At 39.7% G+C, this 72,089-nt stretch overlaps 2 protein-coding genes and 1 pseudogene across 4 annotated transcripts in view; 1 reads left to right on the plus strand and 2 right to left on the minus strand.

The window, feature by feature from the left end:
* Window positions 1–14,156: 14,156 nt before the first annotated feature.
* Window positions 14,157–21,939, minus strand: LOC308429538 (arylamine N-acetyltransferase 2). Its single transcript, XM_080928418.1, has 3 exons — window positions 21,917–21,939; window positions 19,203–19,276; window positions 14,157–15,213 (listed from the first exon to the last, which is right to left on the minus strand). Exon 3 carries the CDS (start codon window positions 15,205–15,207, stop codon window positions 14,335–14,337), a length of 873 nt encoding a protein of 290 aa, XP_080784544.1. The 5' UTR covers window positions 15,208–15,213; window positions 19,203–19,276; window positions 21,917–21,939; the 3' UTR covers window positions 14,157–14,334.
* Window positions 21,940–23,878: 1,939 nt separating this feature from the next.
* Window positions 23,879–36,654, minus strand: LOC308429451 (arylamine N-acetyltransferase 1). Of its 2 annotated transcripts, none has more exons than XM_080928293.1 (2): window positions 36,554–36,654; window positions 23,879–25,886 (listed from the first exon to the last, which is right to left on the minus strand). In XM_080928293.1, the coding sequence occupies exon 2, from the start codon at window positions 25,878–25,880 to the stop codon at window positions 25,008–25,010; it is 873 nt and encodes a 290-aa protein (XP_080784419.1). In that variant the 5' UTR covers window positions 25,881–25,886; window positions 36,554–36,654; the 3' UTR covers window positions 23,879–25,007. The 2 variants fall into 2 exon arrangements, with proteins under 2 accessions (XP_080784419.1, XP_080784420.1); XM_080928294.1 differs by having other exon boundaries at window positions 36,524–36,635.
* A 31,505-nt stretch (window positions 36,655–68,159) lies between these two features.
* The window catches only part of LOC308429676 (heat shock protein HSP 90-beta-like), a 4,433-nt pseudogene continuing 503 nt past the window's right edge, over window positions 68,160–72,089 (plus strand). The window contains exons 1-2 of the transcript in view: window positions 68,160–68,177; window positions 70,492–72,089. The exon at window positions 70,492–72,089 is cut by the window's right edge and continues 503 nt beyond it. The product of the transcript in view is annotated as a heat shock protein HSP 90-beta-like (transcript). The remainder of the gene's footprint in view (window positions 68,178–70,491) is intronic.

Consider the following 72,089-nt stretch of genomic DNA (forward strand, 5'->3'; position numbering starts at 1 on the left):
ATAGCCTCAAATAATATAAAAAAAAATCTTGGGTAATTCTAATGAAGCAAGTAAAAGGATTACACAATAAAAACTTTAAGACACTAAAGAAAGAAACTGAAGAAAATATTAGAAGATGGAAAAAAATCTCCCATATCCATAGATTGAGAGAATAAATATAGTAAAAATGGCCAAAAGCAATCTACAGATTCCATTCAGTTACCATTGAAATCCTAGCACAATTCCATTCAGATCTTGAAAGGACAGTTTCAGCATTGTATGGGAAGTGCTCAAAGTTTTACCCAATTCCAAGTCGTACCACAGAGCTATAGTGGTACCAGATGCATTGTCTTCACACAAAGAGACATTGATTATTGGATCCAATCAATATGCAGATATAAAGCAATGTACTTTTCGAGATATGTTTGGTTTTGTTTTTATAAAGAAGACAAAAATACACATTCAAAAACAAAGCACCTTAAAAAATGGTGCTGGTCAAACTGGATGTCCTCATATAAAAGAATTCAAATAGATCCAGACCTATCACCTTGCACAAATGTAAATGTCAAATGGATCAGAGACCTCAACATACAACCACATATACCTGATGGAAGAGAAAGTAGGGAATGGTCTCGAGTACATTGACAAAGGAAAAGTCTTCTTTTTGTTTATTGGACATTTTATGTATATATATGTTATACCCTCTCCCAACCCCTCCCTCTGCTTCTATGAAGATACTCTCACTCCCACCTTGTCTCCTGGCATTTCACTACACTGGGGAAATGAGCTTTCACAGGACCAAGGGCTTCTCCTCCTATTGATGCCAGACATGTGCAGCTGGAGCCATAAGCACTGGTAACAAAGGAACTAAGGCCAACGACTCCTAAATGAGACCTTATGAAACTGAGAGTCTTCTGTGAAACAAAGGACACTGTCAAAAGGACAAAGCAGCAGCCTATAGAATAGGAACTTTTTTTATTTTTTACCAACTCTACATATGATCGAAGACTAGTATCCAAATATATAAAGAACTCAAAAAACTAGATATTAAGAGAATAAATAACCCAATCAAAGGTGGGTGCAGATCTAAACAGAAAATTCTCAATGAAAGAAATTCAAATGGATAAAAAAAAAAAAAAAAGAAAGAAATTTCAACATCCTTAGCTATTGGGTAATTGCAATTGAAAACTGTCTTGAGATTACAACTTACACCAATAAGAATGCTTAAGATTTATAAAAAAAGAGATAGCTCACATGGCAGAGATGTGGAGCAAAGGAAACATTAATAAATTGCTGGTGGAAATGCAAAATCATACAACCACTTTATCAGTGTGGCAATTCCTCAGGAAGATAGGAATAGACTTTGTTCAGGATCCATCTGTACAATTCTTGGGCATATACCCAAAGGACACTTCAACCTACTACAGAGATATTTGTTTCACAAGGTTCATTTTTGCTTTTTTCATAATAGCTAGAAATTGGAAAAAAACCTAGTGGTCCCAGATGAATGGATAAAGAAAACGTGGTACATTTACACAACAGCATACACTCAGCCATTTAAAAAATAAAAATCTTAAAATTTACCAGTAAATGAATGGAAATAGAAATTTTTTTCTGGGAGAAGTAACCCAGACCCAGAAAGATAAACATATTATGTATTCACTTATATGTGGATATTCATTGTTTAGTTAATGATAGTTTAGCTACAGTCTGTAGAACCACAAAAGTTAGATATAGAGAAACTGGAGTAAGGGGGAGAGATATATTTTGCCAGGTAAGAGATATAGATAGAATAGATAGTTATGAATGTGGGATGGGGGCTGGACTGTGAGGAGCAAGTGGGGAGAGGGAGGGAAGAGACTGAGAAGGGATGGGATATAGGAAAAGACAGCTAAAATTAAGTATCAGACCCTTTCAGCTACTTCAGTCCTTTCTCTTGCTGCTTCATTGGGGTCCCCATGTCCAGTCCTATGCAAGAATCCTCCTCGGTATCAGTATGGTCCTGGCATATTGTGCTCCAGCCAGTAAGTACTACTTGGTATCAGCAATAGTGCATGGGTTTAGTGGCTGCATATGGGATGGATCCTCAGGTGAGGCAGTCTCCAATCCCTGCTCCTCTCTTTGTCCGGTTATTTCCTCCCATGACTGTTTTGTTCTCCTTTCTAAGAAGGATTGAGGCGTCCACCTCTGGCCTTCCTTCTCTTTGAGTTAAGTTCTGTGAATTGTTTTTTGGTTATTCAGAGCTCTTTGGGCTAGTATTCACTTATCAATGAGAACATACCATGAGTGCTCTTTTGTGACTGGGTTACTTCACTCAGGATGATAGCTTCAAATTTCATCCATTTGCCTAAGAATTTCATAAAGTCATTGTTTTTAATAGCTGAGTAGTACTCCATTGTGTAAATGTACCATGATAATCTATATCCAGTCCTCTGTTCAAGGACATCTGGGTTGTTTCCAGCTTCAGGCTATTATAAATAAAGCTTCTTTGAACATGGTGGAGCATGTGTCCTTGTTATATGTTGGAGCTTCATTTAGGTATATGCTGGGTCCTGAAGGAGTACTATGTCCAATTTTCTGAAGAATCTCCAGACTGACTTACAGAGTAGTTGTACAAGCTTACAATTCCACCAACAGTGGAGGGGTGTTCTTTCTCCACATCATGGCCAGTGTCTGCTGTCACTTCAGTTTTTGATCTTAGCCATTCTGACAGGTGTGAGGTAGAATCTCAGGGCTGTTTTTTTATTATTTATTTATTTTTATTTTATTAAAAATATTTTTTTTTCAACTTTATTTAACAAAAAGAGAGATAAATGTATAGATGTTTAAAGGCATTTTGGTTTAACACTACATGACAATATTTTTGTCAGTATTTAATTCTTTTAGAAGCTTCATGAAACCTACTACTTACCATCAGCATAAAGTACATGTAGAACAACATAACATAGAAACAGAGTTTTCTTGCTGTGTATAGATTAAACATAAAGATTTTTGAATACCAAAATATGCCACAAGGCTATATTCTTAGCTCTTGGATTATTAATGATTTAAGATAAGAGTACCACACTCTAAGAGGGTGCTATACACTTATATTTTTTCTCCTCAGAAGGACTGAGGCTTTTACTTTTTTGCCTTTGTTTTTCTAGAGCTTCATATGGCCTGTGAGATGTTTCTGGGATATTTAGAGCTTTCTGGGGCTAGTATCTAATTTTCAGTGACTGCATATTATGTCTGTTCTGTGACTGGGTTACCTTACTCAGGATGATATTCTCTAGATGCATTTATTTTCCAAGGGATTCCATAAAGTCATTGTTTCTAATAGCTGAGTAGTAATCCATTGTGTAAATACAACACAACTTTTGTATCCATTCATCTACTGAAGGACATCTGGGTTCTTTCCAGCTTCTGGCTATTATAAATAGAGCTGCTATGAACATTGTGGTGCATGTGTCTTTGTTGTATGTTGGAGCATCTCTGGGGTATATGCCCAGAAGTGGAATGACTGGGTCTTCAGGTAGGACTATGTCCAATTTTCTGAGGAATCGTCAGACTGATTTCCAGAGTGTACCAGCTTACAACCCCGCCAACAGTGGAGGAGTGTTGCTTTTTCTCCACATCCTTGCCAGCATCTGCTGTCATCTGAGTTTTTGATCTTAGTCATTCTAACAGGTGAGAGGAAGAATCTCAGGGTTGTATTGATTTGCATTTCCCTGCTGACTAAGTATTTTCTTAGATGCTTCTCAGCAATTCAATATTTCTCAATTGAGAATTTTTTGTTTAGCTCTGTACCCCACTTTTAATAGGATTGTTTGATTCTCTGGCATCTAACTTCTTGAGTTTTTAGTATATATTGGATATTAGACCTATATCAGATGTGGGGTTGGTAAAGATCTTTTCCCAATCTGTTGGCTGCCATTTTGTTTTCTTGACAGTGTCCTTAGCCTTACAGAAACTTTGCAGTCTCAGTAAGTGCCATTTCTCAATCTTTGGTCTTAGAGCACAAGCCATTGGTGTTCTGTTCAGGAAAATTTTCCCTGTGCCTATGTGTTCCAAGGTTTTCCTTACTTTCTCTTCTAATAGTTTGAGTGTACCTGATTTAATGTGGAGATCTTTGATCCACTTGCAATTGAGCTTTGTATAAGGAGATAAGAGAGGTTCTATATTCATTCTTCTGCATGCTGAGTGCCAGTTGAGCCAACACCATTTGTTGAAGAGGCTCTCCTTCTTTGCATTGAATGTTTTCAGATCCTTTGTCAAAAATCAAGTGACCATATGTGTGAGGGTTCATGTCTGGGTCTTCTATTCTGTTCCATTGATCAACCTGCCTATCTCTGTACCAATACCATGCACTAAACCCATCTGGACCTGCAATTTTTTTTTTTTTTTTTTTGGTTGGGAGGTTTTTGATGACTGTTTCTATTTCTTTAGGTGTTATGGGATTATTTACATGGTTTATCTAGTCCTGATTTAACTTTGAGATCTGGTATCTGTCTAGGAATTCGTGCATTTTTTCCAGATTTTCAAGTTTTGTTGAATACAGGCATTTTTTAGTAGGATTTGATGATTTCTTGAATTTCCTCAGTTTCAGTTGTTATGTCTCCACTTTCATTTCTTATTTTCTTAATGTGGACACTCTCATTTTGCCCTCTAGTTAGTCTGGCTAAGGGTTTATCAATCTTGCTAATTTTCTCAAAGATCCAGCTCTTGGTTTTGTTGATTCTTTGAATGGTTCTTTTTTGTTTCTATTTGTTTCAGTTTTTGCTCTGAGTTTGATTATTTCTTGCTGTCTACTCCTCTTGGGTGTATCTGCTTCTTTTTGTTATAGATATTTCAATTGTGCTGTCAAGTGGCCAGTGTATGCTCTCTCCAGTTTCTTTTTGGAGGCACTCAGAGCTATGAGTTTTCTTCTTAGTACTGCTTTCATTATATCCCATAGGTTTTGTTATGTTGTGCTTTCATTTTCATTAAATTGTAGAAAATCCTTAATTTCTTTCTTTATTTCTTCTTTGACCATGCTATTGTTGAGTAGATCATTGTTCAGCTTCCATGTGTATATGGGCTTTTTGTTGTCTTTGTTGTTATTAAAGAAGAGCCTTAGACCATGGTGATCTGATAGGATGAATGGGAGTATTTCAATCTTCTTATATATATTGAGGCTTATTTTGTTACCTACTATATGGATTATTTCGCAGAAGGTGCCATGAGGTGCTGAGGAGAAGGTGTATTCTTTTTTATCGTGAAATATTCTGTAGATGTCTGTTAATTCCAATTGTTTCATAACCTCTGCTAGTTTCACTACATCCTTGCTCAGTTTCTGCTTCCATGATATGCCCATTGATGAGATTGAGGTGTTGAAGTCTTCTACTCTTATTGTGTGTGGTGCAATGTATGTTTTGAGCTTTAGTAGGGTTTCTTTAATAAATATGGGAGCTCTTGTATTTGGAGCATATATGTTAAGGATTGCTAATTCCTCCTCATAAATTTTCCCTGTAATGAGTAAAAAGTTTCATTCCTTAACTTTTTGTTGAAAATCTACTTTATTCGATATTAGGATGGCTACTCCAGATTGTTTTGCTCTGAGTTTGATTATTTCTTGCTGTCTACTCCTCTTGGGTGTATCTGCTTCTTTTTGTTATAGATATTTCAATTGTGCTGTCGAGTGGCTAGTGTATGCTCTCTCCAGTTTCTTTTTGGAGGCACTCAGAGCTATGAGTTTTCTTCACTAAACCCATCTGGTCCTGGGATTTTTTTTTTTTTTTTTTTTTTTTTTTTTTGGTTGGCAGGCTTTTGATGACTGCTTCTATTTATTTAGGGGTTATGGGGCTGTTTATATGGTTTATCTGATCTTGATTTAAATTTGGCACCTTGTATCTGTCTAGAAAAATTTTTTATTTCTTCTAGATTTTCCAGTTTTGTTGAGCCTAGGCTTTTGTGGTAGGATCTGATGGGTTCCTGAATTTTCTCAGTTTCTGTTATTATGTCTTTTTTTCATTTATGATTTTATTAATTTGTATACTCTCTCTGTGCCCTCTCCTTAGTCTGGCTAAGGGTTTATGAATCTTGTTGATTTTCTCATAGAACCAGCTCCTGCTTTTGTTGATTACTTATACAGTTGTTTTTGTTTCCATTTGCTTGATTTCAGCACGGAGTTTGATTATTTCCTGCTGTCTACTCCTCTTGGGTGTATCTGCTTTTTTGTGTCCCAGGGCTTTTAGGTGTGCTGTCAAGCTGTTAGTGTAGACTCTCTCCAGTTTCTTTTGGAGGTGCTCAGAGTTATGAGTTTTCCTCTTAGCACTGCTTTCATTGTATCCCATAAGTTTAGGTGTGTTGTTCCTTCATTTTTGTTAAATTCTAAAAAAAAAATCTTTGATTTCTTTCTTCATTTCTTCCTTGACCAAGGTATCATTGAGTAAAGCATTGTTCAGTTTTCATGTGTATGTGAGATTTTTGTTGGTTTTGTTGTTATTTAAGACCAGTGCTAGGTCCATAGTGATGTGATAGGATGAATAGGATTATTTTGTTGTTCTTATATCTGTTGAGTCCTGTTTTGTGACCAACTATATTGTCAGTTTTGGAGAAGGTGCTATGAGGGACTGAGAAAAATATATATTGTTTTATTTTAGGATAAAATATTCTATAGATGTCTGTTAAATCCATTTGTTTCATAACTTCTGTTAATTTCACTTTGTCTCTGTTCAGTTTCTACTTCCATGATCTGTCCATTGATGAGAGTGGGATGTTTAAATCTTCCATGGTGCAATATATTCTTTGAACTTTAGTAGACTTCCTTTTATGAATGTGGGTGCTCTTTTATTTGGAGCATAGATGTTCAGGATTGAGAGTTCATCTTAATAGATTTTGCCTTGATGAGTAAATAGTGTCCTTTCTTATCTTCTTTTGATAAATTTTGGTTGAAAATCTATTATTTTCGATATTAGGAAGGCTACTTTACCTTGTTTTTGGAGACCATTTGCTCCTAAATTTGTTTGCTAACCTCTTACTCTGATGTGGTTCTTGTCTTTGTTGCTGGGATGAGTTTCTTGTATGCAGTAAATCCTGGGTCCTGTTCATGTATCTAGTCTGATATTTTATGTCTTTGTATTGGTGAATTGAGTCTATTGATGTTGAGATATTACAAAATAATCATTTTTTTCTGTTATTTTTGTTTTTCGAGGTAGAATTATGTTCATGTGCTTTTCATTTTTTGGTTTTGTTTCAAGAAGAAAAATTTCTTGATTTTCCTAGAGTGAAGTTTTCCTCTTTGTGGTGTAGTTTTCCATCTATTATTCTTTGTAGGTCTGGATTTGTGGAAAGATATTATGTAAATTTGCTTTTGTCTTGAAATATCTTGGTTTCTCCATCTATGGAAATTGAGTGTTTTGCTGGATATAGTAACCTGGGCTAGCATTTGTGTTCTCTGAGCATCTGTATAATGTCTCTCTAGGATCTTTTAACTTTCATAGTCTCTGTTAAGAAGTTTGGTATGATTCTGATGGGTCTGCCTCTATATGTTACCTGCCCTTTTCCCCTTACAGCTTTTAGTATTCTTTCTTTGTTTTGAACATTTGTTTTTTTGACTATTATGTGTCTGGAAAAATTTTGTCCATTCTGGTTCAATCTATTTGCAGTTCTGTAGGCTTCTTGTATGGACATGGTCATTTTTTTTTTTAGGTTAGAGAAGTTATCTTCTATGATTTTTTAAAGATATTTACTGGGCCTTTTAATTGGGAGTCTTTGCTCTCTTCCACACCAATATGTTTGGTCTTCTCATTATGTTCTGGATTTCCTGGATGTTTTGGTTTAGAAGCTATTTGATTTTTGCATTTTCTTTGAGTGTTGTGTCAATGCTTTCTATGGTATCTTCTGCCCTTGAGATTTTCTTATCCATCTCCTGTATTCTGTTGGTGATGCTTGCATCTATGAATCCCGATGTCTTTCCTAGGTTTTTTAACTTCAGGGTTGTCTTCTATTGTGATTTCTTTATCTTTTCTATTTTTGTTTTAATTTCATTAATCTGTTTGGTTGTGCTTTCTGATAGCTCTTTAAGTGGTTTTGTGTGCGTGCGTGTGTGTGTGTGTGTGTGTGTGTGTGTGTTATGTTGTGTTTCCTCTTTAAGGGCTTCAACTTGTCTGTGTGTGTTCTCCTGGCTTTCTTGGATTCTTTAAGTGTGTTATTTATGAGCTTCTTTAGGATCTCTGTCATTATCATGAAGTACAATTTTAAGTCTAAGTCTTTCTTTTTCTGGCGAGTTGGAATATCCACCATTTGCTGTGATTGGAGAACTGGGTTTTGATGTTGGCATTTTGTCTTGGTTTTTGTTTCTTAGATTCTTGTGCTTGCCTCTCACCATCTTGTTATTGGTGATGCTAACCGATCTTGTTGCCTCTGAGTGGAGCTTGTCTCTCCTGTGGTCTCGGGAGGGAGGTTGCTCCTGGATTTTTGGATTTTTGGGTAGCCTGTGAGTTCTGATAGCAGTGGGCCAGCTCTGAGTTTGGGTTGGAACAGTTTGTTCAGTCAGCACTGAGATACCTGCCCCCTGAGAGTTCTGGGCAGTCTCTCCTGGAATAGTCAGTGGAGAGGAAGTGTGAACTTACTTGTGGGTTCAGGAGTGAGAGTCCTCCTGTGGCTCCTCCAGGTGCCCAACAATCTGCAAGTAGGCCACCAGTCCTCCATTATCTCTTAAAATAGCAACATATCTACAATTCATAAAATGACCAAAACTATCCACCCCAACTTAGAGACTGGCACAGTCTTTTTTATCATTGCTTCCTGATGTTTTGGGGCAAGAATTCCTTTGGGGGGGCAAGATATTTAGAAAAATTGCTAGTCTTAAGAAAGCTAGCTTTATCATTTGTTGTCCACTGTGTGTCTGCTGGGGGAGAAAGTCACCATGAGATGGAAGTCAAGAAAGCAAGGCCCTGAGGGCTGGCCAATTGGAGTTATGAGAATCCCAGATAAAACATAGTAAATAATAACTCAGGGTTATTGATAGAAAATAGATTTCAATAGCATAGAGGGTAGATATCTGCCCAGCTCTGGTGCTCATTAAGGATTATTGTAACTATAAAGTTTGTGTGTGTCTTTTATCTAGGAACTAAATGGTCAAAGGCTGGATAGAAACCCCAGTCAGGATTCAAAATTTCTATAGCACACCTACACAACTAACTCATTGAACAAGGGGAAGTTAATTTGGTGCCTATGTGCTGTGTGTCTTCACCCCTACGTGCTAGAGTAGTGGTTCTCAACATTTCCAATGCTATGGAGATTTAATACAGTTCCACATGTTGTGATAAACCCACCACCACAAGATTATTTTGTTGCAACTTTATAATGGTTATAAATTATATGTGTATGCAGCTGTTGTGAATCATAATGTACACATCACTGCTGTTCCTTTCTCCATCTAGCCTGACCCTTAACAGCTCATGTTCTATTACTGTGAATTTGAGTATTTTATTTATTTGCTTGTTTTCAGTTTGTGAAGACAGAAACTTTTTGTATTCCTCAGGCTTACCGCCAACCTACCATGTAGCCAGGTCACCTCCTGCCTCAACACCCAAAGGGCTGGAAATACAAATGGGTACCACTATGACTGTCTTACCTTTCTTAGATTTCACATTACTACAATACATAGTGTAATAAACACGGAAGTGCTGACATTTCCACAGCACACCAACCTTAATTTCATTGGCTGTGAGCAGAAATAACATCACTGAATCCTTAAATAATTCAGTTTTCATGCTATTTTCTGAAGGGTACTACAACTTTGCCAAAAGATGTATACAGCTTTTATTTCTATGTCTGTGAAGTTATTAAAACATCTTTTAAGTAACAATCAACCTGCTAAGTAGCTAGTGGCCTTTGTACTGGTTTTATTGTATTTCTCTGATGGCTTTTGGTTTTCTAGTCTCTCCTGGTCATTTGTCTATCTTTAATAGGGTTATGGGTGCTCTTGCCATTGAATATTTTGTTTTCTTTATAGATTTCAGATATTGGTGTGTGATTTGCAAATACATTATCCCAGTGTATATGCTGGTCCCTTCTCTGCTGTGCAGAAGCCTTTTGATTTTATATAATCCCACCTGTCTACTTTGTCTTAATTTGTTTGGGATCTGGAGCTCTAAGATGACAATTAACATTTCTTGCTCCATGAACTTTTATATTTCTAGTCATCTGTTTATATTGGGGTTATTTGTAGGTAAAGAGTAAGATATCTTCATTCATTCTTCTGCATGTCGATAGTCAACATTTTCAACACTAACCATTGAAGAGGCACTTTTTTTTTTTCTCATAACTTTCCTGGTACTTTTGTGAATAACTTGACCATAAGTTAGTGGATTTATTTCTGGGCTGTCTATTCTGGTCTTTTAGTTCATATGCCATGTTTTAATGCCAATAGTATGTTATTTTTATCACCATAACTTTGTAGAGAATTTTTAAATCCAGTAGTGACACCTCTGAGTTTGTCCTTTTGCTAAAATTGAGTTTGGCTTTGGGTTGAATAAGTCTTCTAAAATTTGTTCAGAAATTAATGTCCAAATCTATATGTTGAAATGCTTAGGGACAGAGTTAACAGGGGGCAAGGCTAATTAGGATTAGTTGTAGTCATGAGGATGAAGGTTATGGTGGGAGTATTGGCTTTTTAAGAAGAGAGACAGCACTTGTCACCCTTCAGCTTCTTGCCTGTGGTATGCCACTGCCAAACACCATGCAGCAGAAGGGCCTTTGCATTAAATCCCACCCTGAAGTCTTTGGTTATAGCCTATAGAACTCTGACAAATAAATTACATTGTTTATAAATTATCTGTTTTTAAGTATTCTATTTTAGGAGCAAAGAGTAGACTAAAGCCATTTTTTTCAGTTCATGTAAGTTTTAGATTACTTTTCAATTTCTATGAAACATGAATAGTTTTCCTATAAGGCATTTATCATTTTTAGTCTAGAATTCTTTCATTTCCTTAAATTCATATACATACATACACAGAACTGATTTTGTTTTCTGGTGTGTGTGTGTGTGTGTGTGTGTGTGTGTGTGTGTGTGTGTGTGTGTGTATGTGTTTTGGAAGATTGAGCCCAAGGTCTATTATTTCTAAATTGGGCTCAGTTAATAAATATTTCAATGCATAACTATAAAACTTAGGTGGTCTTTTAGAATTCCTATTTTCCTCTTTTATTAAAATCAGAATCTTTTATTAAAAGCAGATCAACATATCCTGATTACGGTTCCCCTCCCAGATCCTTTCCACCTCTTCTCCTCTCTGGAGAGGCTTTCCACCTCTTCATCTTTCTGTCTCTCATTAGAAAAGGAAAGGCTTTTAAGAGATAATAACAAGACAAAATAACATGAAATATCATTAGTTAAAAAACACCCATCACAGAGAAGTAGGACAAACCAAATTAATAGAAGTAAAAGAGCTTCAATAGAAAGCACAAGAATCAGAAACCCACTCGTTCACTCAGAGGTTCCACAAAAATACCACACCACAAGCTTTAGTGCATAGAGGCCCAACTGCAGATCTCTATAGGCCCCATGCTTGCTGCTTTAGTTTTTGTCAGTTCACATGAGCTTTGGTCCGTGGATTTAGAGGGCCTTGTTTGCCAGGTGTCCTCCATCCTCTCTGGCTCTTAGACTCTTTCTGCCTCCTCTCTTGTGCATTTTGCTGAGCTCTAGACTGGTGCAGAGAGACAGGGAGACAGAAAGAGGGAGGAGGAAAAAGTGTCTTCAGTGGAGACCATACTATTTCATATGTGATCACAGTTGGTTCAGACAAAGAATTTCACTTCTTGCATTCTCACTGAATGTCTCTCATCTCCTATGAGACAAGAATGTCCCATACTAGGTTGAACAGAATGCTAGGACTGAGCAACCTTGTTTCATTGCTGACCTTACTAGGAAGGCTGTAAAATTTTCATTTTAGTTTATGATGTTAGTTGAGAGTTTGCCACATGTGACTTTGCTTCTTTTGAGGAACATTCTTTCTGTGTCAAAGTCACTGAGAGTTTTACATCAGGAAAATAAGTTGAATTTTGGTGGTAATTTTATGCATCTCTTGAAGTGGCTCTATAATTATCATATTGTTAGTAAAATAAACCACATTAACTGATTTGTGCATGTGAGCCATCTTTGCACCTAGTAGATAAATCCTACATTTAATATTAGCGATCCTTTGATGTGCAATTGAAATCAATGTCCTTGAAGGTTTTACATCTATATCATTAGCAAAACTGAACTGCAATTTTTCTTTCTGGGAATATCACTGGCTTTGGTCAGGTGACATAAGGTTAGAAATATGCCTCCTTCCTTCAGTTTCAGAAAAAAAAATTGAGAAGTACTGCTACTATTTTTTTTTCAAATGATTCAGCTATCAAGCCATATGGTTCTGGGGATTTTTTCTTCAATTAGAGAGTTTTAATGAATGATTCATTGCCCTTTCTCATGATTGGTCTATTCAAATATCCTTAAGTTTTTCTGGTTCAGTCCTGCTACATTCAATGTTTCTACAAACATACTGTTTTCCTTAATGTCAATGTGTGAGTTCATTCATTGTTCATAGCTATATCTTAAAAACATTTGTAGTTGTTGTTAGTTGTAAGATCTCCCCTTTCACTTTGTTTAGTTTTTTAATATCTATGTTATCTAGTTAACAGTTTTCCAGTTCATCTAACTTTCCGAAATCCGACTCTCTTGCTGACCCCTGCTATTGCTGGTATTGCGCTTTCTGTTTGCTAGCTTTGACCTTTACATCTTCCTTCCATTAACTTTGAAGTAAGATAGTTCCTGCTTTTCTAGGATCTTGAGAGTGCAGTGCTAGTTTATTTATTCCCTGTTTTCTTCCATTTCAATATAGGGACATTACTAAAAATAATACTCTTAGAATTGCTTTGGCTGCAGCATGAATTCTCATCCACAGTGGTCCTGGACCGCAGAAAAAAAAAAGATGTAAATATGCAGTGAGACCCTTCCTGTAGTTCCCCTCCAGAATTCAAAGGTGAACCATTAGTAAGGCTAACGGGACACTGGGACTTGTCACAGTTCTTCTTTTTTCTGTCAGTGTGAAGCAGAGTTAGAATTTATCAAGGAAAGATTTCATCTTTAATTTATGCACAGGGATTCATAGAAAGAAAAGACAACCAAGAAGAAAAACAGATACAAGGAAGAATAAGTGTGGTCTTCTCAAGAGAAAGCCAAACTTCAGTATTAACGATGGCTAGAATACATATTACATATAATGTCATCAAAACTATATATAAACAAAAGCTTTATCTGTGCGTGTATTATAAATAATATATAATAAATAAGTTATAAGCCTGAGTATATATATTGTATAATATATATTGTTTTAGTGTTTATTATATTTACATTTATAAATATCATAACTATAGTAAGTGCATAATATATATATTTAACAAAATCAGTAAAAGAGTTTCTATAGTTTCTTAACAGCCCTTTATTTTTATTAGACAGTCTCTATATTTACATTTGAAATACTATCCCCTTCTTCCACCCACTCCCTTCCCCCCTTGTCACAGTTCTTCTATCTGCATAGAGTAGAGTGGGATATAAACTTCACCTAGCTCTATCTTAAAGACAGGAGAAACTGATTTAAACATTCATTATTGGAAACTATTCCAGATATATGCACAGGGCCAAGCTTTTCCAACCTACTAAAGCTACCTAGAAGCACTAATGGAAGCTGACATATCCTAATCTCTAGAAGGTTCCCAGAACAGACAACAGTTTGGGTAACCACAGAGAATCAAGGGCAATCTTAAAATCTCTGGCTATACATTTTGATGGGCATCTCCTTATTCATTTAAATTTCATTTAATAGAAACCAACAGTGGGCTGTCAGCACTCAAGTCCTGATGTCTAAATTTTATATCTATTGATATGTTCTGGTTTTATCCACATAGTAGAAATTTTTAAGTAAAAGCAATTGAACTGAGATTAAGATACGCACTGCACAGACAACTATCCTGAGAGTGTTCTAAAACCTCATTGTTCTCGATGGGCCACAGTCTCAGTCTGGTTGACTCAGTGCACTGTGTCAGGTGTGGTGTTGATGAATCTGTGAAATCCTTTCTGTAGGTAAAAAAGGCCAAAGAAGGGAAGTGGAAAATCATTGTTAACTGAAACATGACTTTATTTATTTATTTTTTTAATTCATGTCAGGGCTCTTCTCAACCTCTGCACAAACATGCATCTTTCCTTGTGTCTCCATTGCGACATAAAATATTTAGTGCTGGGTATTTCCTTGCACACATCAACATTGTCATCAGTATCTACATGTCACCAGTTTGAGCATTTTATCATAAAGTCCAAGTACATGGAAAAACACCAAAACTATGCATATTCTAAATTGTGAAAAATCGATCACCATGTTTAGGCACAAGTTTTCTCTCTAAAGAAATCCCAAATATAGTTTTCAGTACATCTTCTATTTCTTCCTCAGTAAGACTCTTAAACTCTACAAGATCTACATTGTCCTTATAACTGAATCTTCTATAGGTGAGGGTGGAGCCAACCAAACAATGAACCCCTTCTGGGGTCTGCAAGGAACAAAATGATTTGCTTGTAAACACAGACGCTGGGGATGTCTGAAGATAAACATTCATGGACTCAAAATCCTCAATAGTGCGGGGCTCAAGAGTAAAGGAATAGATTTTACGATATTTGTTCATTTCAAGAAGGTCTGAGTTAACAAATTCTTGGTTTGGAACATACTGCTCTCTTCTGATTTGGTCCAAGTACCAAGTTCCATTCTCCTCTGTCAAACGGAAGATGGCAGGCACCTGAGGCTGATCCTTCCCTGATGTTAATTCCAGAGGCTCCCACATCTGGTAGGAACGACCAAACCCAGCATCAACAATGTAGTCCTTTCCACTGATGGTCACCAGAACTAGAAGGTGAATCATGCCACTGCTGTACTTATTGGCTAGAGTGTTAAAGACATACCCTCCCAGCATTGTGGTTTCAAAGCCCATTTTGGTCAGAGCCCAGTGCAGCAGATGATTAACCTGGAGACACCACCCACCCCGCTTCTTCTTCACAATTTGATCAAAGATGGCTTCTAATCTCAGCTCCATGGATTCTCCACAATGGATGTTCAAGTTCTCAAAGGGAATAGTCTGTATCTGGTGTTGAAGGATTTTAGTTAATGTTTCCAAGTCCAGTTTGTTCCTGGAGTTCTGATAACCAATTCTTTCAAAGTACGCTTCAATGTTCATGGTTTCCTAAGGCAAGGTAAACAAGCCAAAACAAACATTACTATGTTTGCTTGTCAATTTACTGGAGTGTGATAACCATGGCTGGCACTCATTTTCAAGATTTAAAATATAAACAATGTTTACAGCTGTCTATATTATTTTGCTATTATTATATGAACTGACTACAATCGATATTCATAAAAGTTAAACAAGTGTAAAATGATCTAAGTAAACCGGGATGACTGTTTTCTCATTTGTTTGAAAGACAGGTCAAATGGTGATTCGTGATCCAGATAATAAATTACTTAGACATAGTATGCTCTGCTCTCTTCCTTCTGTATACTCAGAACAGGTACAAAGTAAAATGAAGAGTAAACAGTCAGGCAAGGACAAATCACAAAAAGATTCCAATTAGAACCCATTAAAATAGGCTTCTGAACAGTTGTTCATAGAATCAGAATTATGTCATACATTACACAGTTGTCATGGCACCATTTGCATAAGTATTAAATATCTAAGACTTAGAGCAAAGGGAATTAAGTTAGATGATCCCCGCCCCCATCTGGCTCCTTGGTACTGAGTCTACACTGAAGAGAGCAGACTGAGCGCTGGTCTATGGATGGCTGACCACCTAACTGCTGCCTGCCCATGACTGGGGAAGACGGAGGAACAATAATGACCTATAGAGGATAAGACTGCAGCAAATACTTGGAAACAAAAATCTGGCAGTACAGTAAAATAACAGACAAAAGCAACAGTCAGCTTTGGGGTTTTGTTTGAAGATTAAGTTTTGGACTGGAATTGAGATTTAGTACCTACCTGTAGATTCATAGCAAGTAAGTCAGTTTTTGGCTAGGGACTCAATACTAGGCAAATGTTGAAATAAAAAAATACCTGGGTATTCTGTAACTAAATATATTTCAATTGTATATTGATAATGACAGGGTTCCAGATAAAATCCAGTGGGTGCTTGGAGATTACATGGTATGAAAGGAGATGAAGGAAAATGCTATCAGCTTCACATGCAGAGTCACAGAGACATTATGCAAGAATGGAGCCTTCCTTCAGTCTGGTCATCAGTACAGACAAGACTTAGATAAGGGTGGTGAACATACTTAGATCCTCTGAGACTTCTGAGAAAGCACTTTAAATACATAGTTAAGTTCAAAGTAGGGTGTTGTTTTTTCATTCAAATTTATTAGACTGTTTCTCCTTTTGGTGCAAACTCTAGGTAGGACTGTTTGAAAATGACATATGACATGGCCTGGGAGGACAGCTTAGAGAGAGGAGGGCATTTGACTTCATGTCTGACCACCAGAATTTTTGATCAATGTAACTTGTAATTTGGAAGGAGAAAACCAGCTCCCAAGAATTTTCCCAACTGTCCAATACCTGTCATAGAATAGAAACCACAAGTAAATGTAAAATGTCACATATAACATTACTTTCCTTGAAAGCCCATTATGAGGAATCATAGGACATCACAAACACGGAAAGAAGACAATAGTGAAAAGTGAATATCTGAGTCACGCAGAGAAGCCTATAGAAAGGAGAATGTTGAAGGATAGAGACACTGTGATAGTTCCTAAGTTGGGACTTTCAGAAGTACCTGGATGTTTTTATAAGTATAGGGCCCAGAAGCAACAGCCCAGATCATTGGTTGCCATAGGAACAGCAAGGAGGGATGAACCATGTTCCACATCCCTGGTTTCTACCTACATACAGACTACACATGTGAAGTGTTGTTTTCAGTGGCTTCCCATGATGTAACCACTAAGCAGGGTACTAAGGGCAGGGAAGGAAAGTGACAGTCTCAATGTGGGTGCCACCAGAGAAGGTGAACAAAAATTTCCATGTGAAAGGCATGGTAACAAAGAGTCTCCTGTCATATTTATTTCTCTCACCTTTTCTGAATTGATAAATTCCAGTTCCAGTTGGACATTTTAATTGTCAAACTGGACTAAAGGGAGAAATTAATCATGGAGACAATGCTATGCATGCATGCTTATAAAGTGAAAACAATAAATGAAAATGTACCAGTTGACTGTCCTATTTTATAAACTATGCATCACAGGCATAGCAAAAAAAATTAAAAAAATCAAAATCACTAGAATTTATTTATAGGGTTGTAGCACAGAGTAGGATGTGGTCTCAAGAGGTGACAGATAAGATGACTAATCAATGTGCTTTATGCAACAAAGATTTTAAACTTAAAACCCAATTAGAGAAATAATACAAGGCATGACATTAACTGTAATGAGCAGTGCTCTATAGATAGAACACAGCATACAGTAACACATTAAGAATGTGTCATAACAGCTTGATGGTCATAGTCAAGGATAATGAAAAGATAAAGCCATGTATGTAAAAGATCAAGTATAGTGCTGATAGGCCTATGAGGCAGCCCAAGTTCCTAATATGAAAAGTATAAAATTGAGTGTCTGTCTCTGTGTGTGCACATATGTATTTGGGTTTATATGTGTGTATTATTGTGTGTCTGAATAAAAATTTTGCAAAAAATGTATTAGAAAAACAAGAGCAATAAAATTTTAAGGAAAAGCGAATTCTACTAACATGATATGTGAATATATCTATTTTCATGTTTAGAGTCTAAAATTAAAAAGAGTTACTCTAGCATCTGGAGGAGAATTAAGTAGTTCTTCATAAGGAAGGTGATATCAGCCGGCAACAGAGAGTTCCACAGAAACATGCAAAGCTAAAATAATGGAGCCCTGTCTACAATGTCCCGAAAGGGCACACTGTCCAAGATTGTTATTCTGTTAGCAGTTTGGTGAATCAAAATGTCAACAGGTATGTGGGGACCACAGGAAACAACCGTGAGCTTTCCTGGTGAAGTGCTTCCTCTTTCCCAGCCAGTGGAGAGGCAAATGTAAAGGAAAGCCAAGAAATTGAGAAGGGCAGAATGTTGAGATGCTATAAAATACTATGTGTCCTTAACATACAGGGAAAGAGTAAAAAGGGATACATGGTTCCCGAACAAGCCAATTTGTCTTAATCTATGTAACTCAATCATAAAGCTAGACTGAGAATTGATCAAAACTGAGAAGATCTAATGGACCATTAAAAAGTCAACATAGGAATATCTGCTTTTGCTATAGCTAATGTGAGTTGACAACATTCATATGGTAGTCAGCGAAGATCTCTACCAGTTCAATGGTTCTGGTGGGGCTGTGGGTCATGAGAAATTGTTTAATTCTCTCTATGAAAAAGACAAAGTCTGTCTTTGGTCAGACAAAGTAGATAGCACTCACAGACTGGTTTAACATCTTCTGACAGGAAAAGTCTTTGACTTTCATCTGTTGTCTATCGTGTGAACTGCAAACACTGGAATTATCTAGTCCAAAGTCCACCTAAGGCTCTGCAGTGGTGGTTAGCTATTTTCTGCTGTCATGATTAGAAAGCAACACAAATGTTAAGTAAAATACCCGAAGGAGGACAGCTCTGTTTTGGATCAGAGTTTCGGAGGTATCTGTCTATGGTGAGGGCTCCATTACTGTGAGTTTGAACAGCACACATGGCAAGGCAAAAATGTCATTTCATGGTTGCCAAAAAGTAGAGAAAAAGAGAAAGAAGCTGGTTACAAGACTCGGGGTAAGCCTTGAGTGAAAGACCCCAGTGATGCACTTGCTCCTACCAGACCCTACTTCCTAAGAACCCACTCAGCTGTGAACTCAATCCATTCATGAGGTGAGCACATTCACAACCAAATCATTGCCCAGTAGCTGCAGCAGCTGGGAATCAGCCTTCAACATTTGAGCTATTCATTTTATCCAAACCATAAGAAGAAAAACCCCCTAATATAGATATATACATGCACACACACACACACACACACACACACACACACACACACACACACACTCCCACGTGCGCGCCTCATATATCAATAAAGCTTGACTAATCTTTGACTAATCTTTATTGATATATGACGCAGGAATATATGCAGTAAAATAAGGATAGGCAAAGCTCGGGAAGAGTTGGATTGCACAACTTACCTAAAATGACAGAGATACACAGAAGGAAATACACTCTGGGACTGGTGATATGGCTCAGTGGATAAAGGCACTCACTAAAGACAGACAAAAGGACACAGTAATGAAGATAATAAGAACTAAGTGAAGTGCAAAATACACCATGATCAGATAAAACCTTTTACACCTAGTTCTCTCTATCAAACACAATGAAGAACAGAGAAGTGGCATCCTTGCAAACCCATGCACAGGCAGGCACAGGAACTTGGAGGGGATTCAAGACCAAAGTGAGCTTGTGAGAATCCTGTCAGTAATTCACTTAGCTTTGTAGATTGTTTTTTGTCATCCCTACCTTGTTTTAGGCATGGCCTTTATGCTTGCTTTTATATAACACTCCATGGGCTATTTGGAGGACTTTGAAATGGCTTCTGGGGCTCCATGTTTCTTTTCGTTAAAGCTGCATAAACAGTTGTCAAGTACGTGTTCTTCCAGCATAGCTCTGGACCAAGGACTTGTTGGTACAAAGTACTGAAAGCATAGCTTCTTGCTTTTGTGTGGGAAAACTTGTGATTTATAATCTATACAGGCAGATACACACACACACACACACACACACACACACACACACACACACACACACACACACACACAAGCACTTCCTCAGTTCACTCAGACAGATAACTTTGTCCCAGCATCTGATTTGGGGGAATTTGAGTTTGGCCATTTTCAAGTTCATTCCACAGAACGGTGATAACCAGATTAAAATACACAGTGTATTAAATTTCCAGAGGGCTTTCAGTACCCTATAAAAGTCTTGCAGCTTTATACAGATCACAGGATTATTTATTTAGTCAATTGACCAATATGCAATTGTTATACCAGCTGCTGTCATATGTCCCTAAATGACATGACATACCAATCACAAGTTGTCATTTTTGAATATAGCCCCAGAGAACAGGTAGGTGTGCAGAACTCTTCTTCTTTTATATCTCTATCTTTAGAACCTCTGCATCACTCATGAAAAACTCTGATTTTCTGTTGCTTTAGTAAGAGAACTCCTTATCCTTTGCCAAATGGAACTGTGAGCAAGAAGCCAACCTAGAAAACAATAGCGATCCAGAAGAAGAATGCCTATGATATGTTACTGACATACTAGTAGTCAGACTAGAAGCAGGATCACTATATTTATGGATTTATACAAGGGGCCTCAATATTATATGGATTACTGCCAATACTCCATGAAGTTACAATGAGAGCTAAGGAACTGCTTGTAATCTTGTGTGTATAGTTTCTTCTTCCTTATTTCCTTTTCTTTCCTCTTTCATTTCTGTTCCTGAAGCCAACATAATCCAACCCTTTTGATGACCCTAAGCAAACTTTTTGATTAACTGGGTAGAAGACATTAGGCTTGTTTGCTTGGCTGTATGCATGCCCAGAGTACTAACAAGGTGCCCTTTGATTGCAAAAATCCTATGTTGCATCTATGGCTTTGCTCCAGCAGCAAGGCAAGGGCAGTGATCCTACCAGGCAAACAATTCAATAGGGTTAGAAAAGGGACAGAGAAAAAGGGGCCACAGGTGAAAATGGAGATTCCACACAGTAGTCTTTTTCAGGTAGCTTAAAAAAATAAAATAAATGTTGGCAGAGTTGGCAGTTGTCTGTTCCTTTTTGGTTATTTTGTTTTTAAGTCAGGGTGGAGTCAGTTTCCTTGAGTCTGAAGCAGTCAAACAGGGGCTATAGAAAGGGCAGAACTGTTATCAGAAAAGAGCCAAACAAAGTGGTTGCCGTTAAGCCCACAGTGAAGAATAGACAGAATTCATGACAACAGGGTACATGGGCCATGGGCAGTTCACTGTGAGGACTCTTGGCATAAACTGGCACCACACTGCTGTATAATCCTGTAGACTATGTTCCAAGGTAAAGGCTCAGTCTGAAGTCACAGGAAGTAGTCGATTTCCTGTTATTACTGACAGTTCCTAAGGACACTACACACTTAGCCTTCTTTGAGCATGACAAAAGTCCCTCCAAGAATTCCTCGGTTAAATGCATCCCAGAGGGACTCCAATTGAAGGTTTCCTAAGTTGTTAATGCACCTCCTGAACACCCAGGAACTCTAAGTAAACACCATTACTAGTTCATTTGTGACTGACACGAAATCAGTATTAAAGGAAATAAATGGCTCTTCAAGTAGAATAGAATGTACGTGGCTGTGACATACTTACACAAAACATTTGTCAAAATCATCTTTGTACTACAAAGTATTCATAGCTTGAGTTCAAAGTATTGTGCCAACCAAACCTTCTCTCTCTCTCTCTCTCTCTCTCTCTCTCTCTCTCTCTCTCTCTCTCTCTCTCTCTCTCTCTCTCTCTCTCTCTCTCTCTCTCCTCTCTTTTAATTAAATATTCTCTGTATTTACATTTCAAATGTAAATACATTCCCATCTCCCCTCCCTCTTGTCTTGCTTCCTTAAAGGTGCTCCTTCTCCCAATTTCCCTCTCCCACCCTGGGGTTTCCCTGGAATGGGAAAAAAGAGCCTTAACTGGACCAAAATCGTCTTCTCACATAGATTCCAGACAAGGCTATTCTCTGCTACATATGCAACTGGAGTCACCACCCAAACTTTCGAAACAACCTTGGGACTGGAGATACAGATCTGGATTGTGCTGTTCTCTCCTGGTGTTCCTTCTGGAGGAGGAAGAAATGCAGATCTCCAAGTCTTTTAGGGAGCCCCCACTTACCCAGCTACCAGAACTGAAACAAGTAGGACCAGGAAGCAAGCTGAGTGAGATCTACTTCCCTGATCTGCAAAGGAAGTGCTTTCATTGGCTGTCCAAGCTGCTCTGCCCTTTATGCTTATTTAAAAACTAACTCAAAGATTTCTGGGAAATGTAGTTGTAGGTTCTCACTTGCCTCTGGTACGCTCTTTCTCTAGTCCATTCTTTGGGTGAGATATCTTGTGATATCTTTACATTTCTTCTGATACCTTTGAATTGCACAGTTTATACTCTCAGGAGCTTGTGAAAGGTCAGAGCTTGAAATGGGCTCTGCCAAAGGAGATCAAGGACACAGGAAGAGGTTGTCCCATGTCTTTTGTGATTCTAATATATGATCCTCCTGGCGCAAATTTTTGTTTCCCTCCCTTTTCTTCTTCTGTTTCTTATCTTCAGGCCCTTCTACTTCTCTATCCAAAGGAACTATTGAATGTGTATGACGTGTGTCCGTACATGTGTTGCAAACACACGAGTTCTATGGTTGTATTTCTGTTTTTGATGTATACTAACAACCCTGGTAGATAATTTGTGCTGTTTCTTAGCTATTTCCTTGTACACTATAGTTTAAAGATGCCTTGGCACACAGTGTTCTTATATTCTTGGTAGTCAGAATAGATGTCTAAATTTATGCTTGGTGGCAGGGGAGGGGTGTGGAGGTGGGGTGTGTCTCAGGTGAGGAGGCTGAGGTATACAACCTATAGCTCAACATTTGTTTGTCCAATCGTGTCACTCTGACTCATGCACAGCCATACCTCTTCATGTGGTTCTGAGGGATTTTGCTTCCTTTGTTGACAACAACCATTGGTTTGCAGTCTGTTTGTATAGTTTTGTACCTAAACCAGCACTTCCAAACTTTTACATTACTACAAGCAACCAAAGCCCAATCAACAACAACAATAACAACAACCACAACAAAAAAGCTAAACTGTGGCCCATACCAGTAACATTAGCACTCAGGTAGTAAAGGGAGGACCATAAAGAACTCAATGTCATCCTGAGCTACATAGCAGTGTCAAGGCCAGCTTCGGCTACAAGAGCCTGATCTCACACTCACAAAACAAAACAATCACCCCTGTGGCAAAGTAACTTTTATCTTTGGTAATATCTCAGGTCTTGTTTTTATGTTTAGATAAATATGATCCCTACCAAATGAAGACTGAGAAGTATAGTGGGCCATCCAGTGAGATCTAGAACCCTGGCATTGGAATCTGCAAGGGGGAGTGTATTCAAGAGGCTTCTGGGCTGGATTACTGGGGGATAAAGGGTTTATTTTAAAAGTTATCAATAGCACCGGCATATAGATAAAGGAAAACAGAGGCTCTAAGAATTGTTCAGGCTCAGATCCATGGACAGACAGTTTGGCAGGGTCTCTGAAGAGAATAAGAGGATGTGGCAGAGGAGGGAGCCCCTTTTTATCCCTTTTGAGATGGGGGAAGTTAACAGCAAGAGCCTGCAGCCAGGATCTCTGGTTCCCAAGCAGGAATGTAGGTAGGGGCTGGGGATCAGGTCGTGTGATAGCAACTGTGTTGAAGCCACCACTTCAGTTGATGCTAACAGGCACTGGGACTTCCTGTTAGCCTGGGACTCTCAGACAATAAGGAACGTGTCAATCAGTACCCATGGCTATGAAAAGAAGTCTGATTCAAGTGCTGTGGCCTGCACAGAAGCTAGATTTGAACATGACCCTCTTAGGAAATCTAGTTAGAAAGCATGAAGCATGGAGAGGTTAAAGATTCTGATTCTGGGGCAGAAGCCATGCTTTTCCATCCCTGGTATCTATTCCCATCAAACACACAGGGGCTGCTGGCAATGTAAACAGAAGCTTAAGGAGTGAGGTAAAGAAAGCTATGAGACATAGAGATAATTACCACTACCGTTTATTCATCCAGAGCAAATACTTTCCTGTGTAGCAGTGCTTTAAACCATATTCTGGGCTTCCACCATATTAGACCAGCAGTCTAACTTGGGAACTAGCCCATATCTCTATATCTGTGGTCTTTACATCTGGTACATAAACATAGATACAGATATAGATATAGATATATAGATATAGATATAGGTATGTGTCTCAAACTTTTTTTCACATCTTGAATCAGATCCCCAAGTTTATTCAGTAATGAGCTCAGGATGTGACCTCCAAGATCCACTAAAAACTGTGTTTATTTCCTTTTAATCTAAAGTATAGAATGAAGCAGAAGACTGTAGCAGGGTTATTACACTGGGGTGAAAGTGACACACTTCTTACAGAGAACACCCACCCTTATCAATACCTCCAAAAAATTTTAATCCATTATCTTAGTCAATTATATTTTAATACATTTAACATTTAATACACTTGACCAACAGTGTTTTTTCAGAAAACATATGTTATAGGCTATAAAAATTATTACATGAGGTATAAATCACTTGATTCTAAATACTAGTATTCTTGTAGTTTTGAAAACATCAAATACAAAAAAAACTCTCTGCAAAATTAACTCTGGAAGAACTTCTAAGCCATATCGTTGTCTTGGCACCTACTCATAAAGCCCGGGTGCACTGGCCTGAGGTCTGTTTTGAGGATTGGGAAGGCACCTGGATCTGAAATGATGTCTTATTCTTCTTTACTTCATTCTGATCCTAAGTTGTGAAGGTTACTCCTTGTAAACCTTCACATTAGATTTAGTCTGGCTGAATTTAATACCTGCTGTTCTCTGATCATTCATATTCAAACTTTTTTTATGTGAGTTCAACAATAAAATGATGTTGGGAGGTTTCTTGTACAGATAAACATGGCTGCCATGATTTCACATCCTAGTTAAGTAATGTTTGTTGATTCATGTTGCAAGGATTGTTGTTCCACCCATTAACAGTTTTATTTAACTATAACCGGTGATAATTTTACTGCTGAAATGACAGAACAATAAGGATTTCTTTTTTATAAAATATAGGAAATAGAAGTTACAAGTGATTCATTGATCTATACTGAGCTGGGTGATTTCTGTCATGGGTACATTTGCATATGCTTAGATTGTTTAAGACTATGAAATAATAATGGAAAACAATTTTGCTCCTTACCCTAAATAGTAAAAACCAGCTCACCACGTTTGGGCACAAACTTTCTCTCCAAAGAAATGCCAAATGCGGTTTTCAGTATGTCTTCTATTTCTTCCTCATTCACATTCTTAAACTCAACCAAATCTACATTATCCTTATAACTGAATCTCCTACTTGTAAAGGTGGAACCCACTAAACAGGAAACGCCTTCTGAGGTCTGCAAGGAACAGAACGATGTGTTAACAAACACAGATGCTGGGGATGTCTGAAGGTAGGTATTCACATATTCAAAATCCTCAATAGTGCGGGGCTCAAGAGTAAAGGAATAGATTTTACGATATTTGTTCTTTTCAAGGAGGTCTGAGTTAACAAATGCTTGATTTGGAATATATTGCTCTCTTCTGATTTGGTCCAAGTACCAAGTTCCATTCTCTTCTGTCAAACGGAATATGGCAGGCACCTGAGGCTGATCCTTCCCAGATGTTAATTCCAGAGGCTCCCACATCTGGTAGGAACCTCCATAGGCAGAGTCCACAATGTAATCCTTCCCACCGATGGTCACCTGTACTAGAAGGTGGATCATTTCACTGCTATATTTGCTGACTGAAGTTATGTAAACATACCCTCCCAGCATTGTGGTTTCAAAGCCCATTTTGGTCAGAGCCCAGTGCAGCAGATGATTAACCTGGAGACACCACCCACCACGCTTCTTCCTCACTATGTGGTTGAAAATGTCCTCTAAGTCCAGATGCATGGCCTCTCCGCAATGCATATTAAGATTCTCAAATGGAACTGCTCTCATCTGGTGCTGAAGAACTTCAGTTAATGTGGCCAAGTCCAATTTATTCACTGAGTTCTTGTAACCAATCCTTTCAAAGTACTCTTCGATGTCCATGGTCCCCTAAGGCAAACAGGATGAAAGCAGACAAACATTACAACAATTCTTGCCCATGTCCCAGAGTCTAGTTGTTCTAGAATGTACTGTTAACATGTATACATGATGAATGTGTCTAAGTATCTCACAGGAAGCCATATCCTTTCTATTCCATGGCTTGCTTTGACCCGCAGTTCATTAAATACTCTCAGTGAGTCTTAAAGGAAAGTTTTGCTATTTTTTGTATCTTTCAAGATTTTGAAGGTAGAAAGTAAAACTAAATAACCAGTCAAACAACAGATTAGATGTGCTTGTGCTTACCTTGGTGATAAAAGGTAAATATTGCCAAAATGAACATTCAAGAAGGTAATCACCAAAAATAGAAGAATTATCCATTGGAGGCCATAGTGGCCATGCTGAGAGACCCATTCTATGACTCCACTTAACTGAGTGCTGAACAGAGCTTCCTACTCAAAGATTTACAGGGACTGATCAGTTCATTCCTTCACTGAACAAGCTTAACAAATATCCTCTAGATACTTGCTATGTTTCATTTCCCTCCAAAATTTCCGATTTCAGTGAGCATTAAAATAACACATAAACAAATCAAAAACAAAAAAGAGGAGCGTGGTAGCTGTTCCCAGGATACCTAAAATAGAGAGGGAGGTACAGAAAGAGTTTTGATGTGAACTAGTACGGGTGAAGAAAGCATCACTCGTACTTGAAGGAGCCCTGTCAGTATATGTGAAGATGGTAGCTCCTAGCGGAAGGGGTGGATAGAAAGTTGTAGTGGAATTTTACACTAATTTATTAAGTAATAAAGAAGACAAGAAGCCAATCATTGAGCAAGAATTAGGTGTGTCTTCTAGATCAGAGAGGAAGGGGGAAGGCAGGAGGAGGGGACTTCCTTTTGGATGGTGGGAGCAACGCAGACAAGATGTAGGCCAGGAGCTGTTTGTGTGGTGCAATCCACCTATCCATCATCAGAAGATTTCTAACAGAATAGTTGGTGAATTTAGGACGCTAGATTCTGCGCCCAGAGATTGTGCTATCTGCTGATTCTAAACTACGATTATCTGGTGCTTTCCTTCCCTTTCAACTGAGCTCCAGGAAAAGGTAAAGCACGGAGGAGAATGGGTCTGTGAGAGTGCTCGCAGCTAGCCTTGGACATTTGGGACTGCTGAGCGGGTTTGGCAGCAGCCATCACCATTGGGGCGGAGAATGCCAATTCAGAGCTCTGGGGACAGGCTTTGGCAAAAGGGAAATATGCAGTCTCGGGGCTATGTGCCGTGCTGGGAACAGACCAAGACCACTGGCTGTTGCCTAGCAGGCGACGGTGTGGGTTGATTTGTCTTTAATCTTACCTGCAAAATAAAGTCTCAGTGAGTGTTCTAGAAAATGAGAGCGGCTGGGGCAGAGCCTGGAGGAGAGTGGACTGAGAGGAGCTCACACTATTCGCATTCCTTTTAGGTTCTGCCCCACACTTAACGGGCAACAGCCAGGTATGCCCAATTTTCTATGAAAGGGGCTGCTTGGCCCCATTGCTCTCTTATTCTCTCTCTCTCTTCCTCTCTGCCCTTTCTCCCTTTCTCCCCATCCTCCTTCCCTCTCTGTCTCCATGTCTTCTTGGCAGGCCCTCCCTCCCTTCCTATATACCTGTCATGTGGCTGGTACCTCAGGGGGATGGGATGCCTCAGCCTGGGCCTGATGAGGGACCCCTCTCTCCACACTATATGTAGCTCTGTCAAACATATCCTTGGGTCTTTTTCATTTTTATAGAACACAACACTTACTGTTAGAAATATCTTTCTGGCCAGTGGGGAGTTTTGCTGGAAATGAGATGTACAATTCAAATGATAGAAGGCTTAGAGGAGCGTGATACTGTCACACTACCTGCTGAAGTCAAAATGAGTTTTCTGGCTAACCTATGGATCATGTTATATCTATATGAACCAGCATCAATGATACCAATTCAAAACAATTACACCCCAGGGTCAGTGCCTGACTTGTGATATGTGTGTAGTTCAAAGGCATTGGTGAGATGCTATTGAGAGACTTATCTTCTCCAGAAGAATCAAATCTATTGTAATGATAAAAACACACCAACATTAACAAAGAGTTTGCAAGGGAGGAGGAGGAAATCAGTGCCAATGCTATTAGCTGTCAGGTAATACAAACTCTCCACTTCTGAAAATCACTTTAATTAATCTATGTAGAAAGTGTTTGGTAACCTGCTACCCAAGAGCCTTGCTTTGTTGAGACTCTGAACATGGCAGCAGAACACAAACCTTGAGATGAAGCCCTTACACTCTGAAATGACACAGTACAGAAGGCCTGACCCCAGATCAATGGGGTTGATCTAGACACAGCATTTTCTTCTTATAGACATCCTCCTCCTAGTGTCAGGGTTTCCCACTTTCTCCAATGTCTGCAAAATCCCCCTACACCACTAGGTCTGTTATACCATCACCCTTCCTTGGCATTTAGACAACCTCTAAAATCTATTATTCAGTCCTAGAAAGAACACATTGTCAGAACATCTTAAACTCTCCCTGGCCCCTATCCCAGAATCTGCACGAAGTATCTCTGGAAGAGAAAGGCAGATTAAACCAAGTGGGGAAAGGTAGTTAGCCAGCATGCTTTCTATTAGGAAAATGCAGTTCTTTTTAAGTGCTATATTTATATATTTTTTTTTTCATCATCTTTATCCCTGGCTCTCCCCACGACCTGCAATTCTTTCCCGTGCCCCTTTTCTCCATGCATCTTCTCTTTAATTAAGAAAAGTTTCACTTAAGATAAATTGCCAAAAATGTACTGATTGAAAATCCATCAGAATGGAATTAGGTTTTGCTAGGTACCACGATACTTGTAGTCAACCCATAATTAGGTAGCTTGTGCTTAAGCATATTTTAATTATATATTGTTGAAGCTGAGATTTAAGATGAAATCATAAAAATATATAGAGTAGTTGCCAAGAAACTCAGAAATGAAACACTAATGGCTCCGCGTGTTGACTTGCAGCGTCTCTGTGAAGCCATGGATTTCTCCCTGTACACTTCATTATCCGGATGAAAAAGAGCTAGAACATGGAAGAAGCCCACTGAGATCTCTTAGGCTCCTCATACCTGTAATGCTAAGTGCAATGCAGGCTGATTGTCAGGTTTAATGTCTTATGTTTCTTCTTCTTGCTGAAAACTGCAGAAATAATAAAAACAACTTCAAAATACATATGACATGGTTTTTAATCTCTTTTTATTTGCATGTGTCTGTGTGTGCCTTTAGTTCATGTGCACCACATGGATGTAGATAATCACAGAGACCAAAATCAGACCCCCTGTAACTATGATTACAGACGGTTGTGAACCATCTGATGTGGCTGTTGGGAACTGAACCCAGGATCTCTGCAAAAACACTACCTGCTGTTGACTGCTGAGCCATTTTTGTCTGGCCCCAACACAGCTTTTCTTAAAGACAAAGTGGTAGTTTTATGTGGGCAGTAAGTTATGAAAGATCCCCCAATATTCTGAAAAGAGGGAACTGACTACATAGTAAAGTGAACATCCGATGTACATGGGGACGTTTACTCAGTGATTATGGGTGTTGGTAGCATCCCCACAGACACTACATTGTGAGGTCCAGAAGTCATGAGTCATCTAGCAGCCAAGCAGATGACTAACTGCCATGGGACAGCAAGTGCAGATACCAAAACTAGTGTGCAGCATCAGCAGCTGATCTTCCTGTAGGGGATGACTGTATTTGGAAGTACTGAAGAAGGAAAACAAAGTAATACATCAATACTGGTTGGGAAGGAGAGAATAACCATTTACAATGAGAATATCCATGAACAAGTTCCTTGTCAAATTCATTGTTTTTTTCTTCCTCTGGCAAGACTGAGGAGTCCAAACTTAACAACAGTCAAGTAGCATACCAGCCACAGTTGATCTGATAAACAAATTAATCCAGAGGTAACAATATGAATGCATGAGTATAATTACAAAGCAAAATGAAAAATACACTAGGCAACTGGGAGAAGGAAGAAAAGACATACATATGAAATATTCCGTACCTAGAAATACAACCATTAGAACTAATAGAAAAAAAAGAGCAATACAAAAATTCCTTATAGGTATTTGACAGTACAGAATCTCAATAACCAAGACCTAAAAAGAACCTGATATGACAATGCATTTGGGGGCTAGGAGATGGCTCAGTCTGTAAAGTAAGGTAAGCCTGAGGACCTGAGTGGAGACCCACAGCCCAGGCATGCACCTTTAACAGCAGTTACACTGGAGCTACACCCACCCAGTGCAGAGGAAGTAGGCAGTGGAGATAGATGAATCCAGCTCCATGAACTCTAGGCTTACTGAGAGACCTTTCTCAAAAATAAAGCTGCAGAGTGACTAACCGTGGCATCAGAAGTCAGTTTGTAGTCTCTTCAGGCACACAAGCACTCATCCAAGTGATCACACACTTCAGAAAGAGGGAGAGTTCATTTTCTTTTGCAGGTTGGCCTTCTCGAGCCATAGCTAATGGCTCTGTTGGTTCAACTCTGTGGTGGCACAACGTAGCAAACTATACTGTGCAGAAGGCTTCTTGGTTTGCTCAATCTGAGAAGCAAAGCTAAAGATAGGAAGACACCAGCCTCCCCAAATCCTCTTAAGACTGTACCCTGAAGAGTTTGAAAGTGTGTGACTTGCAAATCACAGCATAAACTGGAAGAAAACCTGTTGCAATGAACCTTTTGATGGTCCTTATTCGAACTACAGTGTTCTTCCCTCGGTCGCATGAGCTTATGTTCCTCTTTAAATGCAGAATTTATTTACTCCATATCCAAGACCCCAAAAGATTAATTGTCCAGTATCACTCAAAAGTTCAGCTGGCAGCCTCTGTGCAGACTTCAGATGAGTTCCATGCTGATGAGAAACAATGTCCCACTCTCATTCCAAAAGGAGGACATAGGTCAATAATAAGAAACAGTGAAAACAGAGATAAGATTCTAGCAGGACAAAGTGTTAGCCTGAAGTATCCTTATTAAGAGTTGAGAATCAAAAACAAAACAAAACAAAACAAAACAAAAACAAAAACAAAAAAAGCAAAACAAAACAAAAAAACACACACACACACACACAAAAAAAAAGAGTTGAGAATCATGGAAAGAAAATCTGGCTTTATGGACATCCCAGTCAAACCATTCTGTTATTACAAGTGACCTTCCTCTTCTAGGCTTCTTCTAGTAATCCTTTCGATAAACATATTGCTTTCCTGCATACGAAACATTATGTTTTCATTTGATCAGAGGACAAAAATAACACATTGGTGGCACAAAGGTTTCCACGGACATGATATGCAAAGACCACAAGACTTACCAGTCTGAAACCTAAAGGCATGTCCTAGATTGAGGTGCTGTGGCCAGTACCTATGCTTCCTGATCCAGGTTCCCTGCAGTAGCTGACTTAGTTAATTGCTTTAAATTATAAGGAGGTTCTTTCAGCTACTTGATCATTTGGACCATTTGGGGAACATTCTTTTCGGTTCAGTTAATCTAATCCTTTGGTTACAAATGACCCTCATCTCCTGGGCCCTGATCTATAAATTGTCCTGTAGTATTTTGGCAAACATGAGTACTATGCAAGTCAGATATTCTTTTTTATAGAGCAGTACCGACAAGTTACTGGCTCCGTTGTACTCTAGGTTGTGATGACCAGTGTGTCCAGAGATTTTGAAAAACGAAAGAAAATCTAAGACTAAAGATCAGGGCAGTCTTTTTGTCTCCTTGTCTCTTTTTATTGGAGTTTAAAAAAAAAAAAGTAGTTGGTTCTATTCATTAATACTATAGTCACATTTTACAAAATAAAGTTCATTTCAAACAAGTCCTAAAATACAGTGGTAATCCAATCTCTTACAGAATGTCTCCATACTGTATGGGTGGTATGGGCTCCCAGGGCTTGAGAAACCATACTCCCATGGTCTTACTCTCTAGGCTACACCAGGGTTTCTGAGAGCAGCACCAGTTGCAGGCTGCAGCTGGCCCTTAGGGATATTTTACAGCATGAGCTTCTCTTAACTTTCTGGATCTCCAGTACAGCCAAGCTACCCTCATCTGTGAACCAGTGTGCTGGTCTCTGATTACACCAATCCTCCCCTTTCACACACTGCCTAGCTTCCCAGAATTATTTTGAAATCTGAGTAGAAACCTGTATGCCTGTGACTCTGCTGTCATTTTTTTAAGTGTGTGTGTGTGTGTGTATTTGTGTATTGGTGGAAGTCGGAGGATGACTTGAGAGAACTGGTTATTTCCTTTTATCATGTGGTTTGTGGGTTTGAAACTCAGATCACCAGACTGGGTGGTGGTCACCCCACACCCACACCCACACATACACTCAAACATACTCAGCAGTCATGCTAGTGCAGACTCTTATGTAGAACACTAGGTCTGCCACTAGTGCCCATTAGACCCACAGCTGGACTGAGTTTTTACTGGCAGCAGCTTAAAAAATTCATTATGTAATCCAAGGAGGTACCAGAAGGGCACAGTTCCTTTCTTATCTAAATACTGCCCTAGAAAACAGTGGAGGCAACTTTTCATTTTTACAACTTTTGAGACTGAGAGGAAGGAGACCGAGCCCTTTCTAGAGATGCTTCCAGAACATCCTTCCTAATGTCCTAGCGGTTGTGCTTGCCTTTTTCTTTTTACGAAACTCAAGAACTGCAGCTCTTATTCATGAAACTTCTTATACGTGCCTGCTATGGCTGAATTGCAAGTTTTCCAAATCTTGCAGCTCTGATTCTTGCTGAGCTCAAGTTGCACTGAGTGGCTGCAATCAATTGATAATATTTATGTCACTCCCTGAACTCTGTGCTGCCTTGAAATCTCCTCCATCCAATAAATTACCTTGTTACCTCAAGCTTATCCTAATACAAAGCCTCAGGGGATCTTTTGACGTGGTGTGACTTGGGTAGGCTCTAGCCGAATTTGTTGCAGTAAATATTAAAAATGATTGGCGGCTACCAGTTCCCTCACGTTCTTACTCTGTGCAGAGCCACAGGCCACTGAGCCGGAACCGTGTGCTCTGGCTGCTTTTCTGTCACAGTCCGCTAGCTGCCCTCTCCTGGCTGTCTCTCTCCTATCTGGAAACTTTGCTCACATTGCCCACAGCCAGGTAAAATCATGACTCAATAATCAATAATTTATCAATTAGATTTATACGTTAAGTTTTTAATTCACTATTCATCCACATAACAAGCTTACAACCAACTGAGAAAGATATAAACCGCCCTCTTTAGATAAGACGAATTGATTTATAGAAACATTAAGGATAATATACCTACTTATCGACAATTAAGACCACCTGGATCTAGATCCTCCTTCTTCGGCTTCATGTTGTTTCTCCTTTTTCTTCCTCTCTCCCGCCTTACAAAAACTTTGTCCCTGTCCCAACTCTACTGTCCTATCATATATCGCCTTGACATCGACCTACACCAATTCCCAGTAAATTCTTCCTTCTTTCTGAAACCTCAATCACATGTCACCCTCCACAGCATTAGGCGCTTTGAAGACCACTCCATCACATCAATGGTCTGCTCAGAGCACTCCTGCACTTCTCAAAGTATTTCCCCAAACTCCCCAAGACTCGTTTGTGAGGCAAATCCAAAGGTTTTTGGGCCACATTGTGAGAGTCACAGCAATGGGTCCTCAAGCCCTATTTATTTTATCGTTTTGGTTTTCAGTTTCTGCAATAAAGTAGCAAGGATAAACAACTAAAACAGAAAGGATGTTTTAATTTTGTTTCCCAGTTCTGAGACCATGTCTGTTGTCCCCACTTTGTTGAGGCCTCTTCTGAGGGACTGTGTCCTGGCAAGCATCATGTTGTAGAACAAACTTCTCAATTCATGACATTAGGAAAGTAAAAAAGAAGGAGGAGGAGGCAGAGGTCCCAACACCACAAGGTTCTATATCCTAGGGACTCTACCATCACCCAGTGGCAGAGTAGGCACTGAACCACAAATTTAAGGAATGTATTGTTGGAAGACCATAGCATCTCATGTTGGAGAGCAGCTCTGTAATTACCGTGAAAGACAATAAAAGACAAATCTATTCCAGAGTCAGAAGAGAGACAAAATGTAGAAATGACAAGCCCCCCAATACCACGGACAAGCAGAAATTAAAAGAGCAACAGCAAATGAATGTGAGGAGAAACAAGTGTGTGTGTGTGTGTGTGAGATGGGAAGGAGAATGGAAGACATTGTGTCTGACAAATAAGAGGGGCAGACTCCTGGAAAAGTCTGATGCTGAAATGTGTTGTCATTAAATTCTGAAATGTAAAATCGAAGAGAACTGCTTGGGCATGCAGCAAAGGAAGTACTTGATAGCAAAGAAATTCTCCATCTGGCACCAGAATGTTTTGCAGACATGTTCGGAGCTGAAATAATGAAACTGTGTCTCCACAGAATTGAAAGCGAGTTGCTGCCCTCAAACACTGCACTGTGAGTACTCCGTGGAGGGGAAGTGGGCACTCAAATGCTGACAAAAGTGAGAATGACAATAACTGTGCACACTCCCAAAGAAGTGATCCCTCTTCCTTGCTGAGGAAGAAATTATTGAAAAGGGGAAACTAAGAAGTGAGGGGCTCAGTGAGAGACTGCTGTGACTACGGGCTTTTCCTGCTTTTGAAATTTAACACAGAACGAACAGAAGAAATGGGTGATCCGTATGCCAGCCGAGAAGCACTGAGGCAGGAGAAATGGCTCAGTGGCAAAGACCTCTGGCTGCTCTTCCAAAGGATCCAGCTTCAGTTCCAGCACCCACAGAGCCAATCACAACCAGTTATGTGTGCAGGAAAACACCTACACACACACAATAAAACAGATGCTTGTCTAATATGGACACAGCCCTTAGTTATATCCTCAGCGCCGCAGAGAACAAATGAAGAAGCCTATGGCTGTGACGCCACCACTCAGGACGTGGAAGTGGTTGGGAATAAGAAGTTCAGGTTCATCTTTGACAACTCAGGGAGTACAGGACAGCCTGCTACTCGCAAGACCCACATCAAAACAAATATGGAACCTGAAGATTAAGAAAGACCAGAACTAGAAAGATCTGGTCCAGTACGGTCTCATTGGAACTACCAAAAAAATAAATGTAGAGACATTCAAATTAAATAGCTTATTTTAGCAGCCAGCAATTGGGAAAGCAAGCCAGAAGTATCGTATCCCAAGTGGTCCTATAGTCCAAAGAGGCAGTGGCTGGAGACAAATTTCTTAAAACAAAGGAAATGTATTCAGCTTATTAAAGAAGAAAGTCCTTAGACTCTAAGGCTTAGCACCTCACTGGTAGCTTCTGACTGGAACTTCACAGAGGCATGTGCTCTAGTGGCTTCTTAAAAATCATGTGATAGAACTTATTCTGATTAAAGTTCTGCAGGACCTTTTCTAAGTGTGAGGGAGAATGCAATAAGAAGGGTTGAAGCTGTTATAAAGTTTACTTTATATAGCTTTATAACATTGCGTATAACTTTATAATATTACTTTAAATCACTTTATAACATTACTTACACAAAGCAACCACACAACACTTACAGATGATACATACAAACGCCACTGGGTTGATGGTCTCCTTGACAGGCAAGAAGGAAAACGGTGAAACATATGGACCCCATACTGAGGGCAGGGGAACTGAGTAGGATTCAGGAGGGTCGGGTGGAATCATTGTTTAGATATGGGGTTAAGGGAAAGAACTTAGTAAAAGATAACAGCAGTTCAGAGAGTGGTCCAGGAAGCTTGTCCTGGAGGCCATTCAGCCCATGAGCCAGAAGCAAACCAGAGCACAGCACACAGGCCTCTTATTCTTGGACCTCATTTACTTGGAAGGGACCTGGCCTCTATAGAATTCTGAACTGTGTTCATGGCTCTCTCCATAGTCTGATTGACAGTGATACCTGTCACTGACAGGCCTTAGGCCCCCTTTCCACTGCTCTTTCCAGCATGGAAGAAATTGCCTACGAGCAAACCCCTGGATATCACAGATGCCCAGTCTAACGAGGCTGGACACTTAGGGCTGTTGGGCGTTTTCTCCTCAGCTAGTGCAAATTGAGCAAGAAGTGCTATCAGTCTGCTCCATGCACCATTAACTATGTCCTGTGGGACTCTCCTGTGGGAGACAGAGGACTAGTAGATATCAGTATCAAAAGGCCCCCTGAGGGTACAACTGTGACAGTGCTCTCTTGACGCACACTGAATCCTCACAACAAACCTTGTAAGCAGGTACCATCATTGGCTCTCATTTCACTGTTAGGAAACCGTTTTAGACAATCTAAAGAGACTCACTCAAATCCTCACTAGTAAAATGTGTCCTTGCTATGCCAGATATCTGAGCCCAGCATCCCTTATTCCTGCATCCCTTATCCCAGCATCCCTTATTCCAGTGGTTCTCATGTTTTCCGTGCTGCGGCCTTTTAATACAGTTCCTAATGATGTGCCCACCCCAACCATAAAATTATTTTCATTGCTACTTCATAACTAATTCTGTAATGTAAACACCTGGTCTTAGGCCACCCCAGTAAAAAAGTCATTCAACAACCCCCCAGAAACTCGTGACCCACAAGTTGAGAACCCAACAGTGCTGTGTGATCATTTACACTATTAATTTCCAAGTATGACCCACAGACCTTTCTGAACAAGTTTAGAACTTGCCGTACAGGGCTGGGTGGAATTCTACTTCCTGGTCCTGCTGTGGAAACAGTGAATTCCTGGTTTTGAAGAACGCTGCGAGTCGGTACAGCAGCCAGGCAGCTCTGCTTACCGGGTGTAGCAGGGCCTGTGACCAGGAAGCTGGTGGAAGTATGGCCACTCCTAGCCAAGGTCTGCAGAGGAAGAGCTCATTGGCTGTCCTAATTGCCCTGCCCCAAGCCTGCTTAGAATAATCCCCTGGCTCTCTGGGAACTGTAGTTGCAGAGTCCTGCTTGTCTGTGGGCCACTTGGATCAGTTACTGAGAATGTCCTCAGGTTAGTACTGTCTGATGATTCTCCTGCTTCGGGTTGTGAGAGGGCTCTGCGACTCATGTTGTTCCTGACCGCAGTGAGCCTGAATCAGACAATTCCTGAGTGTTGTGGAAGGTCGGAACATGGAAACGGTCCAAGCAAAGCAGATCTAGTCCCTCGAGGCAGGAGAGGCTGGTATATTTATTCACACTACCAGCTTACCACAGTCTTATTATTCCAATCGATCTTTCTTTCCAATCCCAAAACACTTCCTTCACATCTGTGCCCCGAGACACAAGGTAATGTCAGACATGTGTCTATGGATGTGATATTAGTGCTATTCTGTTTGTATTTTCACGTACAGTAATGGTATTAGAGTACAATTCTTGATGTGTCTTAGATAGATCCATCTGCTATAAATCTATGTTATACATAATATGATATTTATCTAATTTATAAACGTAATATGTACCTATAACATACATAATTTATATTAGTATAGCAAAGTTGAGTTTTATTAGGGAATCTTTAAGACAATTTGTTTTTATTGTATCTCTTCACACTTCTTTCCCATCTCCTTGTCCTCCCTCAGGCCCTCCCATATCCACGAATTCCCCTCTTTCCTCAGATGACGGATGATCTTCTCCATCCTTTTTATTTTTACTTTTTTCAACCCCCCCCATTCCCTTCTCATAGTCTCTGATGTAGTTTCATAATCGATGCCCATTCTCACCTCTTCTCTGTACATGCACATAGTCCTTAAAGGTTCGGGTCTGCATATGAGAGAGCGCGCGCGCGGCCCCACTTAATACAACACTTGCAAGTTCTGTCAATTTCCGAGCAAGTGACTCGTACGCTGTTCTCTTTGTAAAATTCCATTGTGTGCACGCCACGTTCGCATTATCCATTCTTCTGCTGGGGGCCATTCAGGATGGTTCCATTCCCTTGCTGTTGTGACCAAGGCAGTACCAAATATAAATATGCAAATATCACAGTGGTAAGAGATAGGGGTCCTTTAGGCATGCACTCAAATCTGGCATCGCTGGTCACGTGGCAATGCTATGTTTAACGTTCGGAAGAAACTCGTCCGGACCTCTGGAGTGGCTGCACTACCTTACATTTTCACTAGCAGCGGAAACGTGTTATATTTATGGAAGAATTGGTGCCCCTGGCATCAAATGTCTTGGGAAATTCTCATCATTTCCCAGTGTGTAACTTGGGACTCTCTACCACAGTACTCTCTTGTGGGCTGTCGCTGAATAGGTGGGACAAACCCATGAATGCATGCCCCGGAGCAGCAGCACACCCAGGAAGGAGATGATCGTTAGGACACACAGCCACCTTTTTTATCTGCTCAGTTGGGAGCACCCTGAGACTTACAGAGCACACTTTCTATCGACTCAGTTGGGAGCACCCTGAGACTTACAGAACACACTTTCTATCGGCTCAGTTGGGAGCACCTTGAGACTTACAGAGCAAACTTTCTATCGGCTCAGTTGGGAGCACCCTGAGACTTACAGAGCACACTTTCTATCGGCTCAGTTGGGAGCACCCTCCGACTTACAGAGCACACTTTCTATCGGCTCAGTTGGGAGCACCCTCAGACTTACAGATCACATTTTCTATGGGCTCAGTTGGGAGCACCCTCAGACTTACAGAGCACTTTCTCTTGGTGTTCAGAGTGATTTTTGACTCCTCTGTCAACAGCTAACCTCAGTGTACCCTTTGTAGTGCCTTGGTCTCAGCATCTCTCCCTCTACCAGGGCTTCCTTACATAAAACATTAAAGTAAGCTGCTTAGTGCAAGTTGCTGTGTGACAGTGTGCTTTGTAGGGATTAAATTTTAGACTGTTTAAGTTCTCACCTGAAGACACTTGCTGCTGCCCTTAGGCTATCTGCAAGCAATTGTGTGATTAATGTGCTCTTACACATCCACAGACGTAAGCATGGGAACTTCTCTGCAGAATGCTCCTAGAGTGCAATCCTAAGAAGGAGAGAATATAGCTATATTTTAGCTCAGTCAGCAATATTGTGTTTCTATATGCTCATGTGTATAAAGAAATTCTCAATGCACTTTTTGATTAACAGTGAGCATTAGAAATCTGCAAATGTCTGCCAGAATTATATATCCAACATGATAGATGACTTAAATATATTTTACTTTAAGTTCTATGAATTTTAGTGAATCTGCATAGATTTCTGCCTTATTAATGACCCATCTCATTTCCATGGTGTGTGTGTGTGTGTGTGTGTGTGTGTGTGTGTGTGTGTGTGTGTGTGTACATGCTTGAGTGTTTTAGATAGAGTCTCACTGGAAAGGTAAGGCTGGCCCTGAAATTTTTTTCCCTAGTCAGTTAGTGTTGAAATCATAAGACTATGCCAATATGCTTTTATTTCCTTTCATGAACTAAGTAGCACAAATTGGCTACTTTCTGCAAAGTATTCTAGACACATCAGTGATCTGAGATCAACTACCAAGTACATATGATCAGATAGCCCGTCCCAGTGTAGAGCCAGGGAGAGGGCATCTTTGAGATCTGGACCAAGTATTCTAAGTTATTTGATCAATAGGTTTCAGTTGTCACTTCACTGGATCTGGAAATGAGATACTTGGAAAATTTACCAACTTAAATTGAGATTATCATATTTTTAAAAAATTCTGAATTTGTATCTATGGTTATTATCAAAGTAAATGAGACCTTTAGAGATGATTTTCAGAGACTGTCATCAGAAGGCTTTCATCTCAGAAGGACTGTAGCTATGGCACACTAGGAGAGATAAAGATCTTGGTGATTAAGGGGAGTAACACATAGGTTATTACAGGGATGAGCTATCTCTTGGCTTGAGCCTTAAGATGTTTGATAGACTCTATTTAAACTTCTGAGCTAAACGTGAGTGCTTCCGTGATTTGCATGTTGAGATGGAGCGAAGCTGTAAAGACTCAGCCTGCCATACACATCATCTTCACCATAGAAGTGGGCTAGGGATGGTGGCAGAGAGGGGCTGGGCCTGGCGCTGCTATCCTTTATCCCCAGGGCTAGGGAGGAAAAATGGGAGGATTCTGAGTTTAAAGCCAGCACGGCCATTTATCAAAACTCTGTGTCAACAAACAATGACAAAATACACTAGGAATATGAAGGGTGCCTTGTTCAAAGGGGGAGGGGAGAGAAAAGAAAAGGCTTAAAGTCTTAGAGTTAAGTGAGTTAATGTGCTTTGGATTTGGTAGCGAGTTTTGTTGTTATTTCATTTCTAAAAAAACAAGGCATAATCACTTTCATTTTAAAGGTGAAGAAAGGAGAAATGTGGGTTCACTGGGTGCTGGATACTTCTCATTCCATACATTTCATTTAAAATTTGCGTCCCAGGAGATCCGGGTAGTTAGTGCTGTTCTTCTCTCTCGAGGAAGATACTAAATACACAAATTCAACCACTCTCTAAGAGTTGCCAGCAAACTGAGAAATGGCTGTGGACAGAGAAGATAAATGGCCCTCATTTTGCCCACCTAAGTTCAAAAGTCTATGATTAGAACAATGCTAGTGATCTCACTATTAGGGCTCTTAAATGGTGTTGCTTTGTGACTTGCTAGAGGCTCAGTGGAGGCAATCTTAAGAATCAAAACCTCTTTGTGCAGCCAGGCTCTGATGTGTGCGGTCTCCACACCTCTGTGTTTCCTCTTCAAGCCTCTTCTGTTCTCACTGCAAAGACTACAATCTCTTTGAGTTTTGTCACTAGGAGAAAGACACACCAAGTACATTCTGAGACAATGTAGCTTCAACTGCCTTGACATCATGGCTCTTTTACACTAGCTTCCTAGGTTCTGGAAGTACAGGTGCACCAGGCTGAATTACAACCATTCTGAGGTATTCCAAGCACATTCAGCTCTGCATTCTCCTCAAAGGAAAGTTTAAAAACCTTACTGAGGGGAAAGAAAGGGAATGCCCAACTCCAGTTCTGCAACATTCCAGCCTCAACCCAGGAAAAGGGCTTAGAAATACTTCTGAACATTGTAGCTGAGATCGCAGCATGATTGCCATCAATCACAGAGCTGTGGAACCCTCCTCCTCTACCCACACTTGCGGCTACACCAGCATAGGAGTAAGCATAGCACATTTTCTATAGGTTTAAGAGCCTATTGCTGCAGTATCTATAACCAACACATAATGTCTCACTTCTTAAAAAAGACATGCTAACACATAAAGGAAAAACAAGTCTATAAAAGGAAAGGAAACTTCAGGGGCTAACTCAAATATGGTAGATATTTTGAAGTTAGTAGACAAGGAATTCTGGGATAGCTATAATGAGTTATGTTGATGAGAGTGGAAAGAGCAATATGATAGAGTAGGTCTCACAAAAGCTACCAAAAAAGGTGATAGAATACAGTACCTGGTTTTGACATGACAGTAATAAGAGGTGTTCTGTAACAGTGAGTAGTAAACAAATGCTGAATGGTTCTAGGAACTACACCATGCTACAAACTGCTACTCTGTCCCTGGCATCCTGTCCCCTTTCATGGCTATTCCCACATTGGCACGAGCTACTCTCTGTCCCCAGTAACCTGGTAAAATCAAAACTCTTGAGGTTTGTAATTTATCAATCAGATTTATAAGAGTAAATTTTCACTCCACAAAATGTCTACACAATAAACTCAGAGCCAATTGATATTGACACAAACTGGCCACCTAGATAAGACAAATTGTTCTGTAATAACCCATCTCTTATAGGATATTCATAGCTACCTATGACTATTTAAAGCCACATGGGGTCATCTACCTCCTCCTTCATTCTCTTCTTCCTTTTCCTCTTCCTCTTCCTCTTCCTCTTCCTCTTCTTCCTCCTCCTCCTCCTCCTCCTCCTCCTCCTCCTCCTCCTCCTCCTCCTCCTCCTCCTCCTCCTCCTCCTCCTCCTCCTCCTCCTCCTCCTCCTCTTCTTCTTCTTCTTCTTCTTCTTCTTCTTCTTCTTCTTCTCCTCCTTCTCCTTCTTCTCCTTCTCCTCCTTCTCCTTCTTCTCCTCCTCCTTCTCCTCCTCCTCCTTCTTTTTTCTTTCTTCTTTTTCTCCTTCTCCTTGTCTTCTTCCTCCTCCTCCTCTTCCTCCTCCTATCTTTCCTGCCTTTTCAAAACTCCGCCCCTGCCTATCTTTTTCACTGCTCAATCACAGACCTTGCTTTATCTTATGCCTCCTGTCACCTGCATATAAACATCAACCACAGTGTTCTAAAGAGGTAAGAAAGCTTGTGTTAACTCCCAGCCAGCATCAAAGCTGTAAGTGGCAGTCTATGAAGCTAGGGGCCTCTGATTTGGCTGCGTTAGTAGTGAACTACTTTGAAGTTGGAATTGAATATTAGACTAGTGGTGGGAATAGCCCTAGAGTCCCTGCCCAGAAACAAAGTCAAAGGGAAATATCTTGCGCCTGGCATTGAAGCCAGGAAAAAAATTCATAACCTTAGCTAATAAGACACTGCTTCTTGATGTCCATTGTCTGTGATATCAGCTCAGTCTGGTATTGCAGCAGACTATTTAACCAGCTTTAATATTCAACTGCTTCTTAATAGCATGACAGGATAAAGAGCCAAACAGAGCTGTCACACATGTCAAGAAACATTAGGAGAGAGAATGGGAATGGGGGAATAATTGTGGGAGGGGGTAATTGGGAGGGGAAGTGATCAGGTTTAAAGTGAATAAGTAAAATTAAAATTTAATTTAGTTAAAAAGTACAAATTTTCAGGGAACTGTGATGTTACCCCTGCAAGAAAAAATAAGGTACTAGAAACCAACCACAAGTCAATGATTATGTAGAATATCTTAGTCAAATAATACAAAATGGTTACTTTTGTGATGCTGGAAGAATTTCAAGAAAACACAGAGAAATAACTTATTAACTAATCAGATAAACTTAATGGTGAGGAAAATAGCATGTTAAAAATCAAACAGAAACACTATAGCTGAAAAGTACATAAAGAAAATATTTGTGCTACACTCATAGAAGCGAGGGGAGAGGGGATGGGACAGGGATAAGGAGGGGAATCCAGGCACTGTAAGTAAAATATATCCAATAAAACCAGTAAGAATAATAAATACGTAAATAAAAAGAAAGTAATGACTATAATTTTTAAAAAAAAATCTCTGCTAGTAGCCACCAATGTAAAATCAATTGCACAGAAAAAAAAATATCAGTGATTTCAAAGATTTACAAAGAACCAAAGAACTTTTAAAAAGTAAGAAAAGTAAATGAAAGAGAGTAAGGAATGCTTACAGAAATTTGGGAAAGGAAAAGGGGTTGTAATAGTGTTCAAAGAGATAACCAAATGTTTCAAAACTTAGACATGACTACAAATATTCAGGGTCATACAAGAGATAGAACTCTATTAAATCTACTCAAAGCAAGACATAGACAAGGAGAAACTTCTCAATGAAGAAAGGAGAGAATATGTGGGCACCAGTTCTACTGATCAAAAGCTTAACAGAAGAAAGAATACAGGTCAAGGGAACTCAGGGAACATCTGGCTGAATGACTATGACTGCTGGTGTCCAAGGGACTTTTCCCACAGTCCCTCCCCATCTCTCTGCAACACAAGAAAGAATAAGATTTTTCAGAGTGAAGATTGGGGCAGATAAAATAAAATAAAAATAAAGGCACAGGATGTGTCTTAGCATTCAGTGCTGAGCTGGCGGTGCCCAACACGGGACTCGTCTGAATAGCTCCTGCCAGGCCAGTGTCAGTGCTCAGAGACAAACTCTTCAGACTCTTATTTGTCTTTGCATATCTTAATTCTATTTCATATAGCATCACTGTGGATGTTTATAACTGGAATTGTCCATAGATGTGCAGCAAAAGGAAGCATCGTATAGTAATGTACACACTGGTACTGCTCTTTTCTTATACCTCAGCAGGCTGTGTGGTCTAGGTGTTACCCAACATTACAATGTCAGGAGCCATAAACCTTCCACCACCTCCTCCCATTTTGTCTCCAATGACTCAACACATACAGTCACTATCTACCTGGGGAAAGGTAGACATGCACTAAATGTTTACAGAAGAATCTGAAGAAGTTCCTTCCACATCCTGAAGAAGTCCCAAGGCCAGGCAGAGTTCTACAATACCTGAATATGGGTTCATGACTATAGAAAAGCAAAAGTGACCAATCAGATTTGTATGATTAAATTTGCTACGAGACACAGTATAACAAAGCTCTAAAAAGTTAAAGCTAAAGATAAGTCTCTTAGATAGCAAGAGAAAATACATGCAAGTGTGTCACAGCTCCTCCATCCACAGCTGTCAGCAGAAGCCTTACAAACAAGTCAAAGTTCTGAAGGAAATAAACTTGGAAGTGAAAGTATTCTATCTCATAAATCTTTGCTTTAGAATAAAGCATTCAGATAGAGGCTTTACTATCTTAACAAATGAGAGAAATGCATTCCCAGACAAATAATAGCTAAGAGGTTTGGAGCTACCAACAGATCTTAAAAAAACAGCTGAAGTCCTTCACTCATTATCCAGAATAAGAGCGAATAATGAGTAAGATAATGTTCTCAGAGGGTTAATGGTCTCCAGAAAGAATATACAAATTTTTAATGTTTTAATATCATAATTATAGTGTTTAATCAACATATTTAATATGAAGACTAAAAACAGATCCATTAAAATAAATACATTAAAACATTAAGTGATAAGCAATGTAGAAAGATGTAAAGTGGGGCTTCAAAAGATCAAGCTGTGGGGCTGGAGAGAAGGGTCAGCAGTGAAGGTCCAGATGTACTGAAGAGCTTGGGTTGATACCTCTTCTGATCTAAATTAACCCTGCACACATGTGGTGCAATACCCACACACATAAAAATACTTTTTTAATTTATAAATTTATCTCTAATCATGGCAACTTCTCAGTGCAGCCAACAGAAACCATTAGAGCAACCCCCAACCAATGAAAATGCAGAGTTGGTCTCAGTTCCAGGAAATACATCTACAAAGCCCAGCCACATTGGAGACTCGGGCTACATTATGATTGTAAGAACCAGGGGACCAGGGAGTTTGTTGTGAGATTGCATCTCCCCTATGAATTTCAAAAACCTGACCCATGACGTCTCACTGACATGACTGCCTAAACATAAGCTAAATAAAGATAACAGTGGACACGCCAACTGGACAGGGAAAGCCCACAAGATCTCAGTCCTGCACTAAATACTCCAGGAACTACAGAACACAGGCTGCCAAGGAATGTTAAGAGTGGGAGACATAGTCTTCTCCTGGCTGGAGCACACCCATTGGTTGTCCAATAAGAAAGGGCTGGCATCCCAGGGATATAAACCAAACATAACATATCAAGTTGCAATAAGGTTAGATTCTTCACTTCACACTGAGGCTTAGACAAGGCAACCTAGTAGAAGGATAAGGGTCCCAAAAACAAGCGAACAAGTCAAAAAGAGCTCCTGCTCCTTTGTTGGAAGCCCCATAAAAACACAAACTGTGGAATATGCACATATGGCCTATATTAGATCCATGCAGGCTCCCTGTTTGCTGGTTCAGTCTCAGTCAGACTCTGTGAGTCCGGATGTGTTGATTCTGTAGGTTTTCTTGTAGAGTCCTTGATCTCCCTGGCTACTACAATCTTTTTGCCCCTAATTTAGCAGGATTCCCTGAACTCAACCTAATGTTTGCCTGTGGGTCTCTGCATCTGCTTCCATCAGTTGCTAGATGAAGCCTCTCTGATGACAACTGGGTTAATCACCAGTCTGTGAGTTTATCAGAATACCATTAGGCATTAGGCACCATTCTGTAGACTTTTTTTTTGCCAGTCGTGTTTGATTCTATCCTGGCTCTCTGAGTGACCCAGACTCTGATTCTGGTCCTCTAAACAGTATCGTGGTGGTCTCTCTTTCATGGCATGGGAATTAAGCTGTACCAGTAATTGGTTGACTGATCCTACAGTTTCTGTGACACCTTACCCCAACACATCATGTTGGCAGGAAAAGATTTAGTGGATGAGTTGATGTCCCAAACTCTCTCCTAGAAGACTTCCTTGGTTGTGGGAGATTCAGGCTCTGTATCCCCCATTACTGGGAGTCTTATTGAGGGTCATCCTAATACATTCCTCTGAGTTTCTATTATACTAGGTTTCCGTCTTACTCCCGAATTGTTCCCCAATTCCATTTGACTCTCCCAGTATTCTCTTCCTCCATCCTCTACCCACATGATCCCACCTGGTTTTATTCCCACCTATCCCCAATCCACTCACAATTTTTTCCCATTTCCTCTTCCCAGGGAGAACCATGCACACTACCTGGAGCTCTCCTTGTTACTTAGCCTCTCTAGGTCCATAGACTGTAGCGTAATTATCCTTTACTTTGAAGTTGATAGCCATTTATACATGAGTACATATTATGTTTGTACTCCTGGGTCAGTGTTACCTTGCCTTGGATGATTTTTTTTAGTTCCATCTATTTGCCTGCAAATTTCATGATGTCATTGTTTTAAACACCTGAGTATTTCTTAGCCAACCATTGTAGCTGCAGTTGTTGAAATAGCTCTGTTCTTTATTCTGAACTAGAGATCTGATTTATTTCATAGCACTGTTGCAATATTCATAGTCTAAATTTCATTCTCAATTTCATCATAAACTTACCTTTACCAGGGTTTTACATTTTATTGTGTTTTCAGGTTGAAAATATAACCTTAATGAGCTTTTTGTTCACTCTGACAAAATGACATTTCTAGAGCAGATACATCTGCTACGCTTGTTTGTCTGAGAGGACTTATATTGCCCTGGTTTTTGCACTCCTGGATGCTGTTTATATGCCATGTTCTTTCTTTCTGCTCACTGAATGTCTTATTTCACTTGCTTTTTAGCTACTGAGTACCTAGTAAAAAAGAACCCATTCATAGCTGTATAGGAGTTTCCTTACCCATAACAAGCTAATTTTTTTGTCAAAGATTTCTATCTTTTTTTAATATTGGACTGTTTTCTACAATATATCTTGGTGTGCTTCTCACGGAATTTTCCCAGTCTGTGCTTCTCCTGGGTTTTGCCTGATGAGCTTCCTGGGAACAGACTTATATTTCATCCTCTAAACTTGGAATTTTTCTTGAATACATCTTCCAGTCTTTGTCTCTTTTGATTCACTTATTGGTATTTCTCTTAGTAGTGCTGGTGATAGAACCCAGGGTCTTACATACTCTGAGCAGACACTCCAGAATTGGGTCATATTCTTCAGCATTCTTTTGTAAAGCATTTATTTACTTAGTATGTGTTCATGTATGAAAGTAGCACCTGGGTCTGTGCCCAGAGCCACAGGCAGAGCCTGCACACAGCCATCAGGACCCATGGCCTGCCTGCAGAGGGCTGAGCACCCAGAGGAGATGCAAAAGTGCTCTCCCTCCTAAGCACACTGGTGAGCCCATACTCTCTCCCAACTGCCTATCTGGGGAGAGACCATTGGGAACTTCCAGGGAGCAGGTATCCAAGTGCAGTCTGGGATCAGTCTGGTTCAGCCTCTATCTGTGCCCAGAGCAACAGGCAGAGCCAGTACACAACCATCAGGACTTGTGGCCTGCCTGCAGAGAGCTGAGCACCCAGAGGAGACACAGAAGTGTTCACCCCTCTGAGCCAAAAAGTGAGTCCACACTCTCTCTCTCCACTGATTATCTGGGGAGAGACCTCCAGGACCTCTTAGAGCACAGATAGCACAGTACCGCTTAGGTTTGTACACTTCTGGTCTCTATTTGCACCTAGAGCTGGAGCAGGCCCATCACCATCAAAACGTACAGCCTACCCATAGAGAACTGAATACCTAGGACTGATCTTCCTCCAGAGCCCACAGCCCACAGACACACAAGAGAGACAATCTCCTTTCAGAGACAACAAGATCAATTAACATCAAAGATAAGAGGATGGCAAGAGGCAAGCACAATAATCTAAGCAACAGAAACCAAGGCAACCTGCCAACATCAGAACCCAGGTCTCCCACCACAGCAAGTAGTGGACAGCCCAACACAATAGAAAAACAAGATTAGGACTTAAAATCATGCCTCATGTTGATGATAAAGGTACTTGAGAAGCACATAAATAACTCCCTTAAAGGAAAACAGGAAAACACAGATAAATAAGTACAAGCACTTAGAGAAACAGAGAAAAACACAAGCAAACAGATGAAGAAATTGAGAAAAACCATCCAGGATCTAAAAAAGAAATGGAAACAATAAACTAAACAAAAAGAGAGATAGAAAAACGTAGGAAAGAGGTCAGGAGTCAGAGACACAAGCATCACCAAGAAAATACAAGAGATGGAAGAGAGAATCTTAGGGGCAGAAGATACTATAGAAATCATTGACACAACAGTCAGAGAAAATGTAAAAATTAAAAAGCTCATAACCCAACATATCCAGGAAATCCAGAACACAATGAGGAAACTAAACCTAAGGCCAATAGGTGTAGAAGAGAGCAAAGTCTCCCAACTAAAAAGCCCAGTAAATATATTCAACAAAATTATGGAAGAAAATTTCCCTAACCTAAAGGAGATAACCATGAAAATAAAAGAGGCAAACAGAATTCCAAATAAATTGAACCAGAAAAGAAATTCTTCCAGACACGTAATAGTCAAAGCGCCAAATGTTCAAAATGAACAGACTATACTAAAAGCAGTAAAGAAAAAAGTATGTGTAACATATAAAGGTAGACTGATCATAATTACACCAGACATCTCAACAGACACTATAAAGCTAGAAGATCCTGGATAAATGTCATACAGAACCTAAGAGAACAAAAATGCCAGCCCAGGTTACTAAAGTCAGCAAAACTTTTAGTTACTATAGATGGAGAAACAAAGATATTTCAGGACAAAACCAAATTTACACAATATCTGTTCACAAATCCAGTCCTATGAAGGATAATAGTTGGAAAATTCCAACACATGGAGAAAAACTACTCCCTGAAGAAAGCAAGAAAATGATTCTCTTGCAACAAACCCAAAAAAGTAAAGTACACAAACATAATTCTAACTCTAAGAACAAAATTAACAGGATAAAATAATCATTATTCTGTAATATCTCTTAATATCAATGGACTCAATTCCCCAATGAAAAGACATAGACTGTCAGACTGGATATGTAAACAGCATGTTACTGCATATAGGAAACCCATCTCAGCAACAAAGACAGGCACTACCTCAGAGTAAAAGTTTGGGAAAAAAACATTACAAGCAAATGGTCCCCCAAAACAAGCTGTAGTAGCCATTCTAATATTGAATAAAAGTCATCAAAAAAAGGAAGGATACTTTTTTACTTATCACTGAAATAATCTATCAAGATAAACTCTCAATCCTGAACATCTATGCTCCAAATACAAAAGCACCCACATTCATAAAAGAAGCTCTACTAAAGCTCAAAGCATATATTGCACCACACACAGTAATAGTGGGAGACTTCAACACCCCACTCTTATCAAAGGACAGATCATGGAAGTAGAAACTGAACAGAGACACAGTGAAACTAACAGAAGTTATGAAACAAATGGATTTAACAGATATCTATAGAATATTTCATCCTAAAACAAAACAATATAATTCTTCTCAGCACCTCTTGGCACCGTCTTGAAACTTGACTATATAGTTGGTCACAAAACAGGACTCAGCATATGCAAGAACATCAAAATAATCCCAGGCATCCTATCAGATCACTGTGGACTAGTGCTGGTCTTCAATAACAAGGAAAGCAACAAAAATCCCCTATACACATGGAAACTGAACAAAGCTCTACTTAATGATAACTTGGTCAAGAAAGAAATAAAGAAATCAAAGATTTTTTAGAATTTAATGAAAATGAAGGAAAAACATGCCAAAACTTTGTAATACAATGAAAGCAGTGCTAAGATGTCACACGCCTAATGTCTCACCTGCAAGAACGATGTGCGACAACAGGATTCTTCTGCGAACAACCTTTATTGTACTGTACTCTTGAGCAGCTGACCACGTGGAAGAAAAATGCACTGCTTATAAATGCCCAGGAGACTCCTGTCGCTACCTGATTGGTGCGCCCTCCAGTAACTCATTAGCATGCCCTGAGAGCGGGCTGTGACGTGCATGGCACATGCTCCCTGTGTCCCTAGGGCTGAACAACAGCTCTGTTTGCTGAGTCATCGGCGGGAAGCCAGTGCCATCTTTGGGTGCGGCACAAATGGCTCCCAACATCTCCCCCTTTTTTCTTAAATAAAACATGGCCAATCAACCATCAGGCTCTTGTTAGACCTTTAGGGTTCGAGACCAGGATCAACAATAATTTTGGGTAAGGCACCTTCCTGCATGCAATGGGAACGAGCCCTGAAGGGTGCAAAGGTTGCTTATGTGTAGGATACCCATTCCTGGTGCAATGCCTCAAAGGCTCAGGGTGCAGGGGCTATCCATACACAGACCCAACATTTTTCCTTAAGCATACTAAGCCAAACAGAGGGAGAGGTGCCCATTTCGAGTGCAGCAAGAGCTTTCACTATGACCACGTTGTCACGTTGGTGTTGAGTACAGAGTTTGCAGACCATCCAGAGCAGAAACACAGTCTCTCCACACAAAAGCATGCCAAAAACTACCTGATAAGGCAAAAGTTCTATTTTTCACTAACCCTGCTATCTCAGTGTCTAAGGGCAAGTACGGTACAACAAAGGCTTTAATGGTGCCAAACAAAGGAGGAAATAGTTTTGCATTAAGGCGAATGGGCATCAGTTTTGGAAACACCGACAGAATCTCCCATCTCAGTTCTGCTTGAATCGTCATGCAGGACAGGCTCATCAGAAGCAAGTGGAACAGCATCTTGTTCTGGTAGCTCTCAATGTGTTAGATGTTCTGGGATCCAAATTGGGCTTTCTTCTCCCTGTGGAAACACACAAATAGCTCCCCTGGATCGTATTAAAATAGGATCTGGGCCTTTCCAATTACCAGTGAGGACATCTTTCCATTTTACTAACTCTTTAGGTGGAACAGGCCATTGTCCATGGCTCTCGGCAGCTGAATGGCCATGAGCATCCAAATTTAAAAAATTTAAGGTAAGAAGCATGGTAGAAATGGACATTTTGGGTGTAGGGGGCACCTCTTCAATTCCCCCTTTTTGTTTGTTTAAATAAACCTTTAGGGTGCGATGAGCGCGTTCAATGATGCCTTGACCCTGAGGAGTATAAGGCAATTCTGTCAGGAGTGAAACTCCCATGTGATGGCAAAATTGCTTGAATTTTGCTGAAGTATAGGCAGGACCATTATCTGTTTTTAACACTTTAGGTATTACCCATGCACTCCACGCTTCAAGACAATAAGTAATAACATGAGAAGCCTTTTCTCCTGATAAAGGAGAAGCAAAAATGACTTCTGAACAGGTATCAATGGACACATGTACATATTTTAATTTTCAGAGGGAGGGAACATGGATGGCATCCATTTGCCAAACTTGGAGAAGCTGAATGCCTCGTGGGTTTACCCCTACATGTGGGGGTGGTGACAAAGACGCTGCAGTTTCCACAGCGGAGAACTAAGACTTTGGCGTCTTTTCTGGTGATGGAGAAACGCCTACGTAAGGTTTCAGCTGTTACATGAAACAGAGAATGGAACCGGGTGGAGACCTCCACAGGGGTCAGGACTGCAAATGCAGTAGCTCGGGTGGCAAGATCTGCTAAATTATTACCTTGTGACATTGGGCCAGGTAAGCCTGAGTGGGCACAAATGTGTGTGATGTAGCAAGGAGAACGTCTGTGTAACATCTCCTGCTGAATTTGCATAAATATAGAAGCAACTGGGCTCCCAGTTTTAATTAGACCAGCTACCTCCAGGCAATTAACTCCATTAACTACATAAGAGGAGTCTGAGACTATATAATTGGACCAGGGAAAGCACGTAAAACTTCTAGAACAATTTGACATTCAACCAACTGAGGGGAATTTTGGACAAACTGTTTGGTTACTACTTTGTCTTCATACACATATGCACTTAGCCCTGTTTTAGAGCCATCAGTATATACTATGTCACCTTTTGTAAGAGGGACTGTGCTTGTCACATGGGCAAACACGAGAGGCTGACAGCGTGCAAAGGTTAAAATTGGCTTTTTAGGGTAATGATTGTCAGATGTCCCAGAAAAGGCAGATACAAGTATGGCCCAATCATCATCAACAGCAGCCAAAGTCGGTAACTGTTCTGCAGTATATGGAATAACTGTTTTTTCTGGATAGGTACCAAAATGAGTAACAGCAGCCTTTAATCCTCGAAAGGCATGTTTGGCTATGGCCGAGGGATACCATTCAATAGTTTTGGCTGGAGAAGCCTGTGGATGAATCCACAGCAAAGGAACTTTCTGCTATAACACTGCAGTAGGCAACTTCTTAGTCTGTAAGAGACATAGCTCAAAAGGTTCACCAGGGTGTATTCTGACTAGCTGAGCTTCAGTCAAGACTTTCTCTACCTTCTATAAGACTGCCACAGCCTCTGTGGTCAGAGAATGTGGGGATGTTACCTGTGGATCTCCTTCAAGAATATCAAACAAGGGTTTTAGTTCAACAGTAGAAATCTTTAAGAAAGTCCTAAGCCAATTAATGTCCCCTAGGATCTTTTGGAAATCATTTAATGTCTGTAAATGATCTCTCCTGATTTCTATTTTTTGAGGTACAACAAATTCTGGGTGAACGACAGCTCCTAAGAACCTTCCCATCTGTGATCGCTGAACTTTCTCTGAAGCTATCGTTAACCCAAAGTGCTGTAAGGACTTAACTAAATCATCAAAGGCTACTTCTAAGTATTGAACATTAGGGCCACATAAAAGGACATCATCCACATAATGAAAAATGGTCAATGGTGAGTATTTCCTTCTAATAGGGGTTAAAGCTTGTTGTACATACAGCTGGCACATAGTAGGACTGTTTGCCATTCCTTGTGGGAGAACTTTCCATTGGTATCTATTATCAGGTTCTACATGGTTTACGGCAGGCAGAGTAAAGGCAAACCTCTCTTTATCTCTGGGATGTAATGGGACAGAGAAAAAACAGTCTTTAATATCTATAATAATTATCTCCCACAGCTTGGGTAAAGCTGACAGAAGTGGGAGACCACGTTGGACAGACCCAAACAGTTGCATTTGTGCATTAATAGCTCTGAGGTCATGTAAGAATCTCCATTTGCCTGATTTCTTTTTTATGAAAAAAAATTGGAGTATTCCAAGGGGAGCTAGAAGGCTCCAAATATCCTAACTGTAATTGTTCTCTTACCAATTGACGGGCAGCCTCTAATTTTTCAGAGTAAAGAGGCCATTGAGGAACCCACACAGCCTCCTCTGTAAGCCATGGTATGGGCATAGTCCCCTCAATGGCCCCTAAGAAAAACCCAAACCACTTCGATTAAATTTTAGGGTGGGCTGTATCTGGTCTGTAGGACCTTGATGATGTTTGCCGATGCCTTTTCCGGGGATATACCCCATATCAGTCATCATCCCTTATGCAGGCAGGGAATGATTATTCATAAGTTTAAGACCTAGTTCTGTTAAAATGTCTCTTCCCCATAGATTAACCAGTAGTGGAAGGACATACAGTGTAAAAGTTCCTTTCAGTCCCTCAGGGGCTTTCCATTTTAATGATTTACAGCTGATGGCAGGACTGGCTTCACAGCCAAGACCTTGTAATGAATGGGAAGATTGAATAACTGGTCACTTCGCAGGCCACCACTTAGTAGATATGATGCTTTTGTCTGACCCTGTGTCCAAAATTCCTTCAAAAATTTTCCTTCGATCTCTAAATTCAATGTTGGTCGTGTGTTCAAGTAAACCAAGAAATACGCTGAGTCAGTTCCTGAAGAACCAAAGCCTTTGCTCCCGCTTCTTGCCCTGCTTGATGCAAATTGGGCGTGACAACTGGGGAGAATGAGCAACTGAGCAATCCGATCCCCTGGGGAGATAGACAATAAACCCCTCGGGGAGGAGCACATGATCTTTAGTTGGCCTTCATAATCTTCATCAATCACCCCAGGGTGTACTACCAAACCTCTAAGGGTGGCAGATGAGCGTCCTAAAAGCAGCCCTATTATATTAGCAGGTAATGGTCCATGAAAATCAGAAGGGATAGGCTGAACTCCCATTTGCAGAGTTAGGACAATTCTGGTGGTGGCACGGAGGTCCAATCCTGCGGAACCCAGAGTGGCTCTCCGCGGGGGTTCTCCTGCGCCCAGAGTACTGGGGAGCTGGTTGCCCCATATATTTGAGGGCCCTGAGGACCGTGGCCCACCTGAAACCGCTCCGCCTCAAATTCCGCTGCCTCCTCCTCTAAGTCTTCCTTCTCAGACTCAAATAATTTATCCTCTAACTTCTCTTTTGCCAGCTCTAAAGCTTTTTGCTCTTTTAGCGAATACAAAGTATCCTCTCCGGGAAACTTGTACTTTGTTTCCTGGGGCACAATCGTCTCCTCTCCCAGCAATCTTTCTCAGGGCTCTCCAGGCCCTCCTTCCGCCTTTCGGTTTTCTTTTACTTTCATTTTGAATTTCACTCCGTTTCTGACTTGTTTTGAACATGCCTCTCGGAGCCTACCTGTTTTAATTTTTGTTCCTTGCGCGCTCCCTATTTTATTCTGCTCCGTTTCTGACCCGCCCTCTAGGTGCTGTGTGGTAACTTTCTGTCTAACTTCCACAACAATATTGTTACAACAGTTACCACGAATGCAAGCAATAACCCTTCTACCGCTGGAGAGAATCCAAGAAGGGACATGCCTCCGTTTTTGGCACAATTTCTTGGCGCCCCATAAAATCCAAAGAGGGACATGTCTCTCGGGGCTTACCTGTTTATGTTTTTGCAGTTCTGAATCTGCTCCAGCGGACTGAAGGGTCCCCTTGGCGCCAGTGGTGTTTAAGGCTTCCCGGGTTTTGGCACCACTTGTCGCACGCCCAATGTCTCGTCGGCAAGAGCAATGTGTGACAACAGGATTCTTCTGTGAACAACATTTATTGCACTGTACTCTTGAGCAGGGGAACCACGTGGAAAAAAATGCACTGCTTATAAATACCCAGGAGACTCGTGTCGCTACCTAATAGGTGCACCCTCCAGTAACTCATTAGCATGCCCTGAGAGCAGGCTGTGACGTGTGTGGCACGTGCGCACTGCGTCCCTCAGGCTGGACAACAGCTCTGTTTGCTGAGTCATCGGCGGGAAGCCAGCGCCATCTTTGGGTGGGGCACAAATGGCTCCCTATACTAAGAGGAAAACTCAAAGCTCTGAGCACCTCCAAAAAGAAACTGAAGAAAGCATACACTAACAGCTTGACAGAACACCTGAATGCTCTGGAACACAAAGAAGGAAATACAACCAAGAGGAGTAGACAGCAACAAATAATCAAACTCAGAGCTGAAATCAACCAAATAGAAACAGAAACAACTATACAAAGAATCAACAAAAACAGAAGTTGGTTCTCTGAGAAAAATCAACAAGATTGATAACCCATTAGTCAGTCTAATCACAGGGCACAGATAGAGTATCCAAATTAACAAAATCAGAAATGAAATGGGAGACATAACAACAGAGACTGAAGAAATTCAAGAAGTCCTCATATCCTATTATAAAAGTCTATATTCAACAAATGGAAAATTTACTAGACAGATACCAGGCACCAAAATTAAATGATGATCAAATAAACTATCTAAACAGTCCCATAATCCCTAAAGAAATATAAGCAGTCATTAAAATCTTCCCAAGCAAAAATAGTCCAGGACCAGATGGGTTTAGTCCAGAATTCTGTCTCTGTCAGGCATTCATAGAAGACCTAACCAATACTCTCCAAACTATTCCACAAAATAGAAAGAGAGGGAACACTACCCAACTCATTCTTCAGAGTCACAGTTATGCTCATTCCTAAGCCACAGAAAAATCCTACAAAGAAAGTGAACTTCAGACCAATTTCCCTCATGAACATCAATACAAAAATACTCAATAAAAATCTTGCAAACCACTTTTCCGGCCCAGAGAGAGAGGTGGGTGACCACCATCAGGAGTCAGGACTGGCACGCAGATGGCTGAGCTTCAAGTACAGCCTCACAAGCGCTCTCCCACCTTAACCCACCGAGACAGAACCGAGTCACTGCCATGAGAACTTGCTGACTGGTCACAAAGAGCCAAAGACCCGGGAGCAATCTCTGAGCCCACAGGCCCCCAGACCAACAGGAGAAACAAGCTCCAGTCAGAGGCAACAAGATCATCTGTAATCACAGATAACAAGATGGTAAGAGGAAATCACAGGAACCTAAGCAATGGAAACCAAGACAACCTGGCAACATCAGAACCCAGTTCTCCTACCACAGCAAGTAGTGAATTTCCCAACACACCAAAAATACAACATTTACACATAAAAATCATACTTCATAATGATGATGGAGATCTTTGAGAAACACATTAATAACTCCCTTAAACAATGACAGAAGAATCAGGAGAACACACATAAAAAAATAGAAGCTGTTAACGAGGAAACACAAAAGTCACCCAGAGAACTACAGCATAGCACAAACAGATGAATGAAATAAAAATGGAAATAGAACCAATAAAAAAAAAATCACAAAAAGAGAAAATGCTGGAGATAGAAAACCTAAGAAAGAAATCAGGAGTCATAGATGATATAAGAGATGGAAGAGATGGAAAAAAAGATCTTAGGGGCAGAAGACAACAGAAAAAAAACATTAACACAACAGTTTGAGAAAATGCAAAAACTGAAAAGCTCCTAACCCAAAACATCTAGGATATCCAGGACACGATGAGAAGACCAAACCTAAAAATAATAGGTATAGAAATAGGCAAAAACTCCCAAATAAAAGGCACAGTACATATCTTAAATAATCTCATAAAAGAAAATTTCCCTACCCTTAAGAATAAGATGATCATGAACATACAAGAAGCCTACAGAACTTCAAATAGATTGGACCAGAAAAAACAAAACAAAACAAAACAAAACAAAACAAAACAAAACAAAACAAAACAAAACAAAAAAACCCAAAAAACTCCTTCAGCCACATAATTGTCAAAACACGACTGTTCAAAAAAGAAAAAAGAAAGAAAGAAAGAAAAAAAGAAAAGAAAAGAAAAAAAGAAAGAAAGAAAGAAAGAAAGAAAAGAAAAAAAGAAATAAAGAAAAGAATAGTAAAAGAAATAAGGAAAAAAGAACAGGTAATATATAAAGGCAGACCAATCAGAATTACACCAGACTTCTCAACAGAGACTATTAAAGCTAGAAGATCCTGAACAGATGTCATTCAGACCCTAGGAGAACACAAATGCCAGCACACATAACTATATTCAGCAAAAATCTCAATTAACAGAGATATAGAAACGAAGATATTCCAGGACCAAACCAAGTTTATACAATATCTTTCTACAAATTCTGCCTACAAAGGATAATACATGGAAAAAATCCAACACAAGGAGGGATACTACACCCAAGGAAAATATATGCAAGAAAACTTTCACTATTCCTTAATATTCTTTACATCAATGGACTCAAATTTTCAATAAAAAGACATAGACTATCAGACTAGATACTTAAATAGGACCCAGCATTTTGATGCCTATAGGAAACTCATCTCAGCAACAAAGACAGGTGCTACCTCAGAGTAAAAGGATGAAAAAATGTTCAAAGTAAATTTCCTCTCCCCCCCTAAAAAAACAAGATAGAGCAGCCATTCTGATATTGAATAAAATATATTTTCAACAAAAATTTATTCAGAAAAGATAAAGAAGAACACTTTTTACTCATCACAGAAAGAATCTATTAAGACGAACTCTAAATTCTGAACATCAAATCTCCAAATAAAAGGACACCCACATTCATAAAAGATACCATAATAAAACACAAAACATATATTGCACCACACACAATAATAGTGGGAGACTTCAACAACACACTCTCATCAATTGACAGATCATGGAAGCAAAAGCAGAACAGAGACACAACGGAACCTGCAGAGGTTATGAACCAATTGGATTTAACAGACGTCTAAAGAACATTTCATCCTAAAACAAAAGAATATACCTTCTTCTAAGCACCTGACGGTACCTTCTCTAAAACTGACCATACGGTCGGTCACAAAAGAAGCCTCAACAGATGTAAGAAGATCAAAATACTCCCATGCTTCCTATCAGATCACCATGGATTAAGGCTGGTCCTTAATATCAACAGAGACAACAAAAGCTCACATACACATGGAAGTTGAACAGCACTCTACTCAGTGATAACATAGTGAAAGAAAAATAAAGAAAAAATTGAGGATATGTTTAGAATTTAATTAAAATTAAAGCGCAACATACCCAAACTTATGGGGTGCAATGTAAGTAGTGCTAAGAGGAAAACTCATAGCTCTGAGTGCTTCCAAATAGAAACTGGAGACAGCATACAGTAGCAGCCTGACAGCACAACTGAAAGCTCTGGAACACAAAGAAGCAGATACACCCAAGAGGAGTAGATGGCAGGAAATATTCAAACTAATAGCAGAAATCAAACAAGTAAAAACATAAAAAATTTATACAAAGAAGCAATAAAAGCAGGATTTGGTTCATTGAGGAAAACAAAAAAATCGATAAATCATTAGCTAGACTAACTAGAGGGCAGAGGGAGATTACCCAAATTAACAAAATCAGAAATGAAAAGGGAGATATAAGAACAGAAACTGAGAAAATTCAAGAAATCATCGGATCCTCCTACAAAAGCCTATACTCAACAGAACTTGAAAATCTAGAGAAAATGGACAAATTTCTAGATAGATACCAGTTACCAAAATTAAATAAGGATCAGATAAACCATCTAAAAATCCCCATAACACCTAAAAAAAAACAGAAGCAGACATTAAAAGCCTCCTGTGCAAAAAAAGCCCAGGACCAGATGAGTTCAGTGCAGAATTCTATCAGACTTTTATAGAAGATTTAATACCTATACTCTCCAAACTATTCCACAAAATAGAAACAGAAGGAACACTCCTCAACTTATTCTTTGAAGCCAAAATTACACTCATTTCTAAACCACACAGAGATCCTACAAAGAAAAAAAAAAAAAACTTCAGAACAATTTCCCTCATGAACATCAATGCAAAAATACTCAATAAAATTATTACATATCAAATCTATATTTCAAAACAATAATTCACCATGATTAAGAAGGCTTTATGCCAGGGATGCAGGAATGGTTCAATATACAGAAATCCATAAATGTAATCCACCAAATAAACAAACTCATAAAACCCCACATGATCATCTCTTTAGATGCTGAAAAAGCATTTGACAAAATTCAACACCCCTTCATGTTAAAAGTCTTGGAAAATCAAGAATCCAAGGTCTATACCTAGAGGTAGTAAAAGCAATATACAGCAAACCTGTAGGAAACATCACACTAAATGGAGAGAAACTTGAAGTAATCCCATTAAAATCAGGCACTAGACAAGGCTGCCCACTCTCTCCCTACCAAATCAGTATAGTACTGGAAGTCCTGGCCAGAGCAATTAGACAACAAAAAGAAGTCAAAGGGATACATATTAGAAAGAAAGAAGTGAAAATATCACTATTTGTAGATGATATGATAATATACTTAAGTGACTCCAAAAATTCCACCAGAGAACTTTTACAGCTGATAAACTTTAGCAAAGAAGCTGGATATAAAATTAACTCAAAAAATCAGTAGCCTTCTTCTACTCAAAGGATAAACATGCTGAGAAAGAAATTAAGGAAAAGAACCCCTTTACAATAGTCACAAATAATATAAAATACCTTTGTGTGACCCGAACAAGTGATATATCTGTATGAGAAAAACTTCAAATCTCAGAAGAAGGAAATTAAAGAAGATCTCAGAAGATGGAAAGATCTCCCATGCTCATGGATTGGAAGGATCAACATAGTAAAAATGGCCATCTTGCCTAATGCAATCTATAGATTCAGTGCAATCCCTATTAAAATTCCAACTCTATTCCTCATAGAGTTGGAAAGAAGAATTTGAAAATTCATCTGAAATCACAAGAAACCTAGGATAATGAAATATTTTCTCAACAATAAAATAACTTCCCAGGTAATAACCAACCCTGAACTCAAGGTCTATTACAAAGCAATTGTGATCAAAAATCTCATAGTATTGGTACAGAGACAGGCAGGTAGATCAATGGAATAGAATCAAAGACACAGAAATGAACCCACATATATATGGTCACTTGATCTTTGACAAAGGAGCTGAAACATTAAATGGAAAAAGGACAGCCTCTTCAACAAATGGTGTTGGTTAAACTGGCAGTCAGCATAGAGAAGAATGTAATTTGATCCTTTGATATTGCTTTGTACAAAGCTCAAGTACAAGTGGATCAAAGACCTCCACATAAAACCAGGTACATTGAAACTATTAGAAGAAAAAGTGGGAAAGAGCTTAGAACATATACACACAGGTGAAAATTTTCTGAACAGAATACTAGTGGTCTATGCTCTAAGATTAAGAATCGACAAATGGGACCTCATGAAATTGTAAAGGTTCTGTAAGGGTAATAACACTGTCAAAAAGACAGATTGGGAAAAGATCTTTAAAAATCCTACATCTGATAGTGGGCTAATATCCAATGTATAAAAAGAATTCAAGAAGTTAGAGTCCAGAGAATCAAACAATTCTATTAAAAAATTGGGGTACAGAGATCAAACAAAGAATTCTTAACTGAATAATATCAAATGACTGAGAAGCACATAAAGAAATGCTCAACATCCCTAGTCATTAGGAAAATGTAAATCAAAACAACCCTGAGATTCCACCTGACAGCAGTCAGAATGGCTAAGATCAAAACTCAGGTGATAGCAGATGCTAGCAAGGATGTGGAAGAAGAGGAACACTTCTCCACTGTTGGTGGAGTTGGAGGCTGGTAAAATCATTCTGAAAATCAGTCTGGCCGTTCCTCAGAACATTGGACATAGTACTACCTAAAGACCCAGCTATACCAGTTCTGGGCATATACCCCAAATATGATCCAACATACAACAAGGACACATGCTGACCATGTTCATAGCAGCCTTATTTATAACAGCCAGAAGCTGGAAAGAACCCAGATGTCCTTAAACACAGGAATGGATACAGAAATTGTGCTACATTTACACAATGGAGTACTTACTACACAGCTATTGAAAACAATGACTTCATGAAATTCTTACACAAATGGATGGAACTTGATGTTATCACCCTGAGTGAGGTAGCCCAGTCACAAAAGTACACTCTGATAAGCAAATGCTAGCCCAAAAGGCTCAGAATAACCAAGAAACAATTCACAGAAAATATGAAGCTGAAAGTGAAGGAAGGCCAGGAACTGGATGCCTCAGTTTTTCTTATAAGGGAAAACAAAACACTCATGGAAAAAAATGATTGAACAAATAGAGAAGCAGGGATTTGGGAATAGACCACCCAGAGACTGCCTCACCTAGGTATACACCCCATATGTAGCCACTAAGCCCAAGCACTATTGCTGATGCCAAGTAGTGCTTACTGACAGGAACATGATATGGATGCCTCCTTAGAGGCTCTGCCAGAGCCATACTGATACAGAGGTGGATGCTTGCAGCTAATCATGGGACTGAACACAGGGACCCCAATAAAGGATCTAGAGAAAGGACTGAAGGAGCCTAAAGGGTCTGCAAACCCTAGGAAGAACAAAATTATCCAACAAACTCACCACAGCTCCTAGGGTCTAAAACACTAGCCAATGAGTTTGCATGAAGAGACCCATGGCTCTAGATGCATATGCAGCACCGGATGGCATTCTCTGTCATCAATGGAAGAAGAGGCCTTTGGTCCAGGGAATGCTTCTTTTCCCAGTGTAGGGGAACACCAAGGTGCTAAGAGGGTAGAGGGTAGTTGAGAGAGGGTATACCTTCATGGAGACAATGGGAGGGAGAGTGGGGATGGGATTGGGAGAAAGGGGATAACATCTGAAACAAAAATACAGAGAATATCCAATAAAAAAAGAAGAAAGTAGCACCTCAATTTTAGATAAGGAACCTATTCTTCCTGAACTTCAGTGTCTCTGCTTTCTCATCTTTTCCTGGTGAGAACTGAGCTGGGTAATCCTGAGATCCAGAGATCACCTTTTAGTGATGTGTTGCAGCGAAGATCTGTATAAATGCACATATAGTTTATAGTGTTTAATGTAAGAACAATATTGAATATTCAGTTAAAAATTCATATACTTAACCCTTTGGCTGATTCCATGAAGGGAATTAAGTTCCATCCATTTTGATGTCATAATCTATAAATCTGTGACTTTGATGTCTGCAACACATGTAACCTAAATTTGTCACATAGTACAAAATATATGCAAATATGCAACAGCAGGTGTCGTTAACAATACCTACCATTTTCAGAGATTGACGCAGGCTTGTATGATTTTGATGGAGATTTTCCTCTGGTCTAAAAATAAAAATTCTGTTCTGAAAATTATGTACTTATGATCACACACACAGATTTATATATATATATATATATATATGTATATATATATATATATCTTGTCTGTGACATTGGGAAGATGTCTTGAAGACATATGTCTAGAAATAGAATTTGCTTCTTGTTATAAAACATGTACATTTCAGCCTTGTTAGGTATCAACATGTAACCACCTGTGATGAGGCTGTCTATCAAGTGTCATTAATTATAGATTCACCTTGCAGTTTAGTGGCCATCTGTGTTAGCTAATTGGCTTTAACCACAGGAATAGCAATGTTCTGATATTTTTATGAGAAAAGTTATTTTTGAAACTTGTATAAAAATTCTTCTTTTCAATAGATACTGGGAGAACAGGATAATTTTCTTTCTGTTTGTTTATATTCTGCTGGCCCCTAAAGCCAGATAGAGGTTTATTTAGCTTTAAAAACAAAGATTTCCACATATTTCAAAGACACAGAAAGTGAATGAGATGTTAAACATGAAAAATAAATGTTATCATAAGTTGGACAAAAAAGCATATTTCTTTATATTTAAACAAAAAATTCTCGTTTTAATTTATAAGAATAAATTGAAATAAATCCCCTTTTATTTTCCCCTCCTTCTCTATTCCCCTTCTAGAATTTTGAACTGGCTTGAGAAGCCAGAGGCCAAGGACATGAGTTAGCACAGTACATAATACATAGCCTACTTGGGTCAACAGTTGGAAAGAGAGGGTGGAGAGAGGAGCCGAGGAACCAACAGAAGGACTAACAGAAGGTGTCTGGCACCTGTTGGAACATAAATGGCAAGGAAGGAGGAAATGTCAGGACGAATGAATAAAAATGTCAAATGCTCTAGAAATCGAGTGCAACACAGTTTGGAAATATATCTATGACTTTTGAAGACAGAAATTTAATGGACATTGGAACAAACAGAATTTGGTTCCTACCACCCACATCATAGGTAGCTCATAACTGCCTGTAACTCAATCTCAAGGGGATCTAATGTCCTCTTTTGGATTTTGGGCACATATGTACACACACACACACACACACACACACACACATACACACACACACACAAACTCACATCAATTAAACTTTAAAAATTAATGATAAGATGTAGTGTTTGAGAGTAAGTATGCATTCTTTTCAGCAGTATTGTTGACAGAATAGCCAGACGCATGAGGAAGAGTCCTTTTCCTGGTGTCAATATAGGGTGAATGGAAAGAGGTCCCACATTATAAGTAGGACACGTTTAAAGAGTTGATATCATGAGTGCATGCATACACAGGAAGTAAAGGTAAACACTGATTGAGTAGGGTAATCAAATATCATAGAAAGGTAAGAGAGAATTCAGAAAAGAGGTTGTTGTCAGGTACTGTGAAGGGATCACACTGCATAGAGACCATGAGTTTTCAGATGACATCAAACTCTGGTTTGCTTTAGCACAACGAAAAGCATATTGTACTCTAAATGCAGATTTCAGCCTCACATGATGAAAGGCATGACAAATATTAGATTACAGTGAGTTATGGTTTTCATCTTTTGAAGACAAACCATTTTATTTGCATGTAATGGGTTTGAGATGGAATGCAGATGAATCTTAAGTCAACATCCCCCAGTGGTGGTCACCAAGTGAAATATTAGTGGTCTCAGCTCCAATTGCAGACAACAGAGAGGCTTAGGATTAATTATCCTGAAAAAAATTAAATTCTGAAGACAAAGAAAATATTTAGATTATTTAGAATATCTTTGTCATGTATCATTATGTAAGAAAAGAAGCCAAGAATAAGTGGAAATATTAAACATTTTAAAATTTGGCAGAGTGAGAAAAATGTAGCCTGGTGTGTCGGTGTTATCTTGTCAACAATGAAAAGGTCAGTTTTTAGAAGTGAGAGGTTATAAGATCTGCTAACGGCCTCTCTCAAATACCAACTGTCTCAGTCAAGGCTTTGGCAATGGCTAGCTCAGCATCAGTTCATGGGTGAGTTCTCTGGAGACTATATCATGAAAAGTTGACATTTTATACTATTTCTTGAGTAAAAAAAAAAATAGGGATTTGTCTCCTTCATTAGAATATAACTAACAGCTAAAATTTATAGAGACTTATGCAGTGTGATAGACATTAATGCATATAAACAATGTTCAATGATTAAACCAACGGAATTAATGCATCTTGTGTCTTACACTCATTACTTTTTTGACTTGGGAAACTTTATGTAGTCTTCTGCCATTTTTTTCAAGTATATAATGACTTATTATGAACTATTGTTAGCAAAAAGTTTAGAACCTTTGTCTCTTTTGACCAAAATGTCCCCATCCCCCAATCCCCATCTTCTAAACCCTGTAGAACACATAGAAACTCTGTTTCTATGACCTTGATATTTTTAGATTTAACCAACAAATACGATCATGTGTTTTGTACCTTGCTTATTTCACTGAGTACAATGTCCTTTTGGTTCACTTATGTTGTTGTAAGTATCCAGATTTCCCTTGTTAAAAATACACATGTGCAAGACAAAACCTAACACGTTTGTATCCACACATGTACACAGATATATCCTCCCATAATTTACAGTTTCATTCCATGTGATCAGAAAACATCTCTCATGAATTTGTTAATCTTCTTAAATTTATAAGACTTGCATTGTGCCTTGACCTATTATCTAGTTTGGAGAATGTGTACTTCCTTAGGAATTGCTTATCAATTCAATCATTTATTCCGGGATTACTTTTGATTAACCCACAAATCAACATTCTATGACATTAACCCATTAATTCTAAAAACAGTCACATGGCTCAAACTGCTGAGTTCTGCTGCTTGCAGGAACTGGAACATGGCTGCATTGTTCTATTACATTATCATTAGCTTTCTGTTTTCCAACTCCTTTACTGCCTAAACTTGGCTGCCCAGGATCTTGCTCTGTAGACAGTTCTCAAACTCAGAAAACTGGGTGGCTCTGTCTCCCCAATGCTTGCACTACCACACCTGAACGTAAGCCCCACTTCACCTAGAGCCTGCTTTGTCCCAGGCTGGCCCTGAATTCAGAAAATGCTTGCCTTTATCTCCTATGATTAAAGGTATGTAACACCATGACTGTGACTAAGCTTTGCATGGCCACTATTTCCCAAAATCCAGGTCAAAAGCCCCTGTCTTCCAGCCTCATGATCTGGATCATAAGTGTACCCTCCACTTCTGGATTGTAGTTCATTTCATAATAATAGTTCAAACTATTCTTTTTTCAACTGCAAACACAGAGTAAGCTTAGCTGGGTGGGATCTTGCCATGAGATTATTCCCTAAATCTCTTTATCTTCTTTAATATCTTTCTGATAAAGGTGGCTCATTAGTGCAGCTGTCTCTGTTTCTTTCAGGTCTGTGAATCGCCTCATACAGTTCATATTGCATCTTTATATTTTTTAGCTGAGAAATCCTGTACAGTCCTTACATTGATACACACATGCGAGCACACACACACACACACACACACACACACACACAGACAGACAGACACACGCACACACACACACACACATTTTTGAATTAATGATTTCATATTTTTCCCCACAGCCTTATGGGCTGTTCTTAAGGTCATACTGTTATTATTTTCCTAAGGAATACTGGACACATCCTCATTTATTGAAACTATGCTGTGTCTAGTTATTATTTAGTAATTAACTGTGGCACAGAGAATATTCTGTTCCAACATTCATATTGGCAGGTAGCCGATTGGCAGGTAGCAGGGAGAGAGAGGGAGAAAGAGAGAGGGGGGAGGGAGGGAGGGAGGGAGAGAGAGCAGGGAGAGGAAGAGGGAGAGTGAGAGGGAGAGGGAGAGGGAGAGGGAGAGGGAGAGGGAGAGGGAGAGAGAGAGACCCTTACTTGAGCATTTGACACCCTAGTATAAACCCTGAGTGACACACTTCTTCCAACAAGGCCACACCTTCTAATAATGCCGCAACCTGGTGACCAGGCATTCAAAATCTATGAACCTATGGGAGTTATTCTTCTTCAAACCACCACACCACTCTCTTGTAGATGCCATTTCTACCAAAACTCTCATGATCTTTCAGAAGTTATACTATGTGTGAAAAGTTAATATCTTTTTTGCTGGTTTTGTCTTTTGACTTCTATTATTCTTTGTTTAAGTTTTAGTCACAACTACCTTTGTAGACTAGGTTGGCCTTTCTGTTTCAGCTTCCCAACAGTTGGGTTCCTAATTTGAACATTCTCCTTGTATTTAATTTTTGAAAATATGATCACACTATGTTTTGGCAAGATTTGCTACTGTGGACTCTGTGGTTATCAATGCTGTGAATATCTGAACGTTCTTTTTTTATATATCCAGATTTATAAAATATCTTGTCATTATTTATTTAAATAGCTTCTTGCTACATTCTCTTTTTCTTATCTTTTAGGCAGGCATAAAGTGAACATTAGTTCAGTTGGGGACCTGTAGGTTCTATAGACCTTTTCCTCTCTCTTCTTTCCTCCTTCTCTCCCTTCTTGTCTCCCTTCCTTCCTGCCTTCTTCTCTTTCTCCTCATCTTCTTCTTCCTCTTCCAGCTTCTCCTTTCCTTCCAATTGCATCTTTAGGCATGCTGGTTTGGTATGTGGATCAAGGTGAGGGTGACTGGTACCTGGATTCACAAGAACAAGTCTGGAGCCTGATGCCCAGAAGCAGACCCAGAGCTTGGAATAAATCTTCATTTTAAGTCTACAGCATCCAATCTTACACCAGTATTTACATGGGTGAGCTTCTGTACTCTATTCACAGACATGAGCCCAGAGTCTGTTTTGATAGAAGTTGGGGTAAAATATGAATATAGTAGAGTGAGATTTGAACCTTAGACTTTGGAAGTTGACCTGGTCTGCAGGAACATGGGGCCACTAGTAACAACCAAAACAGAGCCAGTATTATACTGACACTTGCTCACAACCCTTCTCCACAGGATTGTAGGGCCAAAAAAACTACTACGGAGCTTGGGGACACAGAAGATGGTATAGGAAGTCTGTATCTGTGGAGGACAGCTGAAACCTGTGTCTATTGGTAGTGGTCTGGTGCCAGAGACTATGGGAACTTTCCTAAAGCTTTAGTCCGAGGATGCTGCCTCTATGTTAGGAGATGCCCAAGTACTAGGTTGTAATCTCTGCACCTGGTAAGGCCTGCCTGGTGCTAGGACTTTTTTGGAGTTTGGTGGTAGAGTCTGAGCCCATGTGGGTTAGGTAGAACCTGAGATATGGTTCCTTGTTCTTAGGCCTCTGAAGCTGGCTTGAGGCTTCAAGCCCTGGGCTTGCTACCAGATATGGGACTTATCTGGCACTTGAAAAGGGCCTGGAATTTAGTCATAGATGGTAAAATGAGACAGAAACCCAGGGGAACAGCGACAGGTCTGTTCTGGTGTACACCTCAAAATCATGTTCAATTCAGTCTTTTTCTCATATGAGAATTTTTTTTTTCTGTACCACAGAAGCTCAGTTTAGAGGGAGGGGAGGTGACATGCATAATATAAAAATGTCCTCTTGACCCTATTTTATGTATCTCTTCTGAGCTCTTTGTTACCCAAGGTGCTCTAATCGTTCTTGTGAATTTCTTAGCTTCTGGGAAAGTATTTTCTGGAGTAGAAAGCTGCAATGATTAATGCTTCTGTGTAGTGACAAGCCCTTTACAGTGTCACTCCATCATTTTGCTGATGTTATCTTGTCACTGCTGATGAAAGAGGTACCTAAATGCTTTAGAAAACAGAATGTTAGAGGCAAAGCTGTCTGGATCTTGCTGAGGTGTGTGGAGCTGCTCCACTCTCCTTCACTTCCCTTCCCTGAGGAAGGGCATTGTCAGATTGTGTAACTAAATGTGCTATGATACATATTTGTGCTTAATTTCCATAAGTTTAACTGAACTTTTGTATGTGCTGATTGATGGAAAAATGGTCAAGTGGAGACAGGTGCGGACATGTGGTGACAGCAATGCTCCTTCTATTCTTTGTTCAGTACTTTGAAAACTATAAACCTAGGAGAGGAGTATAAAAGAAAGAATGTAGGTATGTCTTTGTTTCTGCCTTAAGTGGATGCTCTGTGAACAGTCCTTTGGCTCTGGCCTGAGAAGTGGGTTAATTGACGTCACTATCTCAGAAGAAGCATTTACTCTGGGCCTACCCAAATGGGCATCTGCCACATGTATCCTTCTAGATTACTGAGTTAACTTTTCTAACCTATTTGTATAAGGAGTTTTGGTGACTATATCAACCTGTATTCATATATCTTATAATTAAAATAAATATCATAAGAGTTAGATTAAAGCTTTGGAAGACTGTCTACCTGACCACACTAAATGCAACACATTTTTAGAACCAATAGCAAATGAATAATTCAAGGAAAATCAAAAGACTTCCAAATACCCCTCTTTTCTTGTTATCTAATTCTTGGTTATCACTTCTGCTAAATCTTAAATGTGGTAACCTTTAAACTGAGGCCATTATCACTGTGCTTGTTTTTTATTTTTTTAATTTGAATATATTTTACTTAAATTTCAAATGTTATTCCCTTTCCCTTTTTCACCTCCATAACACCTCATTCCATCTCTCTTCTCCCAGCTTCTATGAGGGTGCCCCCCCCCCACCAAACCCCTTCTGCCTCTTCACCCTGACATTCTTCTACATTGGATCATTAAGCATTGGCAGGACCAAGGGGTTCTCCTCCCGTTGTTGCCCAACAAGGTCATCCTCTGCTACATATACAGCTGGAGTCATGGGTCCCTCCATGTGTACTCTTTGGATAGTGGTTTAGTCCCTGGGAGTTTTTTTTTTTTTTTTTTTTGATACTCTGTATTTACATTTGAGATGTCATTCCTCCCACATCTCGCCTCCCCTTCATTTGCCTTCACAAAGGTTCACTCTCTCTTAATCTCTTTCTCCACCCCATTGCCTTGGCATTTTTCTACACTGGGAAAACACGCCCTCCCTGGACTAAAAGCCTCTTCTCACATTGATGCCAGACACTGCTATCTTCTACATGCAACTGAATCAATAAGTCTCTCAAGGTGTTTGAGGATTTCGGAGTAAAGCTGTCCACTTACTCCCAAATACCAAAAATGTGGGGAGCAAATGCATGTTCTACTTGTAAGGGTTTTGGCCTTTTGAATGTTCATAATTTTCAATGGAAATAATATTTTTGAAAGAACAATTATTATTAATAATGGAGGCAAAAATTATCTAAAATTCTAAAATCTTGACTAGAACTTCTTTCTCTTTAGTTTTCAATCTCCTTTTCTCTGTTCACAAGAAAGGGCCATAATGTTTTGATGACATATGGGGGAGTCAGTGTTTGGAACATAACATAATGAATTTTAAAAGTTCAAGACAAATTTAAAAATAGATTCTTTGTGAATTTCACATTATGCACCCCAATCCTACTGATTTCTCAGTTTTGTAATACCCACCTTTTACCCTTGTAACCTCCACTGCAAAAGAAAATAGAAAATAACAAAAAAAAAAAAAAAAACAATCCAGCAACAACAACAACACCTACTCAAACAGTAACAAAAACATCTATCTCTCCATGGAAGCTGTAGTGTGTCATGGTGTGTCACACAATACACCCTTTTGTCCAAACAGCTTTACTTGCAAACATTCATTGTAATGAGGGATCGTTTTGGTTGAAGGCTTCTATCACACCATAAAAACTTGACCCTACAGAGACTCTCTGGTGTCCTGCTTTTGTTCTGTGTCATGGAGATCCTGAAGCTTTGGTTCCCTAGTACCAGACCCTTCAAATACCTCAGCAGTACAAAAATGGATGTTAAGGCGGGACAACGTAAAACCCTGGTCCAGCATCTTGACAACAAAAATCTTCGTTTCCAACAAATACAGCAAAATAAAAACAAAACAATGCCATATTTTAAGCCTTTCTTAGGTTAAACTGGTAAAAAATTCATGTGTTACCTTTTGTCATACCCATGACCAAATACATGATTGAAACGCTGAGGAAAGAAAGGTTCACTTTGGTTTATCAATTAGAGATTTAAGTCCACAGTTGTTGGTGTTGTTAATTCAGGGCCTATGGAAGGAAGAACATCAAGGTGGTGCAAGCATGCTTCCTAAGAAGTAGCAAGTGGCAGAAGGGACAGTGTTAGTGACAATTTAAAAGTGGAGTTGTTCATCTCTTGAGTCACCCCCATGCAGCCTAGGTTTTCTGTGTGAGTCAGACCCCATCCAGGCCCACCCTGCTGTGTACTTACTACTACTTTGCTTTCCCGTCAAGATCCCTGAGGAAGTGCACCATGGAGAGGAAGAGGTGGAGACCTTTGCCTTTCAGGCAGAAATTGGTGAGCTCATGTCCCCCCATGATCAATACTTTCTACTCAAACAAGGAGATTTCTCAGGGGTTGATCTCTAATGCTGCTAATGCCCTGGACAAGATTCACTATGAGAGCCTGATGGACCCTTCCGAGTTGGACAGTGGGAGTTAAAAGATGACATCATTTTCAACCCTCCAGGAGTGCATGCTGACTTTGGTGAACACAGGCATTGGCATGACCAAGTTTGACCTCATAAATAACTTGAGAACCATTGCTAAGTCTGGTACAAAGAAGTTCATGGAGGCTTTCCAGGCTGGTACAGACACCTCCATGACTAGGCAGTTTGGTGTTGGATTCTACTTGGCCTATCTATTGGCAGAGAAGGTGGTTGTGATCACAAAGCACAACAATCATGAGCAGTGTGCCTGGGAGTCTTCTGCTGGCAGGTCCTTTACCATTTGTGCAGATAATGGTGAGTCTATTGGCCAGGGTACCAAAGTGATCTTTCACCTCAAAGAAGACCAGACAGAGTACTTAGAGAAGAGAAGGGTCAAGGAAGTGGTGAAGAAACCCTCACAGTTCATAGGCTATCCCATCACCCTCTACTTGGATGAAGGAATGAGAGAAGGAGAGCAGTGATGATGAGATAGAGGAAGAGAACGGCGAGAAAGAGGAGGAAGATAAGGAAGATGAAGATAAGCCTAAGTTTGAGGATGTGGGATCTGATAAGAAGGATGACAGCAGCAAAGATAAGAAAAAGAAAACAAAGAAGATCAAGGAGAAATACATTGACCAGGAAGAGCTGAATAAGATGAAGCCTATCTGGACCAGAAATTCCGATACCATGACTCAAGAGGAATGTGGTAAATCCTATAAGAGCCTCACCAGTGACTAGGAAGACCACTTGGCAGTCAAGCATTTCTCTGTAGAATGTCAGCTAGAATTCAGGGCATTACTCTTCATTTCCTGGTGTGCTTCCTTTGATCGTTCTGAGAACAATAAGTAGAAAAACAGCATCATATTGTATGTCCATCGTATGTTCATCATGGACAGCTGATACCTGAGTACCTCAACTTTATCCGTGCTGTAGTTGATTCTGACTACCTGCCCCTGAACATCTCCCCAAAATTGCTCTAGCCGAGAAAGATTCTAAAAATCATCCACAAAAACATGGTTGAGAAGTGCCTTGAGCTCTTCTCTGAGTTGGCTGAAGACAAAAAAAACTATGAGAAATTTTGAGGTGTTCTCCAAGCATTTAAAGCTTGGAATCCATGAAGATTCCACTAACTGTCATGCCTCTCTGAGCTCCTTCGCTATCATACCCCTTTGTCTGGAGATGAGATGACTTTCCTGTCAGAGTATGTGTCTTGAACAAAGGAAACCCAAAGTCCATCTACTATATCACTGGTGAGAGCAAAGAAAAAGTGGCCAACTCTGCCTTTGTGGGTTGTGTGCGGGAACGGGGCTGTGAGGTGGTGTATGTGTGCAGCAGCTGAGGGAATCTGATGGAAAGAGCCTGGTTTCAGTGACTAAGGAGGGCTGGAACTACCAGAGGATGAGG

The sequence above is a fragment of the Micromys minutus genome, assembly GCF_963924665.1.
Source record: "Micromys minutus genome assembly, chromosome: 14".
In the NCBI taxonomy this organism is placed as follows: Eukaryota; Metazoa; Chordata; class Mammalia; order Rodentia; family Muridae; genus Micromys; species Micromys minutus.

Excerpts from the sequence above, each read along its gene's own strand:
- LOC308429538 (XM_080928418.1), bottom strand. The coding sequence starts at position 15,207 with ATGAACATTGAAGCGTACTTTGAAAGAATTGGTTATCAGAACTCCAGG.
- LOC308429451 (XM_080928293.1), bottom strand. The coding sequence starts at position 25,880 with ATGGACATCGAAGAGTACTTTGAAAGGATTGGTTACAAGAACTCAGTG.